The 62,048-nt window shown below is 42.4% G+C and overlaps 2 protein-coding genes and 7 long non-coding RNA genes across 18 annotated transcripts; 8 read left to right on the forward strand and 1 right to left on the reverse strand.

Annotated features, from left to right (window-relative positions):
• The first annotated feature begins 6,200 nt into the window (after positions 1-6,200).
• Positions 6,201-16,513, forward strand: LOC116802555. 3 transcript variants are annotated; one of them, XM_032726995.1, is made up of 7 exons: positions 6,201-6,444; positions 6,517-6,671; positions 6,737-6,873; positions 6,948-7,066; positions 7,122-7,452; positions 7,507-8,521; positions 8,637-8,922. In XM_032726995.1, exons 1-5 carry the CDS (start codon positions 6,215-6,217, stop codon positions 7,150-7,152), a joined length of 672 nt encoding a protein of 223 aa, XP_032582886.1. In that variant the 5' UTR covers positions 6,201-6,214; the 3' UTR covers positions 7,153-7,452; positions 7,507-8,521; positions 8,637-8,922. The 3 variants fall into 3 exon arrangements, with proteins under 3 accessions (XP_032582886.1, XP_032582888.1, XP_032582887.1); XM_032726997.1 differs by lacking the exons at positions 6,948-7,066; positions 7,122-7,452; positions 7,507-8,521; positions 8,637-8,922 and adding an exon at positions 16,463-16,513; XM_032726996.1 differs by lacking the exons at positions 6,948-7,066; positions 7,122-7,452; positions 7,507-8,521; positions 8,637-8,922 and adding an exon at positions 16,458-16,507 and having other exon boundaries at positions 6,737-6,868.
• Positions 16,514-23,023: 6,510 nt separating this feature from the next.
• On the reverse strand, positions 23,024-24,163 carry LOC116802556. Its single transcript, XR_004362825.1, has 2 exons — positions 24,071-24,163; positions 23,024-24,010 (listed from the first exon to the last, which is right to left on the reverse strand). It is a non-coding gene; the product is annotated as an uncharacterized LOC116802556 (long non-coding RNA).
• A 4,888-nt stretch (positions 24,164-29,051) lies between these two features.
• LOC116802552 lies at positions 29,052-30,277 on the forward strand. Of its 4 annotated transcripts, none has more exons than XR_004362819.1 (5): positions 29,052-29,093; positions 29,518-29,949; positions 30,011-30,036; positions 30,115-30,130; positions 30,189-30,277. It is a non-coding gene; the product is annotated as an uncharacterized LOC116802552 (long non-coding RNA). The 4 variants fall into 4 exon arrangements; XR_004362818.1 differs by lacking the exon at positions 29,052-29,093 and adding an exon at positions 29,396-29,432; XR_004362817.1 differs by lacking the exon at positions 29,052-29,093 and having other exon boundaries at positions 29,443-29,949.
• Positions 30,278-31,181: 904 nt separating this feature from the next.
• Positions 31,182-31,485, forward strand: LOC116802553. Its single transcript, XR_004362821.1, has 3 exons — positions 31,182-31,194; positions 31,241-31,331; positions 31,385-31,485. It is a non-coding gene; the product is annotated as an uncharacterized LOC116802553 (long non-coding RNA).
• Positions 31,486-34,133: 2,648 nt separating this feature from the next.
• On the forward strand, positions 34,134-34,613 carry LOC116802547. Its single transcript, XR_004362810.1, has 2 exons — positions 34,134-34,347; positions 34,403-34,613. It is a non-coding gene; the product is annotated as an uncharacterized LOC116802547 (long non-coding RNA).
• Positions 34,614-42,093: 7,480 nt separating this feature from the next.
• LOC116802551 lies at positions 42,094-42,686 on the forward strand. The gene is made up of 3 exons (XR_004362815.1): positions 42,094-42,530; positions 42,588-42,613; positions 42,672-42,686. It is a non-coding gene; the product is annotated as an uncharacterized LOC116802551 (long non-coding RNA).
• Positions 42,687-43,023: 337 nt separating this feature from the next.
• Positions 43,024-44,189, forward strand: LOC116802550. Of its 3 annotated transcripts, none has more exons than XR_004362814.1 (4): positions 43,024-43,662; positions 43,723-43,926; positions 44,037-44,112; positions 44,168-44,189. It is a non-coding gene; the product is annotated as an uncharacterized LOC116802550 (long non-coding RNA). The 3 variants fall into 3 exon arrangements; XR_004362813.1 differs by having other exon boundaries at positions 43,024-43,335; positions 43,403-43,662; positions 43,723-44,112; XR_004362812.1 differs by having other exon boundaries at positions 43,723-44,112.
• A 3,179-nt stretch (positions 44,190-47,368) lies between these two features.
• On the forward strand, positions 47,369-48,202 carry LOC116802549. Its single transcript, XR_004362811.1, has 4 exons — positions 47,369-47,503; positions 47,565-47,766; positions 47,904-47,952; positions 48,007-48,202. It is a non-coding gene; the product is annotated as an uncharacterized LOC116802549 (long non-coding RNA).
• Positions 48,203-56,321: 8,119 nt separating this feature from the next.
• LOC116802548 lies at positions 56,322-57,349 on the forward strand. 3 transcript variants are annotated; one of them, XM_032726992.1, is made up of 5 exons: positions 56,322-56,515; positions 56,570-56,713; positions 56,787-56,797; positions 56,868-57,007; positions 57,063-57,349. In XM_032726992.1, exons 1-5 carry the CDS (start codon positions 56,430-56,432, stop codon positions 57,108-57,110), a joined length of 429 nt encoding a protein of 142 aa, XP_032582883.1. In that variant the 5' UTR covers positions 56,322-56,429; the 3' UTR covers positions 57,111-57,349. The 3 variants fall into 3 exon arrangements, with proteins under 3 accessions (XP_032582883.1, XP_032582882.1, XP_032582884.1); XM_032726991.1 differs by having other exon boundaries at positions 56,341-56,515; positions 56,570-56,717; positions 56,863-57,007; XM_032726993.1 differs by having other exon boundaries at positions 56,415-56,515; positions 56,570-56,717; positions 56,863-57,007; positions 57,078-57,349.
• Positions 57,350-62,048: the final 4,699 nt, after the last annotated feature.

Here is a 62,048-nt window from a genome sequence, read left to right on the forward strand (position 1 = left end):
AAGTGGCGTCAGGAGGTGGAGACGGCATCGTAATGATGTCGATTTTTTTTGTGTTTAAAGGCAAAAAGTTGGCTTTTTTGTTTTACGTTTGGTGGAGCCGTCTCCTCTTGTCTAATGCATAGGATGTGGGTAAGCTATGTCTGCAGTGGGTGAGGTATTTGCTTTGTTTGATTTTATTTTGTTTATTTAATTGTTGTTGATTGTTTTACTTTTAGGTTTTAGCGTCAACTCGCTGTTGGCGCTCGTCAAGCTGGAAATTTATGGGAGCAGCAGAGTGTCCTGTTCTACGAGGTGGAAGCGTTGTTGGCCCGTCTTTTGCAGAGCATCAATTTGTGTAGATTTCAGCGTTGATAATAGATTTTTTACTTTGTAGGTGGAGGTACGGAGACAGAATGAATTCTGTTCCGCATCCACAACTTTATTTTGCCTTTGATTACAATAAATGCAATATGTAGGTACAATAATTTTGAATTTTTGAGTTTAACATAGCATGGGGTGAGTTTTTGGGGCTTGGACATAGTTAGTTAGTATTAATTTTAAGTTAGTATTTTGTAGGCAAGGATTTCAGACATTGACATGATTGGTAACATTATCAGCTTGCATGTTTGTTTACATTTTTAAAATGAAATTATTTTGCAATAAATTTAAAATTTTAGACTAACATTGTTTTATTTGTTTCTTTTCAGGTACCCCATCAGAAGGACAGGAGCACCGCGTCGCAGAGAGCCTCAGGAGTCATCACAGGTAAGTTTTGTTGCATTTTGGCGGTGGTCTGTTGCGGCCGCTGGAAGTGGGCAACTTGCAACAAGTTGCAGGTGATTTATTCTCAGCTGCGTCATCCCACGCAGCCGTCGTTTGGTGAAGATCCGATTATATCGTCAATGGCAGCTTTATGCAATTGTTTAGTGAGTTTGTTTGTATTGCGAAGAGTTGTCCAGCGCAGCCGTCATTGCGTTTTTATTGAGCTGCTGGCATTATGGTCGTGGAGTTCGTCTCGTGGCAGAGAAGTCGTCTGTGGGGATTGTAGTTCGGACAATCACCGAAGGAAGCCAGGTGCGTCGCGTCTTGTGGCCATAGCTTCAGGATTGGTTGCTTGGGGCCGCCGATTCGAGATTTGTTGCAGAGAGCCGCCGCAACGAGATTGCCATGGAAATGGATGTAAAAATAGAAATTGGTAAGTATAATATTTGTTATTTGATGATTGCATTAATTTTTGTTGTTTCAGGTACATTGAGTGGAATTTAATTTAAGGTAAGTATTATAATTGTGTATATTTGTTTATATAACTGCGTTTGTTATTGTTTTTCAGGTACTTATGGGGGAAGCTAGTCTGGGGTGAATATTGCATTGCGTTTATAATTGCGTTGATTTTTTGCTTTTCAGGTACGTTTTGTAGGGGCTAAATTGGAGGCCCTTGTCATTGTGTTATTGCGGCTGGAGTGCCGCGATTTTGGAGTCATCAAGTTTGCAATTAGATAAGTATTATATTATACATATATATTTCCAGTAATAGCTTGTGTTCCCTTGTTTCAATAGTTGGAGTCTTGGAAGCTGGAGCTGCATGCTTGACGTCAGCAGGATGGAGCCGTCTGTTATCGTCTGCTACTTTGTCTGTCCGGTTTGTTATTATTTATGTGTCCTTGAGTAGTTTTTGTATCGCGTTCTTATTTATTTTCTTTTCGTTGCAGGTTAGGAGAGAATTCGTCGAAGATACAGAACTGATGAGAATAATACAATTTAAGGACAAGTTTTTTCGGCATATTGATGTGGCAGCTGCGCCACGCAAATGATCCTTATTTATGCTTTGGCATCAGGAGAAGGAGACGGCATCATAAAATTGTCAACTTTTGTGTTTAAATCGCGAAGTTGGCGATTTAGTTTTGCTTTTGCGGTGCCTGTCTCATGATTTACGTGCGCATAGTCGGCAGGGTGAGGTCGCATTTTTTGTATCTGCTGGTTTGCCTGTCAGGTTTGCAATTTTCTGTGTGTCCTTGAATAATTTTGTATTATATTCTTATTAATTTTCCTTTCCTTACAGATTATCAGGAAATCATTGAAAATACAGTAATGAGGAAATTTATACAATTTGGATAAGGATTTTAATTCTTTTTAATATGATGTCGGCTCCGGGATAGTGATCCTTTTTTGTGCAGTGGCATCAGGAGGTGGACACGGCGTCTTAGGATTATTAATTTTTTGTGTTTATAATCGCGAAAATAGGCGATTTCGTTTTGTTTTTGCGACGCTCGCCACCTCTTGTCAGTTGCTTTAGATGTGGAACAGCAGTTGGTTGTGGTCAAGTAGGTAAGTGCATTTGATTGTTTTGTTTAGTTTGTTTATGGTTAATTGTTTTATTTTTAGGTTTTAGCGTCAGCTCTTGTAGGCGCTCGTCGATCTGGATTTTGAGAGTAGCAGGAAGGATGGATTTTGCAGCTCCGCGCTGGGTGCCCTGGTCGAAGCGTAGGCAGCTTTTGTGGCCCTTCTTTTGCAGCGCTGCATTGCAGGTAGATTGCATCGGTGATGAGGGATACTGTCAGGGACCGTGTGGCGAGAAAGTTCAGGTAAGTGACGTTGTGCATGAATTGCTGCAGCGAGTCGCCTTTTATTCATCATGTTTCTGCCACGCTAATCCTTTTTATATCGATCTACCGATTTTTCTTTTATGTCCTGGTTGATTTTCTCCTCATCGTTTCTTCACGATCAGCTGGAGTGCGTTGTCTTGGGCTTGTTCATCCGGGTGCGTTGAGGTGAGAGCATTGTTTATATTTTATTGCTGTTATTTACTTGTATTTGTATTCCAGGAAAATTAAGCTGAGTCGAGGAAGGTGGTGACCGTGCACGAGTTTGGGAGCTGACTGGAGTGCGCTTTTCCATCGGATATAGATATCGTTAATATATTTATAAATAGATGTAGATTTAATTGGATGTGTCCATGTCCAGATTATTGTTTCTTCCTTGTATGATTAAGGCCATTAAAATGTCAATTTTCTTCTCTAAGTTGTCGACTCTGTTAGCTAGGTTTGTTGTGTGGTCGTCCGAGAAGCCTTTTTGTATGTATGGATTGGAGTTTCTTGGCGATGGTGTGGCTACATCAATAGCTCTTGGTTTGAAACTAGCTCTGGCAGCTCTGCTGGTGGTCGGAGGGCTGTCATTGCTAGCTTGCATGGGATTTGAGTTACCTTTTTCAGGTTCCTGGTCATTTTCTTCACTCCTTTGTTTTCGGAGCATGTCCTGGTAATTTTCCAGATGTCTTTGCGCTGGATTGCTTGTCCTGGATACCAGTCTTAGCTTTGCGTTGTGTTTTGAGGTTGTCCTACCCTTTTTGGGTATCTTGTTAATATTTCGGCGCCATTTATTCAGCCGGGTTTGAATGGCAGTGTCGTGGGAAGAAAAACGTGGCCTTCTGTCGTTCGTATTTTGACGGAAGGGATTTAATACCGACTTTCTGGCAGCCTCCTGGCGGGCTTCAGCGATTGATCTGCTCAGGATTGCTGAGCTATGTGGTAGCCGAGGGGTGTTATTGCGTGGAGGAGGGCCCTGACGTCTATAAAAATTTTTAGTTGCGTCTTTAATTGTTTTTTTTTTTTATTATTATTTTCAACGACTGGTGGCGTTGTCATTTTATTGTCCTCTGATTTTTGCTTAAAAATATATAGTGACAATTTGTGGCAAATTACATTTTCGGATTTTTTGGCTGCAGATATGCATGCCATAGATTAAAGTAATAATTTATCATTAAAAATTGCGGGAGACATTTTGAAATTACTTGGCGGCTGTCTTGCGCGCCATGGTTCTAGTGTGGAATTTAAATTTAAATATTACATTAGGATATAGCATATGGAATAGAAGTAGTTATGGTAAGTAAATTTTAATAATTGTTTAACAATGATGAGTCTCTAACTGGTGGCGGTGAATTACATTAATTTATAATTTAAATTTGAAGGAGAACATTTTTGAAATATTTGTCGGTAGTTTTATGCGCGCCATGTTTTTGAAATATTTGTCGGTAGTTTTTGCGCGCCATGTTTTTTGAAATATTTGGCGGCAGTTTTTTGCGCGCCATGGTTCTAAAGTGGTATTTAAGTTTGAATATTACGTTACTTAGGAAATAGCTTATGGAATAGGAGAAAATAGTTAAGGTAAGTAATTTTAAGATAAAGTTTAACGATGATTTGGTATCCAGCGATGAGACTATAACAGAAGGCAGCGAGGATGAGCAGTTGCTGTCGTCAGATGATATGGATAGAACCGATGCCCATCCTCCGCTTTGGTTCACGTTCTGGCCGTCCATTAGTTGTTGTTGTTGCTGCTGGCTTCACTTGTAGTTACTATTACGCGCGCGCCTCTGTCGGTTTTATGATCTCAACTGACTTGCAAATTTGGGCTAGGCGCGAAGGCAGGCTTTTTCGATAGTCAGAAGGCGCGGCGGGATATCGATATGCTACCAATTTAATTTGTCGTCAGCCTATCGACTATCGGGCAGAAATACTGGAAATGTTCAGGTTAGTATTTTCGGAATTCCAGTATTTTTCACCGCGCATGTCAGTGTCAATGGCATATGCAGGCAAGGGTCTCACTTCAAGCGGAAACGAGGCAGAAAAATTGTGTATGTATTTCTTATTGTAATATTTAATTTTTCTGCGCATTGCCCAATAGTAAAACCTGTTTCTGCTTTCAGTGGTGCTGATAACGTAGATGCTGCGGAGATGTCGGTGTGCTGCAATCATCGGTCGGCGTGGCCCGTCGACTTTGGTGCACGCACAACCTTTTGAGGAAAAAGTGAGCCGCAGTCAGCGTCATCTATAGGCTTCAGTTTGTCTGTGTGTATACGTGAGTACAGTCTGTGTGATGTTCCAATTTGAGCCGAGTCTCATGTTTGTATCTTTTTGAAAATTGCAGGTCCATTTCAACTGAGCAAGAAATTGCCATTAGGAGACTGCAGACAAACATTTCCTGCTGCTGCCGCCACTGTTGCTGACGTCTATAACTGCGCATACATAGTCCGCTGCCGTTGCTGCTATCCTGGCGCAGGTCCGGTGGGCAGAACAGGGCCGATTCCATCTTGTGGCCGTCCACCGGGCAGATAATCGTCATAATCTCCATCGCGCAGGCCCATGTGACTGGCCAACGACCTGGCGAGAAATACGGGCTCCGGAAAGTGCCAATTGGATTGTTCCGTGAGGTCATTTCCTGCTACTGCTGCCGCTGTTGTTGTTGTTGCTGCTGCTGGTGAGTGTGTCGCCGCCTAGTTTATTTCGATATAACCGATGCTTCAATTTTTCAGGGTGAAATCAGCCGCCAATTTAGGTGTACGAAGAAAAGCCAGGGCCAACATGAGTCGAGTCCTGGAATGCATGCAATTTTTTTTTTTTTTTTAATCATTTTCAACGTCTGGTGACGTTGTCATTTTATTGTCCTCTGATTTTTGCTTAAAATATATAGTGACAATTTGTGGCAAATTACATTTTCGGATTTTTTGGCTGCAGATATGCATGCCATAGATTAAAGTAAAAATTTATCATTAAAAATTGCGGGAGACATTTTTGAAATTACTTGGCGGCTGTTTTGCGCGCCATGGTTCTAGTGTGGAATTTAAATTTGAATATTACTTAGGATATAGCATATGGAAAAGGAAAAATAGTTATGGTAAGTAAATTTTTTAAAAAATGTTTAACAATGATGAGTCTCTAGCTGATGGCGGTGATTTACATTAATTTATAATTTAAGTTTGCAAGAGAACATTTTTTGAAAACTTTGTCGGTAGTTTTAGCGCGCCATGATTTTGAAATATTTGTCGGTAGTTTTTGCGCGCCATGTTTTTGAAATATTTGGCGGCAGTTTTGCGCGCCATGGTTTAAATTTGAATATTACGTTACTTAGGAAATAGCTTATAACATAGGAGAAAATAGTTTTGTTAAAGTAATTTTAGAGTATAGTTGAGCGATTGCGTGGTATCCAGCGATGAGACTATGGCTGATGGCGGCGAGGATGAGCAGTTGCTGTCGTCAGATGATATGGATAGAACCGATGCCCATCCTCCGCTTTGGTTCACGTTCTGGCCGTCCATTAGTTGTTGTTGTTGCTGCTGGCTTCACTTTTAGCTACTACTGCGCGCGCGCCTCTGTCGGTTTTATAATCTCAACTGACTTGCAAAATTAGGCTAGGCGCGTAGGCGGGCTTTTTCGATAGCTCAAAGGCACGGCGGAATATCGATATGCTATCAATTTCACTTCAGCTCATTATCGATGTTTCGCGCCCTTTTTTTTTGGCGGGCTTATCGGCTATTAACTTTTTGCCGCCAGCCTATCGCCTATCGGGCAGAAATACTGGAATTCTTCAGGTTAGTATTTTCGGAATTCCAGTATTTCTCACCGCGCTTGTCAGTGTCAATGGCATATGCAGGCAAGGGTCTCACTTCAAGCGGAAACGAAGCCGAAAATTTGTGTATGTATTTCTTATTGTGATATTTAATTTTTCTGCTCATTGCCCAATAGTAAAACCTGTTCCTGCTTTCAGTGGTGCTGGTAACGTAGATGCTGCGGAGATGTCGGTGTGCTGCAGTCATCGGTCGGCGTGGCCCGTCAACTTTGGTGCACGCAGAAACTTTTGTGGAGGAGAAAGTGTGCCGCAGTCAGCGTCATCTGTAGGCTTAGGTTTGTCTGTGTGTATACGTGAGTACAGTCTGATGTTCCAATTTGAGCCGAGTTTGATGTTTGTATATTTTTGACATTTGCAGGTCCATTTCAACTGGGCAAGAAATTGCCATTAGGATACTGCAGACAAACATTTCCTGCTGCTGCCGCCACTGTTGCTGCCATCTATATCTGCGCATCCATAGTCCGCTGCCGTTGCTGCTATCCTGGAGCAGGTCAGGTGGGCAGTATAGGGCCGATTCCATCTTGTGGCCATCCACAGGGCAGATAATCGTCATGATTTCCATCACGCAGGCCCCTGTAACTGGCCAGGGACCAGGCGAGAAGTACGGGCTTCGGAAAGTGCCAATTGGATTATGCAGTGAGATCATTTCCTGCTACTGCTGCCGCTGTTGTTGTTGTTGCTGCTGCTGGTGAGTGTGTCGCCGCCTAGTGCAGTTCGATATAATCGATGCTTATACTTTCCAGGGTGAAATCGGCCGCCAGTTTAGGTATATGAAGACCAGCCAGGGCCAACATGGGTCGAGTCCTAGGATGCATGCAATTTGGCTATTGCGGCAATGAGATTTCTCTGCTGCTGCCACCACCGCTGCTAACGCTGATGCTGGTGGTTGTGTCGCCGCCTAATGGATCTGCATATATGAGGGCTGTTGCCAGTACCGCCGCTCGCACCTAAAAGGCGCCTCTGTTGCTGCTGCTGTTCCGAGAGATGCATGTGCCGCCGTTGCTATACGAAGGTTGTCGGGCTTTTGTTGCTGTTTCTGGTCTTGCTGCTGCTGTTGCTGTTGCCGCTGACATGGTAAGTTAAGGCTGTTGTTGGTCTCGTGCTCCTTCTAATATTCTCTTCTTTCAGGGAGGAAACGCTGGCGAGGCGCCAGATGCCAGTCCCGCGTCATCAAAAGGAAAAGACGGTTTGCCAGGAGCGCTGACACTGCTACCACTGCCTTTGCTGCCCCATCTGCTGCTACTGGGGCAAGAATACCCAAACTGCTGCTCCGTCCATCAGATTTCCGACGCCTCGCCGCTGCATAAGCATCCGCATTGCGGATACTCTAGTTCACGGCGCTCCAGTGTCCTAACTCAGGAGTTCCTGAGTCTGTCCTGTCGTCCGTCCCGTCAGCCCTGATGCGCTCATCCCATCAGTGGCGGGAGGGAGAGCATGCTCCGCTGTCCAGCGTCATCTACAGGAAAACGCCGGTTGTCCAGGAAAGCAATTTAATGCACTAGCTGAAAGGGAAGAAACTAATCCATGCTTCTCTCTTTTTTCCAGGGCAAATCGCCAGGGCCAAGCGAGGAGTCTGGTCGTCGGAAGTTGTAAAATGGAAACCGCTGCAAAACATTAAATGCTGGCGCTGCCACATGTTGCCGTTTTTGCTGCCGCTGGTGTGAGTGTGGGTTGCTGCCGCAGACTGTTGCCACCGGGAGATTGACTGCGCATGGCTGCCATGTTGCTGGTGACGCCCATGTCCAGGCCCGCTGCCGTCTCCTGCCCAATCAATCCAGGCAGTCCCTATGGACGCATACCGCCAATCGGTATCTCATCGCCAAAGGACCGATACTGGGATTTACTCGGCCAGGCATTGGCCGCCGATCCCGTTGCCGCTACCGTTGCTGCTACTATTGCCTCTGGAGAGAGACAACGCCACGAGCTGAAGCATCCCTTCCTCACAGAGCCGGATTTGCAACGCCGGCACTGAGCTCGGAGCTGAGAGCGTCACATTGGAGTCGGATCTTCAGAAATCAGGAACTTCAGCTCCCTCTTTCAGGGCCTCCAGGAGTGGTGGGTGTGGCCAGCGAACCGTTCAGCTCACCGCTTGGTCTCTGCCGCCACTGTTGCTGGCCTTGCTGCTGTTGTTGTTGCTGCCTTGGTGAGCTAAATCTATTGTCAGTCGCCCGATGCGCTGTTGTTTTTGTTGTAGAAGTTTGGTGATTTAGTTTATTAGGAAAAAGAAAGAAAACTAATGCTTATTATCTTTCTTTTAGGTTGGACCGCCAGTGTGGCGTCCATTACAGCAGCAGATGGATCATCAGGAGCCGTAGAGTCGCAGATCCCTCGGTCGGAAAGGAGAGATGGATCTTCAATCATGCCAGGAGAGTCATTTAAATACGCAGCCATCCAGCCATCATAATTTTGTTATACAGTAGGTGTTTAGTTAAGTTAATTTTACCATTATATCTATAAGCACTTTTCCCTTTTTATGTAACCTGAACTTAGCCTTTAGCCTTTTTGTATTTCTTTATTTCTTTTCAATATTTTTGCCACCCCTTCCGCCAGTTTAGTTATTTCTGCCTTCTGCACCTACCCTGGTTTGTTTTGATTTAATTTTAGTCCCCTTCGTAGTCAGGTAGGATTATTCGTTGTACATTTAATGGTTGCCCTCTGAATCTTTCTATCATTTCCTGCCTGGTTAGATCGCCATTTCTATATTGTCTATTATATCGGTTTATATCCGATTCACACCATCTATCTGGGGGCCACTTTTGATTTTCCCTTTCTTTTCTTTCCCTCTCTTCCTGTTTTTTTATTCTTTTGAGCTCATTCTCCTCTTCCTCTAGTCTTAACAGGGTAGGGAGTTCAGTTAGATGCGTTTGTCTTATTTTCTCTCTCTCGCTTCGCTTCTTTAAGGTTCTGCAGTCGTCTAGGTCTGGGATTTCTAAGAGTTTAGGTGAGAGAGTCAGTCCAGTCTGTTTTAGGGTGATATGGTCCCTTGTCATTTTCAAGTATCTCTGCCTGCTTTTTTCTAGTCTATTCGGGATATAGTGCCTAGAGAATATCCTGCGAACAGCTATGTTCGGGTGCGATTTTGTAGTTTCTGAGAACCTGTGGACAGCCTGTTGATAGAACTCTTCTACTGTTTTGACACAAAACCGGTCCCTTATAGTTTGGTTTTTCGTGTATCTTCCTGCTCTGCATATGTCTCTCATTTTCTTGTTTTCCTCAACTTGGAGCCGTCTTATTTGTGCATCTGTCACAAGGGGACCCCATGCAGCTATGGCGTACTGCCATATTGGCGATAGAACTGATTTGAGGATCAGCATCTTAGTATTAGTAGGGAGTTTACTTCTTTCATTTAAAATCCATGACATTTTTCTATGGGCTGTCAAGTATTTGCCCACTACCTTTGTGACGTGAGGACTAAGTGTTAGTTTGCTGTCAAGGACTACGCCAAGGTATGATTGCTTGCTTTCCTTTTTTATAGCTTGACCCTTAATCTTCACAGTCTTTAGGTTTGTAGGTATGTCGTTTTTTAATGTATAGATGACATGTCCTGTTTTGGAAGCATTTACTGAGATACCCCATTTGTCTGCCCAGTCCGAAAATGTCTTGAGGTAGTTTTCATTGTTTCTTGTGGCGGCAGTTGGTAGTATGGCTGAGCTGAGTACTATAGTGTCGTCTGCGTAAGTTGAGAGCATAATTCTTTCTGTTGGTGAGGGGCGGTGGATATATGGAAGAGGCATGTCTGAGGAGAAGATAGAATAGAGTAGTGGTCCGAGATTGCTTCCTTGAGGCACCCCTGCGCCTATTTGTCCTGTTCTCGAAGTCTCTCCAGCTTGGTCTTTCACCTCGAACGTTCTGTTTGTAAGGTAGCTCTCCAGAATGATGTATAGGTTGTATGGTAATATTTTAGCTAGTTTTAACAAAAGACCTTCGTGCCATACCCTGTCGAAAGCCTCAGAGATGTCTAGGAAAACTGCTGAGCAGTATTCCTTTCGCTCATAGGCCTCGAGGATGAACTGGGTGACCCTGGCTATTTGCTGCTCGGTTCCGTGCTCTTTTCTGAAGCCAAATTGGTGCAGTGGTATGGCTTTTTTGAATAGATCTACCCTAAAAAGTCTTTTTAGGAGTAGTCTTTCAAATATCTTAGAGAGGCCCGAGAGTAGACTAATCGGTCTGTATGACTTCGGGTCGTTTACACTTTTCCCTGGTTTCAATATCATCTTCACTTGGGCATGTTTCCAGGCGTCTGGGTAGTATCCAATTCTAAGTATTGAGTTGTAAATTAGAATAAGGTACAGAGTAGCTTTAGTCGGTAGGGTTTTTATAAGCTGGTTTGTTAGAAGGTCTTTTCCCGGTGCTTTACTATTCTTTAAGTTTTTAATTTCGTCATTTAATTCCTTTAGCGTAATTGGTTGGTTATGCGGGTTTTTGTTTACATCATATCTTTCTGTTAGCATGCTTTCCTTAATTGTTCTTAGTCCAGAATTAACTATATCTATGTGGTAATCAGGTACATTATTATTTGGCTTAAATCTTCCTTCCAAGTGGGAAACAAAAGCTTCTGTTGTCTCCTTTATCGTTTTCGTCCATTTGGGGCCTTCTTTGGTTTCCAATTTGAGGGGAAAATTCGGTTGATTTGTCTTTTTTCCTTCATTTAGCAGTCTCCACATTTTCCTCATTCTGTCCGGGTTATTCGTGTCTATTCCTTCAATTTGTTTATTAATTCTCTTTTCTCTCAAGATTTTTACTGCTTTTTTTAGTCGATTTTCAGCTGCTTTTAGTTTAGCTTTGTCCTCGTCCATTCTAGTAGCTTTAAAGATTCTTCTTAGTATCCGTTTTTCTTCCAACAATCTGCTTGTGTTTTCGTCTAGTGAAAGGGTGTGACTGTTTCTGTTAGCTTGTCCATGCATTCTTCTGCGATTGTCAGGTATTCTTGGGGAGGGAGTTGATTCGGCAGCCGAGTCCTTGATGTTTTTGATAAAGATGTTTACGGCGTCATTTATGTCTTCTGCTACCCTTATCTCCGTATTAAGAAGTATCTTTCTTTCAAGAACAGTCTTAAAGAGCTCAATGTTCGTAGTTTTCTTGAGAATGTTATTGTTTTGCTTTTGCAGAAAGAGGGTCCTTGTGTCTAAGTTGATCTCAAGCAGGATGGGAAGGTGGTCTGAAGATAAGTCCGCACTTGAGGAGATTCTCTTTTCAAGCCTGCCCAGTCCTTTGCATATGGAGAAATCTATTGCTGACGGGTTTTTCCTTTTGTCGTGCGGGAAATGTGTCGCACAGCCGGTAGCAATGATCTCAGCCATAGAATCTGCTTGGACTGCTTCGTAGATTGCAGTGCCACGTTGACAGGCTCGTGTACAGCCCCATTGTCTATGTTTTGCGTTCCAGTCGCCACATAGAATGAACTTAGCCTGTCCTCCCAAGGTTTTCTCAGCAAAATTGAGAACGTCAGTAAAGTGGTGGGACGACCACTTTAGTGAGGGCGGACAGTAGACAGATGCTATAACAATCATTTCGCTGCGTCTGTTGTTGTCTGGCAGCAAGACTATTGGTGCACTCTGTATACATTCTTTTTCAATTGGTTTTAAAGCCATGTGTCGGATGCTGCTGTTTACTATAGTGGCGACTCCTCCTCTCTTGCTAGATACAGGATTTTGGGCTAGGTATGTGAAATATCCTGGCAGCTCTAATTTGGTGGATTTGTTGTCAAGTCTGGTTTCAGTTACTATTACTATGTGAGCATCAATATTTACGATGAACAGCTTGAGCTCATCTATTTTATTGTTAATTCCACCAGCATTCCAAAAAGCGATTCTAAGGATATCCCTGTTTCCCGCCTGATCCATAAGAAAACGTCACTTTCTGCTGATACTAGAAAGAGCGTTTAGACAAAGATTGGATCTCGGAACGGATTTTTTGGAGATTTTGGACAATCTTTTCTTTGGTTTAGTAGGCTGGTGACGATTTCTAGGAGGTTGTTGAGCTTCTTTTCCATCCCTTCAATGCGGTTTAGAAGGTATTGTTCCTGACTCGGCTCCTTGGATTCGTCATTAGGGATGTCTTGTGCTATTGGAGGTGGGCGGAAATGGGTGAGATGTGTGTTGGCCGGGTTTAGGACGCTGTTTGGGTTTTTCCTGCTTTCTTCTAGAGACGCTAGGACCTTTTTGCTAGTTGTCGGCGGGCTTGTCTCCTTCCTCGGTTTCTTGTCAAAAGCCCTTATTCTATTTAAGCGTTTATTTATAGATATGTTCCTTTGCGATATCTTCTTTCCTTGGATTCTTTTGGCAGGTAATTTTGTGTTGTTTACGGATGTTTGAGGGGGGGGGGTGTGTGTAGGGCTGCTTATTGCGGGAAGTTTGTAAGTGGGTGGGTTTTGTGTAAGGATGTTTATTGCGTGGGGTCTGTAGGTGCGTGGGTTGTGAGTGTAGGGATTGAATCTTGTTAATAGATAGTCTTTGCTTTGCTTCTTGGAAAGCAGGACATCCTTTATAGCTGCTAACGTGGCTTCCATTGCAGTTTGCACAAGTAGCCGGAAGGTTTTTGGGTTTAGTGCATGAAACCGTGGCGTGCGGCTGGCCACATTTCATACATTTAAACGGGTTTCTACAATAATTTCTTGTATGCCCAAAACATTGGCAGCGATGGCATTGTGTGGGATCCTTCGATACCCGTTTCCTTTCAACCTTGACCGTTTGACCTCCAAGGGATTTAAGTAGAAGGACCTTGAGATGGCTGCCATCAGCTTTCGGTACAACTTCAACCTCATGAATGCGCATAGGATTTCTCGTGTCCCTAAACTGCATTGCCCTGATAAATTTGGTAGCTATACCGATGTCTTGAAGTTGGCTTTCAATCCATTTGATCGGGGTTGACTGGTGGAGGTGCCTAATTACAATTTGGAAACCCTTTGCACTCTTTGGCTGGTGGGAGTGTAAGGGAATGTTTGCCTCAAGGAGAACATTCTGAATTGCATTGTAGGCATCCATCGTTTTAGCCTGGATTCTAATATTGTTGCCAAGTTCAGATTTGGTGGTAAAGCTATTAACCCCGGCTTTATAGTTTAGTTTTTCTATTAGCGGGATAATCTGGTGTATGTTGGTCAAGAAGATTGTTGGTGGTCTTCTGCTAGCTGGAACCATTTTCCAAGGCTGTAGGTCGGGATCAGCTGCTGTGATTGAGGGACTGATTGCTGGTGCTGTGTCCATTTCAGCTGACTTCTGCAGGGATTCTCTTCTTGAGTCTTGGCGAATTTTAATAGCTACTTTGCTTTTGAATATGGGTGTTTCGGCAGGTAGATTTGTGACCCCCACATCATCATCAGAGAAGTCATCGCGAATTCTAACCTTTTTGTTAGAAGTTTGGAGTAGTCCCTCATCCAGACAGTCCCCACGTCGCTTCCCAGGGGTTTTGGGAGAGCTCAGTGTTTTAGTTAGGTTTTTTCTAGCTGCACTCGGTGAGCGTCCGAGGGCGGCAGAGTCATGTTTTGCGTTGGGTAAATTTTGCATTGGAGTTGGAGAGCGTTTTGCATTTTCTCTAACCAATTCCGCAAAGGTTTTGACGGGAAAAACGTTCTGAGTAGCTGTGGGTTTGCCTGCGTGAGTGACAGCACTGATAGCTGTGACAGCACTGATTGCTGTGACGTCACTGATTGCTGGACATGGGTTTGAGTCTTGGGCGGAAAGCGATGCGCTTATGGCGGGCTTTATTGGTTTTGGCTGACGTAAGTATGTGTCGGAGGGAGAAGCTTCTTTGGCGGTTTTTGATGATTTGGTTGCATTGGTTTCATTATGTTGTGTGGGTATGTTTATAAGTACTTTGGTGGGAAGCAGGTTTTGTGATGCTATGTGTTTAGCTGTGTGGGTGAGTGTCTTGGCTGCAATGCTTGGTATTTGGTTTTGGGAGAGGGGTGAGGGGCTTTTGGCGGCCTGTGCTGGCTTTGTTTCACGTAAGTATGTGTGGGAGGGAGAAGTTGCTTTAGCGGTTTTTGATGCTGTGGTAGCATTATTGTCGTTGTATTGTGTGGGCGAGTTTATATGTGTTTTGGCGGGAATAAAGTTTTGTGTTGTTGTGTGTTTGTTTGTGTGGGTGAGTGTATTGGCTGCTATGCTCGCTGCTGCTATTGCTGGGTTTTTGGCGGGCTGTGTTGGCTTGGTTTCACATAAGTGTGAATGTGAAGAGAGGTTTATTTGTCCGGTTTTTGGTGATGTGGTTGCATTAGTGTAGTTATATTGTGTGGGTGAGTTTGTATGCATTTTGGCGGGAAAGAGATTTTGTGAAGCTGTGGGCTTGTCTGTGTGGGTGTGTGTCTTGGCTGTTATGTTTGTGTTTGTGTTTTGCGTTTGGGTAAGGGGTGAAGAGTTTTTGGCGGGCTGTGTTGGCTTGGTTTCACTTAGTTGTGAGTGTGATGAATTTATTTGAGCGGTTTTTGATGCTTTGGTTGCATTAGCGTCATTATATTGTGTGGGAGAGTTTATATGCATTTTGGCGGGAAAGAGATTTTGTGAAGCTGTGGGCTTGTCTGTGTGGGTGTGTGTCTTGGCTGTTATGTTTGTGTTTGTGTTTTGCGTTTGGGTAAGAGGTGAAAAGTTTTTGGCGGGCTGTGTTAGCTTGGTTTCACTTAGTTGTGAGTGTGATGAATATATTTGAGCGGTTTTTGATGCTTTGGTTGCATTAATGTCATCGTCTTGTGTAGGTGTGTCTACATGTGTTTTGGCGGGAAGATTTTTCTGTATTGTTTCAGTTTTGTCTGTGTAGGTGGGAGGTTTGGTTGCTGGGTTTGCGCTTAATTTTTTGAGAGGAGGCGATGGTTTGGCGGGCTCTATCTGTGTGTGTGTGGGAAAAATTATTCTAATTGTTTTAGCTGCTTTCAATGTATTGAATGCACTGGCGTCATCTTCTTGTGTATGTGTGTCTACATGTGTTAGTGGCGAGGAAGTGCTAAAATTTTTGCTTATGGAAATGGGGAAGGGGCTATCGGCAGGCTGTTTTTCATTGGCTTCTGTGGTATTAGCAGTACTCCCGCATTTATCAACAAATAAAGGGTCCGGCAATATGGTATTTTTATTTTCATTTAATACAATATTTTCAAAATCGTAAGATTTCATGTCGGTATTTAGTTGATATAGGCTTCTTCTTACTAAGGTGGTTTCACTTGGCGTTGGCGTGGTATCCAGCGATGAGACTATGGCTGATGGCGGCGAGGATGAGCAGTTGCTGTCGTCAGATGATATGGATAGAACCGATGCCCATCCTCCGCTTTGGTTCACGTTCTGGCCGTCCATTAGTTGTTGTTGTTGCTGCTGGCTTCACTTTTAGCTACTACTGCACGCGCGCCTCTGTCGGTTTTATAATCTCAACTGACTTGCAAAATTAGGCTAGGCGCGTAGGCGGGCTTTTTCGATAGCTCAAAGGCACGGCGGAATATCGATATGCTATCAATTTCACTTCAGCTCATTATCGATGTTTCGCGCCCTTTTTTTTTGGCGGGCTTATCGGCTATTAACTTTTTGCCGCCAGCCTATCGCCTATCGGGCAGAAATACTGGAATTCTTCAGGTTAGTATTTTCGGAATTCCAGTATTTCTCACCGCGCTTGTCAGTGTCAATGGCATATGCAGGCAAGGGTCTCACTTCAAGCGGAAACGAAGCCGAAAATTTGTGTATGTATTTCTTATTGTGATATTTAATTTTTCTGCTCATTGCCCAATAGTAAAACCTGTTCCTGCTTTCAGTGGTGCTGGTAACGTAGATGCTGCGGAGATGTCGGTGTGCTGCAGTCATCGGTCGGCGTGGCCCGTCAACTTTGGTGCACGCAGAAACTTTTGTGGAGGAGAAAGTGTGCCGCAGTCAGCGTCATCTGTAGGCTTAGGTTTGTCTGTGTGTATACGTGAGTACAGTCTGATGTTCCAATTTGAGCCGAGTTTGATGTTTGTATATTTTTGACATTTGCAGGTCCATTTCAACTGGGCAAGAAATTGCCATTAGGATACTGCAGACAAACATTTCCTGCTGCTGCCGCCACTGTTGCTGCCATCTATATCTGCGCATCCATAGTCCGCTGCCGTTGCTGCTATCCTGGAGCAGGTCAGGTGGGCAGTATTTTTACTTTGTAGGTGGAGGTACGGAGACAGAATGAATTCTGTTCCGCATCCACAATTTTATTTTGCCTTTGATTACAATAAATGCAATATGTAGGTACAATAATTTGAATTTTTAGAGTATAACATAGCATGGGGTGAGTTTGGGGCTGGACATAGATTAGTATTTAATGTTAAGTTAGTATTTTTCTTTGTAGGCTTTAGATTATAACAGTGACATGGGCTGGTAACATTATCATATGCTTGTTTACATTTCAGGTGGAGGTACGGAGACAGAATGAATTCTGTTCCGCATCCACTACTTTATTTTGCCTTTGATTACATTTTATGCAATATATAGGTACAATAATTTGAATTTTGAGTTTAACATAGCTTGGGGTGAGTTTGGGGCTTGGACATAGTTAGTATAAATTATAGTTAGTATTTTTGTAGACTTGGATTTCAGACAATGACATGGATTGGTAACATTATTGACTTGCATGTTTAGTTTACATTTTTAAAATGAAATTAATTTACAATAAACATTAACATTTTAGGCTAACATTGCTTTATTTATTTCTTTTCAGGTACCTCCGCCAGAAGGACGGAAGCACCGAGTCGCTGGGAAGTCTCGGGAGTCATCACAGGTAAGTTTTGTTGTAAGTTGGCTGTGGTCAGTTGCGGCCGCTGGAAGCGAGTCACTTGCAACATGTTGCAGGTGATTTGTTCTCATCTGCGGCATCCCACGCAGCCGTCGTTTGGTGAAGATCCGTTATATCGTCAATGGCAGTTTTATGTAATTGTTTAATGAGTTCGTTTGTATTGCAGATGCATATTGCCGGTCGTCAGGAAGAGGAGTTGCGAGTTGTCCAACGCAGCCGTCAATGCGTTTTAATTGAGCTGCTGGCATTATGGTCGTGGAGTTCGTCTCGTGGCAGAGAAGTCGTCTGTGGGGATTGTAGTTCGGACAATCACCGAAGGGAGCCAGGTGCATCGCGTCTTGTGGCCATAGCTTCAGGATTGGTTGCTTGGGGCCGCCGGTTCGAGATTTGTTGCAGAGAGCCGCCGCAACGAGATTGCCATGGAAATGGATGTAAAAATAGAATTTGGTAAGTATAATATTTGTTGGTTGTTATTTGATGATTGCATTAATTTTTGTTGTTTCAGGTACGTTGAGTGGATTTTAATTTAAGGTAAGTATTATATTTGTGTATATTTGTTTATATAGTAGCGTTTGTTATTGTTTTTCAGGTACTTAAGGAGGAAACTAGTCTTGGGTGAGTATTTATTGATTTAATAATTGCGTTGATTTTTTTTTTTTTTTTTTTTTTTTTTTTTTTTTATTATTTTCAACGTCTGGTGGCGTTGTCATTTTATTGTCCTCTGATTTTTGCTTAAAAATATATAGTGACAATTTGTGGCAAATTACATTTTCGGATTTTTTGGCTGCAGATATGCATGCCATAGATTAAAGTAATAATTTATCATTAAAAATTGCGGGAGACATTTTTGAAATTACTTGGCGGCTGTCTTGCGCGCCATGGTTCTAGTGTGGAATTTAAATTTAAATATTACATTAGGATATAGCATATGGAATAGAAGTAGTTATGGTAAGTAAATTTTAATAATTGTTTAACAATGATGAGTCTCTAACTGGTGGCGGTGAATTACATTAATTTATAATTTAAATTTGAAGGAGAACATTTTTGAAATATTTGTCGGTAGTTTTATGCGCGCCATGTTTTTGAAATATTTGTCGGTAGTTTTTGCGCGCCATGTTTTTGAAATATTTGGCGGCAGTTTTTTGCGCGCCATGGTTCTAAAGTGGTATTTAAGTTTGAATATTACGTTACTTAGGAAATAGCTTATGGAATAGGAGAAAATAGTTAAGGTAAGTAATTTTAAGATAAAGTTTAACGATGATTTGGTATCCAGCGATGAGACTATAACAGAAGGCGGCGAGGATGAGCAGTTGCTGTCGTCAGATGATATGGATAGAACCGATGCCCATCCTCCGCTTTGGTTCACGTTCTGGCCGTCCATTAGTTGTTGTTGTTGCTGCTGGCTTCACTTGTAGTTACTATTACGCGCGCGCCTCTGTCGGTTTTATGATCTCAACTGACTTGCAAATTTGGGCTAGGCGCGAAGGCAGGCTTTTTCGATAGTCAGAAGGCGCGGCGGGATATCGATATGCTACCAATTTAATTTGTCGTCAGCCTATCGACTATCGGGCAGAAATACTGGAAGTGTTCAGGTTAGTATTTTCGGAATTCCAGTATTTTTCACCGCGCATGTCAGTGTCAATGGCATATGCAGGCAAGGGTCTCACTTCAAGCGGAAACGAGGCAGAAAAATTGTGTATGTATTTCTTATTGTAATATTTAATTTTTCTGCGCATTGCCCAATAGTAAAACCTGTTTCTGCTTTCAGTGGTGCTGATAACGTAGATGCTGCGGAGATGTCGGTGTGCTGCAATCATCGGTCGGCGTGGCCCGTCGACTTTGGTGCACGCACAACCTTTTGAGGAAAAAGTGAGCCGCAGTCAGCGTCATCTATAGGCTTCAGTTTGTCTGTGTGTATACGTGAGTACAGTCTGTGTGATGTTCCAATTTGAGCCGAGTCTCATGTTTGTATCTTTTTGAAAATTGCAGGTCCATTTCAACTGAGCAAGAAATTGCCATTAGGAGACTGCAGACAAACATTTCCTGCTGCTGCCGCCACTGTTGCTGACGTCTATAACTGCGCATACATAGTCCGCTGCCGTTGCTGCTATCCTGGCGCAGGTCCGGTGGGCAGAAACGGGCCGATTCCATCTTGTGGCCGTCCACCGGGCAGATAATCGTCATAATCTCCATCGCGCAGGCCCATGTGACTGGCCAACGACCTGGCGAGAAATACGGGCTCCGGAAAGTGCCAATTGGATTGTTCCGTGAGGTCATTTCCTGCTACTGCTGCCGCTGTTGTTGTTGTTGCTGCTGCTGGTGAGTGTGTCGCCGCCTAGTTCATTTCGATATAACCGATGCTTCAATTTTTCAGGGTGAAATCAGCCGCCAATTTAGGTGTACGAAGAAAAGCCAGGGCCAACATGAGTCGAGTCCTGGAATGCATGCAATTTGGCTATTGCTGCAATGAGATCTCTCTGCTGCTGCCGCCACCGTTGCTAACGCTGTTGCTGATGGATGTGTCGACGCCTAATGGATCTGCATATATGAGGGCTATTAGCAGTGCCGCCGCTCGCACCCAAGAGACGCCTCTGTTGCTGCTGCTGTTCCGAGAAATGGATGCGCCGCCGTTTCTATAAGAAAGTTGTCGGGCTTCTGTTGTTGCTGTTTCTGGTCTTGCTGCTGCTGTTTCTGTTGACGCTGCCATGGTAAGTTTAGGCTTTTGTTGGTCTCGTGCTCCTACTAATAATCTCTTCTTTCAGGGAGGAGACGCTAGTGAGGCGCCAGATGCAGTCCCGCGTCTTCAAAAAGAGAAGGCCGGCTTGCCAGGAGCGCTGACACTGCTACCACTGCCTTTGTGTCACCAGCTGCTTCTACTGGAGCGGAAATACCCAAAGTGCTGCTCCAACCATAAGATTTCCGACGACTTGCCGCTGCATAAGCATCCACTGGCGGATACTCTGGTACTAGGCGCTCCAGTATCCTAAATCAGGACTTCCTTAGTCTGTCCTGACGTCTGTCCCGTCAGTCCTGATGCGGTCATCCTATCAGTGGCGGGCGGGAAAGCATGCGCCGCAGTCCAGTGTCATATACAGGAAAAAGCCGGTTGTCCAGGAGAGCAGTTTTTATACCCTAGCTTGAGGGAGAAAAGGAAATTAATCCATTCTTCTTTTTTCTTCCAGGGCGAAACATCAGAGGCCAAGCGAGGAGTCTGGTCGTCGGAATGTTGTCAAATGGAAAATGCTGCATCCAATTAAGTGCTGCTGCTGCCAATATTGCTGTTATTGCTGCTGCTGGAGTTGGTGTGGCCGCCTCAAGGTACCGCTACCCTGTTGAAGAAATGTTGCCACTGTCGTCATTCCGAGGATTGCATGCGCCGCTGTTGCTGCATTTCCAGACTGTTGCCACCGGGGGATGGACTGCGCGTGGCTGCCATGTTGCTGGTGACGCCCATGTCCAGGCCCGCTGCCGTCTCCTGCCCAATCAGTCCAGGCAGTCCCTGTGGACGCATACCGCCACTCGGCATCACATCGCCAAAGGACCGATTCTGGGATTTACTCGGCCAAGCATAGGCCGCCGATCCCGATGCCGCTGCCGTTGCTGCTACTGCTGCCGCTGGGGAAAGACCACGCCACGAGCTGAAGCAACCTCTCCTAAAAACGCCGAATTTGCAACGCCGTCGCTGAGCTCGGAGCTGAGAGCGTCACATTGGAGTTGGACCTTCAGATTTCAGGAACTTCAGCTCCCTCTTTCAGGGCCTACAGGAGTGGTGGGTGTGGCCAGCGAGCTGTTCAGCACACCGCTTGGTCTCTGCCGCCATTGTTGCTGGCCTTGCTGCTGTTGTTGTTGCTGCCTTGGTGAGCTAGAGCGCCCGATGCGCTGTTGTTTTTACTGTAGAGGTTTGGTGATTTAGTTTATTAGAAAAAAGAAAGAAAACTAAGACATATTATCTTTCTTTTAGGTTGGAGCGCCGGTGTGGCGTCCATTACAGCAGCAGATGGATCCATCAGGAGCCGATGAGTCACAGATCCCTCGGTTGGAAAGGAGAGATGGATTTTAATCACGCCCGGAGAGAAGATTTATATAAGCAGCCATCCAGCCATCGTAATTTTGTTGTCCAGTAGGTGTTTAGTTAAGTTAATTTTACCATTATATCTATAAGCGCATTTCCCTTTTTTATGTAACCTGTAAATTAGCCTTTAGCCTTTTTGTATTTCTTTCATTTCTTTTCAATATTTTTTTGCCACCCCTTCCGCCAGTTTAGTTATTTCTGCCTTCTGCACCTACCCTGGTTTGTTTTGATTTAATTTTTGTCCCCTTCGTAGTCAGGTAGGATTATTCGTTGTACATTTAATGGTTGCCCTCTAAATCTTTCTATAACTTCCTGCCTGGTTAGGTCGCCATTTCTATATTGTTTATTACATCGGTTTATTTCCGATTCACACCATCTATCTGGAGGCCACTTTTCGTTTTCCCTTTCTTTTCTTTCCCTCTCTTCCTGTTTTTTTATTCTTATGAGCTCTTTCTCCTCTTCCTCCAGTCTTAGCAGAGTAGGGAGTTCAGTTAGATGCGTTTGTCTTATTTTCTCTCTCTCGCTTCGCTTCTTTAAGGTTCTGCAGTCGTCTAGATCTGGGATTTTTAAGAGTTTAGGTGAGAGAGTCAGTCCAATCTGTTTTAGGGTGATGTGGTCCCTTGTCATTTTCAAGTATCTCTGCCTACTTCTTTCTAGTCTATTCGGGATATAGTGCCTAGAGAATATCCTGCGAACAACTATGTTTGGGTGCGATTTTGTAGTTTCTGAGAACCTATGGACAGCCTGTTGATAGAACTCTTCTACTGTTTTGACACAAAAACGGTCCCTTATAGTTTGGTTTTTCGTGTATCTTCCGGCTCTGAATATGTCCCTCATTTTCTTGTTTTCCTCAACTTGGAGCCGTCTTATCTGTGCATCTGTTACAAGAGGACCCCATGCTGCTATGGCATACTGCCATATTGGCGATAGAACTGATTTGAGGATCAGCATCTTAGTATTAGTAGGGAGTTTGCTTCTTTCGTTTAGGATCCATGACATTTTTCTATAGGCTGTCAAGTATTTACCCACTACCTTTGTGACATGAGGACTGAGTGTTAGTTTGCTGTCAAGGATTACGCCAAGGTATGATTGCTTGCTTTCCTTTTTCACAGCTTGACCCTTGATCTTCATAGTCTTTAGGTTTGTAGGTATGTCGTTTTTTAATGTATAGATGACATGTCCTGTTTTGGAAGCATTTACTGATATACCCCATTTGTCTGCCCAGTCCGAAAAAGTCCTAAGGTAGTTTTCGTTGTTTCTTGTGGCGGCAGTTGGTAGTATGTCTGAGCTGAGTACTATAGTGTCGTCTGCGTAAGTTGAGAGCATAATTCTTTCTGTTGGTGAGGGGCGGTGGATATATGGAAGAGGCATGTCTGAGGAGAAGATAGAATAGAGTAGTGGTCCAAGATTACTTCCTTGAGGCACCCCTGCGCCTATTTGTCCTGTTCTCGAGGTCTCTCCAGCTTGGTCTTTCACCTCGAACGTTCTGTTTGTAAGATAGCTCTCCAGAATGATGTATAGGTTGTATGGTAATATTTTAGCTAGTTTAAGCAGAAGGCCTTCATGCCATACCCTGTCGAAAGCCTCAGAGATGTCAAGGAAAACCGCTGAGCAGTATTCCTTTCGCTCAAAGGCCTCGAGGATGAACTGGGTGACCCTGGCTATTTGCTGCTCAGTTCCGTGCTCTTTTCTGAAGCCAAATTGGTGCAGTGGTATGGCTTTTTTGAATAGATCTACCCTAAAGAGTCTCTTTAGGAGTAGTCTTTCAAACATTTTAGAGAGGCCTGAGAGTAGACTAATCGGTCTGTATGACTTCGGGTCGTTTACACTTTTCCCTGGTTTTTTTTTTTTTTTTTTTTTAAATATTCTCAGCGCCTGTTGGTGCTGTCATTTTATTGTACTCTGATTTTGTTTTAAAATATATAGTTACAATTTATGGCATTTTACAGTTTTGGATCGGCGGCGATTGTGCGCACCATGGTTATGAGAGCTATTTAAGAATTTCAATTTCGAGGAAAATTTTTGATTTGCTTGGCGGCAGTTATACGCGCCATGATTTAAATTGGAATCTAAGATTTAGGATTTTACGTTAAGTTAGCCTTAGCTTATGGTAGTTACAATTTTTATAGGTACTAGTAGTTTAGGTAGTAGTTTTAAGTTTAAGTAATATAGTAAGAAGAAAAATTTGTGGTATTATGGGGAAAGATTTTAGGTGGATGTATATTCTAAAGCTAAAATATTGTGGCATAGGATTCCAGCGATGAGACTCTAGCAGATGGCGGCGACGACGAGCAGTTGCTATCATCCGAGGAGATAGATAGCACTGTTGCCCATCCTTCACTTTGGTCTCCATTATGTCCGTCCATTTTGTATGCTGCGTTACGTCTTGTTCACTTTGGTTAGCTGTTTCACTGGTGCCTCTGCCGGATTTTCAATCACCACTGACGCGCCGTTTTGGTCGGGAAGCCTAGGCGGGCTATTGGACTTCGATAAATCGGAGGAAAAAAGCACGGCTAGTAATCGGTGTTCTGGCGATTTTCCCGTCAGAATGGTTACCGATATATCGCTTCGCGTTGGCCGATGTCATTGGTCATTATCAGTAGCTGGTCTCACTACTCCTGGGCTTCGATAAATCGGAGGTAAAAGCAGCCTAGCTGGTAATCGATGTTCTGGCATTTTTCCCGCCAGAAACGTTATCGATACCCTGCTTCGCGTTAGCCGGTATTCCAGGTCATTCTCGGTAGCTGGTCTCACTACTAATTGGAAAAGGGAAAAAGAAATCATATGTTACCTTTCCTGATGTAAATTGTGATGTAGTTCCTTCTCCTATTTGGTACAGCAACTAAATATTATTATTTCTTTCAGCGTCGCTGCTCATCGCGTCACCTCGGAGATGCCATCATGTACCAGGCATCGGCCAATCTGGCCCGTCAGACCTGATGCAAGCGTCCAGTAAATCATAATATTAGACATCCAGAAAGAAGTATTTGTCCACCGGATAATCGTCGTACGGCAAAACGATTGGCAAGGAATGCGACTGCGGCAAAAACCATTCCCTGCTACTGCTGTCGCTACCGACCGCTGCTGTTGTTGCATTATGGTGATGGCTGCGTCGCCGCCGCTGTTGCTGCTGGTGGTGAGTACGTAGCTGTTGTTGTTGTTGCTGGTGGTGACTACGTCACTGCTGTTGCTGCTGATGGTGGTGGCTGCGTCGCTGCTGTTTCCGCTGCTGGTGGCGACCGCGTCGCTGCTGTTTTTGCTGCTGGTGGTGACTGCATCGCTGCTGGTGGTGAAGTGCGTCGCTGCTGGTGGTGCCTGCGTCGCTGCTGGTGGTGGCTGCGTCGCTGCTATTGCCGCTGCTGGTGGCCGACCGCGTCGCTACTGTTTTTGCTGCTGGTGGTGACTGCATCGCTGCTGGTGGTGAAGTGCGTCGCTGCTGGTGGTGCCTGCGTCGCTGCTGGTGGTGATTACGCTGCCGCTGCTGCTGCTGCCAGTGGCGGCTGCGTCGTTGCTGTTGTTGCTGCTGGTATATTTTTTTTTTTTTTTTTCCTTTGTATTTTTCAGGTGCCTAGGCTGGACGGTTCTTGGAGGTAAGTATTATGTTTGTATTTGTTTATTTATATAGTTGCATTATTTGTTGTTTTTCAGGTATATTTTTCAGGTCGGCTATTCTGAAGGTGGGTATTATGTTTGTTTTAAATTGCATTAAATTTTTGTTTTTTGTTATCAGGTACTTTTGTAGCAGCTAATTTTGAGTCCGTCGTAGCTGTGATGCCGTGGTTTATTGGGTTCTTAGTTTGCGATTAATCTGGAGGTAAGTATTAAGTTTGTTGTTATAATTGCATTAATATTTGTTTTTGTTTTCAGGTACATTTGTTGCAGCTCATATTGGGGCCGTCGCTGCTAGGATCACGTGGTTTTGATTTCTTTACGTTTGCGGTTAATCTGGAGTTAAGTATTACGTTTGTTGTTATAATTGCTTTTATATTTGTTTAATTTGTTTAATTTTTCAGGTACGTTTGTAGCAGCTAATATTAAGGCCGACGCAAATGGGATGCCAAGGATTTGGGTTCTTAAAGTTTGCGATTAATCTGGAGGTAAGTATTAAGTTTATTGTTATAATTGCATTCTTTTTCCTTTCTTCCAGTTCATTTGCCGGTCCGAGAATGATTGCCAGGTGGCCTGTCAGGAAGTCGGGTCGTCGTATATTCCCAGAAGGCGGATGTGGCAAAAGCATTCACTGTTGTTCCTGTCGCTGTTTTTATTGTTGCTGCTGTTTCCTTGTGTTGCCGACTCGTTATCACGCTCGGCTAGAAGGTGATTCCTGTGTCGCAACTCGCCTTGATGAAGCTCTGCATGTTGTTGGTGATTCCGGCGCCTAATCCCAGGCAAGGCTGCCATCAGACATGATCTCCGTACGTTTAGTGTCGCTAATCATCGGCCATTCGGTCCCTTCAGTCCTGATGCAGGTATCCCTACTTTAGCAGGAGGGAAAAGCATGCGCCGCAGTTCAGTTGCTTTTACAGGAACACACCGGTTTTCAGGAATGAAATTTTATTGTATATTTTAGGAAAGAGAAGGAAAACTAATAAATTATTTTCTTTCTTTCAGGAAAGCGGTGGTGAAGAGCCAGACAAAGCGGCAAATGGAGCCATCATAAAGCGGAGATTGTTTCAGGCACATATCCATCAGTTTGGAATGAGAGACGGATCACCAGTGATGCGTTCTCCATCTCGCCAGGAAAGCGCCATTCGAGTGCGCAGTCTATATCATCCAGTAGGTGTTATTAGTTAGATTTTACCATTTATATGTGAGACATTTTCCTTTATTAAAATAACCTGTATGTGAGCCTTTAGCCTTTTTTTATTTATTTCTTTTCTATTTATATATTTTGCCACCCCTTCCGCCAGTTTTGGTTAATTCTGTCTTTTGCTTTTCTCTGATTTATTTTAATTTTGTTCCTGGTCTCCTTCGTAGTCGGGTAAGATTATTCTCTGTACATTTAGTGGTTGTCCTTTAAATCTTTCTATTATTTCCTGTCTGGTTAGATCTTTTTTTTTTTTTTTTTTTTTTTTTACTGGTGGAGGTACGGAGACAGAATGAGTTCTGTTCCGCATCCACAATTTATTTTGCCTTTGATTACAGTGTGTGTAATATATAGAACAATTATTTGAAATTTCGAATTTTACATTGCATGGGGTGAGTTTGGGGCTTGGACATAGTTAGTATTTAATGTTAAGTTAGTATTTTTTTTGTAGGCTTTAGATTATAGTCAAAGACATGGACTGGTTACATTATCGTCTTGCATGTTTTGTTTACATTAATAAAATGTAATGATTTTACGAAAAACATTGAAATTTAGGACTAACATTGTATAATTTGTTTCTTTTCAGATACCCCCGCCAGAAGGACGGAAGCATCGAGTCGCTGTGGAGCCTTAGGAGTCATTACAGGTGAGTTTTTGTTGCATTTTGGCAGTCGTCTATTGCGGCCGTTGGAAGTGGGCCGCTGGCAACAAGTGTGTCCGGCCGGAGTTGCAGGTGATTTGTTCTCGGTTTCAGCATCCCTCGCCGCCGTCATTTGGTGAGTATCAATTGTATCGTCAGTGGCAGTTTTATGCAATTGTTTGAGTATGTTGCAGATAGAATTGCCGTTCATCAGGAAGAGGAGTTGCGATGTGTTGCCCCACGCAGCTGTCATTGCATTTTTTGAGAGCTGCTGGCTATATGGTGGAGGAGTCGTCTCGTGGCAAAGAAGTCGTCAGAGAGGATTGTGGCTCGGTCTATCACCGAGAGAAGCCAGGTGCGCCGCATCTTGTGACCCTGTCGCCAGGTGTGGCAGCTTGGGGCCGCCGGTTCGAGATTTGTTGCAGAGGGCCGCCGCGAAGAAATAGGCATGGAAATGGATGCAAAAATAGTGTTTGGTAAGTATTATATATGTTATCAGTTTTTTATGATTGCATTAATTTTTGTTTTTTCAGGTACGTTGAGTGGATTTTAATTTAAGGTAAGTATTATATTTGGGTATAAATGTTTATATAATTGCGTTTATTATTGTTTTTCAGGTACTTAAAGGAAGCTTGTCTGGGGTGAGTATTGAGTAGCTTTTATAATTGCGTTGATTTTGTTTTTGCTTTTCAGGTACGTTTTGTAGGAGCTGACTTGGATGATCTTTGTTATTGTGCAAATTGCAGCTGGAATGCCACGGTTTTGGAGTCATCAAGTTGTCAATTAGATAAGTATTATATTATAAATATATTTATCCCAGTAATAGCTTGTGTTCCCTTGTTTCAATAGTTGGAGTCCTAGAAGCTGGAGCTGCGTGCTTGTCGTCAGCAGGATTTTACTTTGTAGGTGGAGGTACGGAGACAGAATGAATTCTGTTCCGCATCCACAATTTATTTTGCCTTTGATTACATTTATGCAATATGTAGGTACAATTATTTGAATTTAGAGTTTAACATTGCATGGGGTGAGTTTGGGGCTTGGACATAGTTAGTATTAATGTAGTATTTTGTTAGTTTAAATTTCAACAGTAACATGGACTGGTAACATTTTAAAATTTGCATGGTTTGTTTACATTTAACAATTGGATCTTTTTACAATAGATTTTGCAATTTTGACTATCATTGTTGTTTAATTTATTTATTTTCAGGTACCCCTGCCAGAAGGACAGGAGCGCCGAGTCGTTGGAATCGTCAGGAGTCATCACGGGCAGGCGCCTGTAGTGTGTTGGCTGTGATTTGTTGTGGCCGCTGGAGGAGCGCCGCTTGCAACGAGCTCGTCCCGGTCGGTGTTGCAAGCAGTTGCATAAGTTTTGAAGAAGCTAGAATCCCGCGCAGCCGTCATTGGGATGTAATGGAGCTGCTGTCAACATGGTGGTGGAAACGAAGGTTGCACGGTGCGCCGCGTCCTGTGGCCATTGCGTCGGGACTGGCAGCTAGGAGCTTCCAGATCAGGAAAAGTTGCCGAGGACCGCCGCATCGGAAGAGGTCATGGTGTTTCAGGATGTTCCGGGTCAAGGATTGTTGTCGGGGACCGTAGCAGCGATTTGGGCCATGGAAATGAATGTAAAGATAAATTTTAGGTAAGTATTACATTTGTTAATTGTTTTTGTGGTTTCATTGGTTTTCTTTTGTATTTTTCAGGGGCCCAGGCTGAACGATATTTGGAGGTAAGTATTATGTTTGTATTTGTTTGTTTATATAGTTGTATTAATTATTGTTATTCAGGTGTGTTTTTTTTTTTTTAGGTAGGCTGTTCTGAAGGTGGGTATTATGTTTGTTTTTAAATTGTATTAAATTTTTGTTTTTGTTTTGTATTCAGGTGCGTTTGTAGCAGCTAATTTAGAGGCCGTCGTAGCTGTGATGCCGTGGTTTTTGGGTTCTTCAAGCTTGCGATTAATATGGAGGTGAGTATTAAATTTGTTGTTATAATTGCATTAATAAGTTTGTAATTATAATTGCATTAATATTTGTTTTTGTTTTCAGGTACATTTGTTGCAGCTTTTATTGAGGCCGTCGCAGCTGAGATCCCGTGGTTTTGAGTTCTTCACGTTTGAGATTAATCTGGAGGTAAGTATTGTGTTTGTAATTATAATTGCTTTAATATTTGTTTAAGTTTTCAGGTACGTTTGTAGCAGCTGATATTAAAGCCGTCGCAGCTGGTATGCCAAGGTTTGCGATTAATCTAGAGGTAAGTATTGTGTTTGTTATTTTAATTTCATTAATATTTGTTTTTGTTTTCAGGTACCAGTTTGCGATTAGTCTGGAGGTAAGTATTAAGTTTGTAGTTATAATTGCATTAATATTTGTTTTAGTTTTCAGGTACGTTTGTAGCAGCTAATATTAAGGCCATCGCTGCTGGAATGCAATGGTTTTGGATTCTACAAGTTTGCGATTAATCTGGAGGTAAGTATTATGTTTGTTTTTATAATTTCATTAATATTGGTTTATGTTTTGTAGTAGTTTGTAGTTATAATTGCATTAATATTTGTTTTAGTTTTCAGGTACGTTTGTAGTTTTACTTTGTAGGTGGAGGTACGGAGACAGAATGAATTCTGTTCCGCATCCACAATTTATTTTGCCTTTGATTACATTTATGCAATATGTAGGTACAATTATTTGAATTTAGAGTTTAACATTGCATGGGGTGAGTTTGGGGCTTGGACATAGTTAGTATTAATGTAGTATTTTGTTAGTTTAAATTTCAACAGTAACATGGACTGGTAACATTTTAAAATTTGCATGGTTTGTTTACATTTAACAATTGGATCTTTTTACAATAGATTTTGCAATTTTGACTATCATTGTTGTTTAATTTATTTATTTTCAGGTACCCCTGCCAGAAGGACAGGAGCGCCGAGTCGTTGGAATCGTCAGGAGTCATCACGGGCAGGCGCCTGTAGTGTGTTGGCTGTGATTTGTTGTGGCCGCTGGAGGAGCGCCGCTTGCAACGAGCTCGTCCCGGTCGGTGTTGCAAGCAGTTGAATAAGTTTTGAAGAAGCTAGAATCCCGCGCAGCCGTCATTGGGATGTAATGGAGCTGCTGTCAACATGGTGGTGGAAACGAAGGTTGCACGGTGCGCCGCGTCCTGTGGCCATTGCGTCGGGACTGGCAGCTAGGAGCTTCCAGATCAGGAAAAGTTGCCGAGGACCGCCGCATCGGAAGAGGTCATGGTGTTTCAGGATGTTCCGGGTCAAGGATTGTTGTCGGGGACCGTAGCAGCGATTTGGGCCATGGAAATGAATGTAAAGATAAATTTTAGGTAAGTATTACATTTGTTAATTGTTTTTGTGGTTTCATTGGTTTTCTTTTGTATTTTTCAGGGGCCCAGGCTGAACGATATTTGGAGGTAAGTATTATGTTTGTATTTGTTTGTTTATATAGTTGTATTAATTATTGTTATTCAGGTGTGTTTTTTTTTTTTTAGGTAGGCTGTTCTGAAGGTGGGTATTATGTTTGTTTTTAAATTGTATTAAATTTTTGTTTTTGTTTTGTATTCAGGTGCGTTTGTAGCAGCTAATTTAGAGGCCGTCGTAGCTGTGATGCCGTGGTTTTTGGGTTCTTCAAGCTTGCGATTAATATGGAGGTGAGTATTAAATTTGTTGTTATAATTGCATTAATAAGTTTGTAATTATAATTGCATTAATATTTGTTTTTGTTTTCAGGTACATTTGTTGCAGCTTTTATTGAGGCCGTCGCAGCTGAGATCCCGTGGTTTTGAGTTCTTCACGTTTGAGATTAATCTGGAGGTAAGTATTGTGTTTGTAATTATAATTGCTTTAATATTTGTTTAAGTTTTCAGGTACGTTTGTAGCAGCTGATATTAAAGCCGTCGCAGCTGGTATGCCAAGGTTTGCGATTAATCTAGAGGTAAGTATTGTGTTTGTTATTTTAATTTCATTAATATTTGTTTTTGTTTTCAGGTACCAGTTTGCGATTAGTCTGGAGGTAAGTATTAAGTTTGTAGTTATAATTGCATTAATATTTGTTTTAGTTTTCAGGTACGTTTGTAGCAGCTAATATTAAGGCCATCGCTGCTGGAATGCAATGGTTTTGGATTCTACAAGTTTGCGATTAATCTGGAGGTAAGTATTATGTTTGTTTTTATAATTTCATTAATATTGGTTTATGTTTTGTAGTAGTTTGTAGTTATAATTGCATTAATATTTGTTTTAGTTTTCAGGTACGTTTGTAGCAGCTAATATTAAGGCCATCGCTGCTGGAATGCAATGGTTTTGGATTCTACAAGTTTGCGATTAATCTGGAGGTAAGTATTATGTTTGTTTTTATAATTTCATTAATATTGGTTTATGTTTTCAGGTGCGTTGGTTGCAGCTAATGTTATTTCCGTCGATTATAGTTTGTAGCTTGTATCTTAATAAATTAGGGATTAATTGTAAATATTAGACCACTTGCGATTAATCTAGAGGTAAGTATTGTGTTTGTTATTTTAATTTCATTAATATTTGTTTTTGTTTTCAGGTACCAGTTTGCGATTAGTCTGGAGGTAAGTATTAAGTTTGTAGTTATAATTGCATTAATATTTGTTTTAGTTTTCAGGTACGTTTGTAGCAGCTAATATTAAGGCCATCGCTGCTGGGATGCCGTGGCTTTGGATTCCACAAGTTTGCGATTAATCTGGAGGTAAGTATTATGTTTGTTGTTATAATTTCATTAATATTTGTTTATGTTTTCAGGTGCGTTGGGTGCAGCTAATGTTATATCAGTCGATTATAGTTTGTAGCTTGTATCTTAATAAATTATTAATTAATTGTAAATAAATGTATTTTGGTTTTAATTGCTTTTATTAATTTATGAAGACTGTTTATTTTGGTCAGTTTCGGGTTCGTAGTCTGGGATTACTATTTTGATTACAGAGGTGGGTTGTCCGAGCATTAATTCAAGAATTTCCTCTCTGGTCCTTAGTCCTTTTCTGAATAATTTGCTGTAATAATTTATTTCGAGTTCACACCATCTGTCTGGTGGTCCCTTCTCTAAAGCTTTTCTCCTATCGGCTTTTTCCTTTACCACTCTCATTTTCTCAGCTATGGATTGCCTTATTTCTAATTCTTGGTCAGCAATCAGGAGGAGTGTTGGAAGGGTCTGTCTGTATTTGGTTCTCATTTTGACGACTATTTCAGCTTCCTCGTTTTTTGTATAATCATGTATGGAGCTATAGGTGGGTTCCGCAGGTGGTTTTGGTTGGTGTTGTTGAAGAGGCAGGAAATATTTTGAGAATTGCTTGGCGTATCTGCTTCTGCTTGGTTCCAGTCTGGTAGGCTTGTAGGCATTGATTAGGAGGTCATTTATTAGAGGGTTTTCATGGTCAGTAAGGGAGTTGGCGTAGCGTTGGCTTGCTTTGTCAAAAATTTCCTCGAATGATTTAATGTTATAAATTGTCCTAATGGTTGCTTGTCTCGTATATCTGCTGGCGTTAATGATTCGTCTGATAAATTTGTTTTCCATTGTTTGAATTTTATTTGCTTGGGTGTCCGATACCAGAGAGCCCCATATTGCAATGGCGTAATGCCAGATTGGGGAGACAATTTGTTTCCAGAGGAGAACCTTTGCGTTTTTAGGTAGGTGGCTATTTTTTCCTACTAGCCATTCTAGTTTTTTGTAAGCAGCTATTGTTTTTCCTTTTAGCAGCGTTATGTGTGCCCCAAAGGTCAGTTTTCTATCTAGCATGAGCCCGAGATAGCGTTGCTTGTTTAATTTGGCGGCTCTTTGTCCATTAATTGTTGGAGGAGTGTATGTATTTGTTTCTTCTCTTTTTAGGGAGAAGAGAATGTGTCCAGTTTTTTTTGCATTAATTGCTATGTCCCATTTTTTTGACCATCTACAGAAAACATTAAGGTAATTTTGATTTAGGTTAATCGCAATATTGGTATATTTAGACCGGCTAAGAATTATGGTATCGTCTGCATATGTAGCTAAGATAGTATTTGTTTGGTTGTAATCGGGGAAGGATATGTGGCGCATATAGTCTTTTACGATTGGGTAGGGCATATCAGATGAGTATATTGAGTAGAGGACCGGGCCCAGTATGCTGCCCTGAGGAACTCCTGCTCTAATTTTTTAACATTTCAGGTGGAGGTACGGAGACAGAATGAATTCTGTTCCGCATCCACTACTTTATTTTGCCTTTGATTACATTTTATGCAATATATAGGTACAATAATTTGAATTTTGAGTTTAACATAGCTTAGGGTGAGTTTGGGGCTTGGACATAGTTAGTATTAAATTATAGTTAGTATTATTGTAGACTTGGATTTCAGACAATGACATGGATTGGTAACATTATTGACTTGCATGTTTAGTTTACATTTTTAAAATAGAATTATTTTACAATAAACATTAAAATTTTAGGCTAACATTGTTTTATTTATTTCTTTTCAGGTACCTCCGCCAGAAGGACGGAAGCACCGAGTCGCTGGGAAGTCTCAAGAGTCATCACAGGTAAGATTTGTTGCATTTTTGCAGTGTTCTGTTGCGGCCGCTGGAAGTGGGCCACTTGCAACAAGTATGTCCGGCCGGTGTTGCAGGTTATTTGTACTCGGTTTTAGCATTCCTCGCCACGGTCGTTTAGTGAAGGTAAGTTGTATCGTCAGTGGCTAGAATTTAATCCCACGCGGCTGTCATTGCGTTTTTGTAGAGCTGCTGGCATTATGATGGTGGAGTTCGTCTCGTGAAGTCGTCAGTGAAGATTGTAGCTCGGTCTATCACCGAGAGAAGCCATATGCGCCGCATCTTGTGGCCGTAATCGCCAGGAGTGGCAGTTTGGGGCCGCCGGTTCAAGGTTTGTTGCAGAGGGCCGCCGCAACAAAATAGGCATGGAAATGGATGCAAAAATAGTATATGGTAAGTATTATATATGCTATTTGTTAATTATGATTGCATTAATTTTAGTAGTTTCAGGTACATTGAGTGGAATTTAATTTAAGGTAAGTATTGTGTTTGTGTATATTTGTATTTATAATTGCGTTTGTTATTGTTTTTCAGGTACTTAAGGAGGAAGCTAGTCTGGGGTGAGTATTGTATTTGCTTTTATAATTGCGTTGATTTTAATTTTATTTTTGCTTTTCAGGTACATTTTGTAATAGCTAGTTTGGAGGACCTTTGTTATTGTGCTATTGGAGCTGGAATGCCGCGGTTTTGGAGTCATCAAGTTGCAATTAGATAAGTATTATATTTTAAATATATATTTCCCAGTAATAGCTTGTGTTCCCTTGTATCATTAGTTGCAGTCTTGGAAGCTGGGGCTGCGTGCTTGACATCATCAGGTTGGAGCTGTCTATTAGCATCTGCTGCTTTGTCTGTCCGGTTAGTTATTGTATGTATGCTCTTGAGTTATTTTTGTATCGAATTATTGTTTATTTTCCTTTTATTGTAGGTTAGAGGAGAGATCGTTGAAGATACGATACTGAGGAGAAATATTCTTTTTAAGGACGAAATTTGCAGCTTATTAATGTGGCGTCAGCTCCGCGCTGGTGATCCTTGTTAATGCAGTGGCATCCGGAGGTGGAGACGGCGTTTTAGGGTTATTAATTTTTTGCGTTTGTATTCGCGAAAATTGACGATTTCGTTTTATTTTTGCGTTGCCCACCTCCTCTTGTCGGATGCATTAGATGTGGATCAGCAGTTGGCTGTGGTCAAGTAGGTAAGTGCATTTGATTGTTGTTTAATTTGTTAATGATTAATTGTTTTATTTTTAGGTTTTAGCGTCAGTTCTTGTAGGCGCTCGTCAGTCTGAGTTTTGAGAGAGATTGGAGGCAGACAGAAGTGCGCTTTTCCATCAGATAAAGATGAAGATGTCGTTTTAATAGATATAAGTATTTGTAAGTTTAATTGGATGTATCCATGTCAAGATTGTTGTCTCTTCCTTGAGTAATTAATGCCAATAAAATGTCGATTTTCTTTTCTAAATTGTCGACTCTAATTGCTAAGTTTCTTGTGGGGTCGTCCGATAATCCTTTTTGTAAGAAATGATTGGAGTTTCTTGGCGATGGTGTGGCTACATCAATAACTCTTGGTTTAAAACTAGCTCTGGCAGCTTTGCTGGTGGTCGGAGGGCTGTCATTGCTAGCTTGCATGGGATTTGAGTTACCTTTTTTAGGTTCATGGTCATTTTCTTCACTCCTTTGTTTTCGGAGCATGTCCTGGTAATTTTCCAGATGTCTTTGCGCTGGATTGCTTGTCTTGGATACCAGTCTTGGCTTTGCATTGTTTTTTGAAGTTTTCCTACCCTTTTTGGGTATATTGTTTGAGTTTCGGCGCCATTTATTCAGACGCATCTGAATGGCAGTGTCATGCGAGGAAAATCGTGGCCTTCTGTCGTTAATATTTTGTCGGAAAGGATTTGACATTGACTTTCTGGCTGCCTCCTGGCGAGCTTCAGCGATTGATCTGTTCAGGATCGCTGAGCTGTGTGGCAGCCGTGGGGTATTATTGCGTGGAGGAGGGCCTTGACGTCTATAAATGTTGTTCGTTGCGTCTTTAATTGTTCGTATTTTATTTGCGTCAATGTTGTTGGCCGCAAGCTTTTGTTTTTCTGCCTTGTAAACGGGGCATCCCTTGTATGCACTAATGTGCTCTCCAGAGCAGTTGACGCAGGTAGCGGGGGTGGTTCTTGGCTTGGTGCAACAGGATGACAGGTGGTCGCCAGCGCATTTCATGCATTTTGGTGGTCTCATGCACGAGTTTTTGGCATGCCTGTAGCCCTGGCATCTGTAGCATTGGACCGGCTCCCGTGTCCTGTTTTTCCTTTCAATATCCACTTTTTGTCCACCGATTTGTTTGAGTGAGATAATTTTATCATGACTGCCGTCATTGGCCATGACGATCTCCACTTCAAACATGCGCATAGGGCCGCCTGTGGCCGGGTTCGTCATATTTCTGACGAAGCGCGCGGTGAATCCGAGTGTCAGCAACTCCTTGACAATCCACGAGCATGGAGTGGAGTGGTGGAGATGTCTGATTACTACTCGGAAGCCTCTCTCGGACTTTGGCTGGTTAGTGAATAGAGGAAAGCCGTTTGCTATAAGGACATCTTTGATTTTGTGGAAGGCGGTCATGTCCGTAGCCTGAATCCTGACCCCGTTCCCTTCAGTTGCCCTGGTAGTGTAGCTGGAGACTCCTGCTGTATAGTTAAGTTTTTCCAGGAGCGGGACAATTTCTTTGACGTCGTCAACGAGTATGGGTGGCGCTCTGTAGCTTTGTGGCACAAGTTTCCAAGGTGGCAACTCAGCATCTGTATTTTGAGGGGGTGCCGTCGTTGCGCTGAGTGCAGGAGCATTGGTGCTGCAGGGTAACGGCTGGTGTGAGAGTCGGTTCCTGGTTTTGGATTCCTCATATACAGATTTGGCTGCCTTGCTTTGGAAAACGGGTGTGGTGAGAGGTGGAAAAATGCTGGGAGATTTAAAATTAGTAGTCATGCGTAATCGTTTATTTGGCGTCTTGAAACTGGAGTAGTCCAAGTCGTCGTTTGTCCTCTTGGCCGGAGTTTTCGTTAGAGGAGCCGGAACTGAAGGTGCCACAAAGGTTGGACCTGTTCCAGCAACCACTTCCGAGAAACTCATAGGCTGCTCGTCTGGGCTCTTGGACGGCGATTTAAATAAGTCCCGCTTGGCAGCAGGCCGACTGAGGGTGCGAGCTGTTGTTAAATTCCCCACAGTGGGCATGGATTTATTGTTGGGTTTTGATTTTAAATCACCCTGAGCATCAGGGCGTAAAGAAGCACTCCTATGTTGCGGGGAAATGCTTCTTTTCCCAGTATTTACAGAGCGAATGGTGGGTTTCTTGCTTAGGCTGAGTTTAGAAATGTCTGGCTTAGGGTTAAAAATAGACCAAAAAGCGTTGACTGTTGTACTAGGCCTTTCCTCCTGCTTGCTTTCGTTAATTTGTATAAGTGGTGGAGCAATTTCACCACTGTCAATATCATTGTTGGGTTGGGTTTTTGAATTGGCAAGCGCGGGAGATTTAGAGTAGCTTTCTAAATTTGTTTCGGCAGCTTTATTTATTTGCGTGTGTGTAAAAGAAGGAGGGGAAAAAGTATTAAGTCCAATTTTGGTGGATGAGCTGGGATTTTTCTCTGCGCTGTTGCTGTGTGAGAGAGAGGGGAAATTTCCCATAGCGTCGCTCGGTTTGTCGCTTCTTAAATCTGTGTCCGTATTAGTGGCTGCGGCTGCATTAGTGCGGGTCGCTGAGGTGGATATGGACTCTCTTTGAGTATCGTCGGTGTTTGTGAGTGCGGCTGTATTTGTGTGAGTCATTGTGGGGAGTGAATTTCTTTTGTGTATTTGAGAAGAGAATGAAGGAGAAGACGGCGATTTCCCCTTCGAGATGCTGCTTTTGGCGCCAACATTGACTGCAGCAGTATTAGTGATCGAGAGGGGGTCTCTTAGGGCATTTTTGGCATTTATATTCTCTTTCGTATTCTGAGAAAGGGAATTAAAGAAATTAAAGGCTACCCAAGAGGAGTTTTTTGGGCTTTTCTTTTTATTTGTGTGCAATTTCTTCAGGTTAATATTGCCGGTATTAACCAGGGAATTGCTAGACCCGTGAGACATAGGCGATATATTTAAATGAATAGGGGAAGATCGCTCGCTAGAGGTTATTGAAAACACCTCGTCTTCAGAGAAAAGGTGGTCACAGCTGGACATGTTTATTTTTTATTTTATTAATATATATTATTTATAATAAAAAATTAAAATATTACGATAGATTGTGGTGGTATAAATACCCTTGATTTTTGATTTAATGATTTCTCCAGTTTTTCGTTTTTTTTTTTGCTTTGGAATTCCTCCTTCTCTTCGATAATTTCTCCAGGTGTAATTTCCTTCCTTTATATCTGCTTTTCTTCTCCTGGTTTTCTTCGGTTGGGGCGGCGTCTTTTCGCGGTTTATTTCGCGGTTGCACTATTACTGTTTATTAATTCGTTTTCTTTAGACCACTCAATGTTAATTGTTGTCGCGGTTTATTACTTTGCGGCCGGAAGACAATTTATAACAATTAATTTGTCTATTGACGAACGAATTTTGTTAAGTTTGCGCGTGAAAGTAATAGGCAAGCGAAGCGCGTTTGTTTTAATTAAATATTTTTAATTTAATTGTTTATTAATTTATTTATTTAATTTATTTTATTTGTTTATTTAAATTATTTTATTTAATTTTTTAACTTTTTTTTTTTTTTATTTTTTTTTTTAACATTTCAGGTGGAGGTACGGAGACAGAATGAATTCTGTTCCGCATCCACTACTTTATTTTGCCTTTGATTACATTTTATGCAATATATAGGTACAATAATTTGAATTTTGAGTTTAACATAGCTTGGGGTGAGTTTGGGGCTTGGACATAGTTAGTATAAATTATAGTTAGTATTTTTGTAGACTTGGATTTCAGACAATGACATGGATTGGTAACATTATTGACTTGCATGTTTAGTTTACATTTGTAAAATGAAATTAATTTACAATAAACATTAACATTTTAGGCTAACATTGCTTTATTTATTTCTTTTCAGGTACCTCCGCCAGAAGGACGGAAGCACCGAGTCGCTGGGAAGTCTCGGGAGTCATCACAGGTAAGTTTTGTTGTAAGTTGGCTGTGGTCAGTTGCGGCCGCTGGAAGCGAGTCACTTGCAACATGTTGCAGGTGATTTGTTCTCATCTGCGGCATCCCACGCAGCCGTCGTTTGGTGAAGATCCGTTATATCGTCAATGGCAGTTTTATGTAATTGTTTAATGAGTTCGTTTGTATTGCAGATGCATATTGCCGGTCGTCAGGAAGAGGAGTTGCGAGTTGTCCAACGCAGCCGTCAATGCGTTTTAATTGAGCTGCTGGCATTATGGTCGTGGAGTTCGTCTCGTGGCAGAGAAGTCGTCTGTGGGGATTGTAGTTCGGACAATCACCGAAGGGAGCCAGGTGCATCGCGTCTTGTGGCCATAGCTTCAGGATTGGTTGCTTGGGGCCGCCGGTTCGAGATTTGTTGCAGAGAGTCGCCGCAACGAGATTGCCATGGAAATGGATGTAAAAATAGAATTTGGTAAGTATAATATTTGTTGTTTGTTATTTGATGATTGCATTAATTTTTGTTGTTTCAGGTACATTGAGTGGGAATTAGTTTAAGGTAAGTATTATATTTGTGTATATTTGTTTATATAGTAGCGTTTGTTATTGTTTTTCAGGTACTTAAGGAGGAAACTAGTCTTGGGTGAGTATTTATTGATTTAATAATTGCGTTGATTTTTGCTTTTCAGGTACGTTTTGTGAGGGCTAAGTTGGAGGCCCAGGTGCGCCGCGTCTTGTGGCCGTATCGCCAGGAGTGGCAGCTTGGGCCGCCGGTTCGAGGTTTGTTGCAGAGGGCCGCCGCAACTAAATAGGCATGGAAATGGATGCAAGAATAGTATTTGGTAAGTATTATATATGCTATTTGTTAATTATGTTTGCATTAATTTTTGTTGTTTCAGGTGCATTGAGTGGAATTTAATTTAAGGTAAGTATTATTTTGGTGTATCTTTGTTTATATAGTAGCGTTTATTATTGTTTTTCAGGTACTTTAGGACGAAACTAGTCTTGGGAGTATTTATTGCTTTTATAATTGCGTTGATTTTTTGCTTTTCAGGTACGTTTTGTGAGGGCTAAGTTGGAGGCTCTTGTTATTGTGTTATTGCAGCTGGAATGCCGCAATTTTGGAGTCATCAAGTTTGCAATTAGATAAGTATTACATTTTAAATATAAATTTCCCAGTAATAGCTTGTGTTCCTTTGTTTCAATAGTTGATGTCTTTGAAGCTGGAGCTACGTGCTTGTCGTCAGCAGGATGGAGCTGTCCACTAGCATCTGCTACTTTGTCTGTCAGGTTTGTTATTATTTATGTGTCCTTGATTAATTTATGTATTGCATTCTTATTTGTTTTCCTTTCATTACAGGTTAGGAGAGAATTCTTTGAAGATACAGACTGAGGAAAATTATGCAATTTGGGGACTGATTTTGAAGCTTTATAAAATGTCGTTTTAATAGATATAAGTATTTGTAAATTTAATTGGATGTATCCATGTCAAGATTGTTGTCTCTTCCTTGAGTAATTAATGCCAATAAAATGTCGATTTTCTTTTCTAAATTGTCGACTCTAATTGCTAAATTTCTTGTGGGGTCGTCCGATGATCCTTTTTTTAAGAAATGATTGGAGTTTCTTGGCGATGGTGTGGCTACATCAATAACTCTTTGTATAATACTAGCTCTGGCAGCTCTGCTGGTGGTCGGAGGGCTGTCATTGCTAGCTTGCATGGGATTTGGAGTGCCTTTTTCAGGTTCCTTGTCATTCTCTTCGCTCCTTTGTTTTCGGAGCATGTCCTGGTAATTTTCTAGATGTCTTTGCGCTGGGTTGCTTGTATTGGGTGCCATTCTTGGCTTTGCGTTGTTTTTAGAAATTGTCCTACCCTTTTTGGGTATCTTGTTAATGTTTCGGCGCCATTTATTCAGCCGGCTTTGAATGGCAGTGTCGTGGGAAGAAGAACGTGGCCTTCTGTCGTTCATATTTTGGCGGAAAGGATTTAACATCGACTTTCTGGCTGCCTCCTGGCGAGCTTCAGCGATTGATCTGTTCAGGATCGCTGAGCTGTGTGGCAGCCGTGGGGTATTATTGCGTGGAGGAGGGCCTTGACGTCTATAGAAGTTGTTAGTTGCGTCTTTAATTGTGCGTATTTTGTTTGTGTCAATGTTGTTGGCCGCAAGCTTTTGTTTTTCTGCCTTGTAAACGGGGCATCCCTTGTATGCACTAATGTGCTCTCCAGAGCAGTTGACGCAGGTAGCAGGGGTGGTTCTTGGCTTGGTGCAACAGGATGACAGGTGGTCGCCAGCGCATTTCATGCATTTTGGTGGTCTCATGCACGAGTTTTTGGCATGCCTGTAGCCCTGGCATCTGTAGCATTGGACCGGCTCCCGTGTCCTGTTTTTCCTTTCAATATCCACTTTTTGCCCACCGATTTGTTTGAGTGAGATAATTTTGTCATGACTGCCGTCCTTGGCCATGACGATCTCCACTTCAAACATGCGCATGGGGCCGCCTGTAGCCGGGTTCGTCATATTTCTGACGAAGCGCGCGGTGAATCCGAGTGTCAGCAACTCCTTGAAAATCCACGAGCATGGAGTGGAGTGGTGGAGATGTCTGATTACTACTCGGAAGCCCCTCTCAGACTTTGGCTGGTTAGTGAATAGAGGGAAGCCGTTTGCTATAAGGACATCTTTGATTTTGTGGAAGGCGGTCATGTCCTTAGCCTGAATCCTGACCCCGTTCCCTTCAGTTGCCCTGGTAGTGTAGCTGGAGACTCCTGCTGTATAGTTTAGCTTTTCCAGGAGCGGGACAATTTCTTTGACGTCGTCAACGAGTATGGGTGGCGCTCTGCAGCTTTGTGGCACTAGTTTCCAAGGTGGCAGCTCAGGATCTGTATTTTGAGGGGACGGTGTCGTTGCGCTGCGTGCAGGAGCTTTGATGCTGCAGGGTAACGGCTGTAGTAAGTGTTGATTCCTAGTTTTGGATTTTTTTTTTTTTTTTTTTTTTTAAATATTCTCAGCGCCTGTTGGTGCTGTCATTTTATTGTACTCTGATTTTGTTTTAAAATATATAGTTACAATTTATGGCATTTTACAGTTTTGGATCGGCGGCGATTGTGCGCACCATGGTTATGAGAGCTATTTAAGAATTTCAATTTCGAGGAAAATTTTTGATTTGCTTGGCGGCAGTTATACGCGCCATGATTTAAATTGGAATCTAAGATTTAGGATTTTACGTTAAGTTAGCCTTAGCTTATGGTAGTTACAATTTTTATAGGTACTAGTAGTTTAGGTAGTAGTTTTAAGTTTAAGTAATATAGTAAGAAGAAAAATTTGTGGTATTATGGGGAAAGATTTTAGGTGGATGTATATTCTAAAGCTAAAATATTGTGGCATAGGATTCCAGCGATGAGACTCTAGCAGATGGCGGCGACGACGAGCAGTTGCTATCATCCGAGGAGATAGATAGCACTGTTGCCCATCCTTCACTTTGTTTTACTTTGTAGGTGGAGGTACGGAGACAGAATGAATTCTGTTCCGCATCCACAATTTTATTTTGCCTTTGATTACAATAAATGCAATATGTAGGTACAATAATTTGAATTTTTAGAGTATAACATAGCATGGGGTGAGTTTGGGGCTGGACATAGATTAGTATTTAATGTTAAGTTAGTATTTTTCTTTGTAGGCTTTAGATTATAACAGTGACATGGGCTGGTAACATTATCATATGCTTGTTTTGTATACATTTTTTTTAAAATGAAATTATTTGCAATAAACATTAAAATTTTAGACTAACATTGTTTTATTTATTTCTTTTCAGGTACCCCCACCAGAAGGGCAGGAGCACCGCGTCGTTGAGGGCCTCAGGAGTCATCACAGGTAAGTTTTGTTGCATTTTGGCAGTGGTCTGTTGCGGCCACTGGAAGTGGGCCATTTGCAACAAGTATGTCCGGCCGGCGTTGCAGGTTAGTAGTTCTCGGTTTCAGCATCCCTCGCCGCGGTCGTTTGATTAAGGTAAGTTGTATCGTTAGTGGCAAGAATGTAATCCCACGAAGCTGTCATTGCGTTTATATAGAGCTGCTGGCATTATGATGGTGGAGTTCGTCTCGTTGTGGCAGAGAAGTCGTCAGTGAGGATTGTGGCTCGATCAATCACCGAATGAAGCCAGGTGCGCCGCGTCTTGTGGCCATATCGTCGGGATTGGCAGCTTGGGGCCGCCGGTTCGAGATTTGTTACAGAGGGCCGTCGTAACGTTATAGGCATGGAAATGGATGCAAAAATAGTATTTGGTAAGTATTATATATGTTATTTGTTTTTTATGATTGCGTTAATTTTTGTTGTTTCAGGTACATTGAGTGGAAATTAAATTAAGGTAAGTATTATATTTGTGTATATTTGTTTATATGATTGCGTTTGTTATTGTTTTTCAGGTACTTAAAGGAAGCTTGTCTGGGGTGAGTATTGAGTATTTTTTATAATTGCGTTGATTTTGTTTTTGCTTTTCAGGTACGTTTTGTAAGAGCTGGTTTGGAGGACCTTTGTTATTGTGCAATTGCAGCTGGGATGCCGCAGATATGGAGTCATCAAGTTGCAATTAGATAAGTATTACATTTTAAATATAAATTTCCCAGTAATAGCTTGTGTACCCTTGTTTCAATAGTTGGAGTCTTTGAGGCTGGAGCTGCGTGCTTGTCGTCAGCAGGATGGAGCAGGCTAATAGTATCTGCTACTTTGTCTGTCCGGTTTGTTATTATTTATGTGTCCTTGGGTAATTTTTGTATCGCATTCTTATTTAATTTCCTTTCATTACAGGTTAGCGGAAAATTCGTTGAAGATACAGAACTGAGGAGAAATATGCAATTTAAGGACATGTTTTGCAGGATGTTGGTGTGGCATCTGCTCCACGCAATTGCTCTTTATTTATGCAATGGCGTCAGGAGATGGAGACGGCATCATAAAATTGTCGGTTTTTTGTATCTATAATCGCAAAAGTTGGCGATTTTGTTTTGCTATAGTGAGGCCCGTCTCCTGATTTACGTGCGCATCATCGGCAGGATGAGGGCGAATTTTTGTATCTGCTGGATTGCCTGTCAGGTTTGCAATTTTCTGTGTCTTTGATTAATTTAGTATTATATTTTTATTAATTTTCCTTTCTTTATAGGTTGTCGGGAAGTCATTGAGAAAACGGTACTGCGGAGATTTATACAATTTGGAGACGGATTTTAATTCATTTTAATATGATGTTAGTTCCGGGATAGTGATCCTTGTGAGTGCAGAGGCATCAGGAGATGGAGACGGCGTTGTAAGGTTGTCAGTTTTTTGTGTTTATAATCGCGAAAGGTGGCGATTTTGTTTTTCTTTTGCGGAGCCGGTCTTCTCTTGATGGTTGTGTTGGATCACCAGTTGGCTCTGGTTATTGAGGTAAGTGCTTTATTTATTTGTTTTGTTTATTTTCTTATTGGTTAATTGATTTGTTTTCAGGTTTTAGCGTCAACTAATGTAGGCGCTCGTCGATCTGGAAGATTATCAGAGTAGCAGGAAGGATAGATTTTGCTGCTCCGCGCAAGGTGCCCTGATCGGAGCATAGGCAGCTTATATGGCCCGTCAATTGCAGCGCAGCACTGCAAGTAGATTGTATCGGTGATAAGGGATACTACCAGGGACTGTGTGGCAAAGAAAGTTCAGGTAAGTGACGTTGTGCATAAATTGCTGCAGCGAGTCGCCTTTTATTCATCATGTTTCTGCCACACTAATCCTTTTCATATCGATCTACCGATTCATCCTTTATGTCCTAGTTGGTTTTCTCCGCATCGTTTCGTCAGGATCAGCTGGAGTGCGTTGTCTTAGGATTGCTCATCCGGATGCGTTGAGGTGAGGGTATTGTTTATTGTTTTTGTGCCATCCACTAATTGAATTATTATTCCAGATAAATTAGGCTGCGTCGAGAATTTTTTTTAACTTTGTAGGTGGAGGTACGGAGACAGAATGAATTCTGTTCCGCATCCACAACTTTATTTTGCCTTTGATTACAATAAATGCAATATGTAGGTACAATAATTTGAATTTTTGAGTTTAACATAGCATGGGGTGAGTTTGGGGCTTGGACATAGTTTGTTAGTATTAAATTTAAGTTAGTATTTTATATGCATGGATTTCAGACATTGACATGATTGGTAACATTATCAGCTTGCATGTTTTGTTTACATTTATAAAATGAAATTATTTTGCAAAAAACATTAAAATTTTAGACTAACATTGTTTTATTTATTTCTTTTCAGGTACCCCCATCAGAAGGACAGGAGCACCGCGTCGCAGAGAGCCTCAGGAGTCATCACAGGTAAGTTTTGTTGCATTATGGCAGTGGTCTGTTGCGGCCGCTGGAAGTGGGCCACTTGCAACAATTTTGTCCGGCCGGCGATTGCAGGTTAGTTGTTCTTGGTATCGGCATCCATCGCTGCCGTCATTTGGTGAGTATAAGTTGTATCGTCAGTGGCAGTTTTATGCAATTGTTTGAATATATTGCAGATAAAATTGCCGTTCGTCAGGAAGAGGAGTTGCAATGAGTTGCCCCACGCAGCTGTCATTGCATTTTTTGAGAGCTGCTGTCTATATGGTGGTGGAGTCGTCTCGTGGCGAAGAAGTCGTCAGAGAGGATTGTGGCTCGGTCTGTCACCGAAGGAAGCCAGGTGCGCCGCGTCTTGTGGCCATAGCGTCAGGATTGGCAGCTTGGGGCCGCCGTTTTAAGATTTGTAGCAGAGAGCCGCCGCGACGGAATAGTCATGGAAATGGATGCAAAAATAGTATTTGGTGAGTATTATATATGCTATTTGTTAATTATGATTGCATTAATTTTTGTTGTTTCAGGTACATTGAGTGGAATTAATTTAAGGTAAGTATTATATTGGTGTATATTTGTTTATATTGTTGCGTTTATTATTGTTTTTCAGGTACTTAAAGAGGAAGCTAGTCTGGGGTGAGTATTTTATTGCTTTTTTAATTGCGTTGATTTATTTGCTTTTCAGGTACGTTTTGTATGGGCTAAATTGGAGGCCCTTGTCGTTGTGTTATTGCAGCTAGAATGCCACGATTTTGGAGTCATCAAGTTTGCAATTAGATAAGTATTATATTATTAATATATATTTCCCAGTAATAGCTTGTGTTCCCTTGTTTCAATAGTTGAAGTCTTGGAAGCTGGAGCTGCGTGCTTGACGTCAGCAGGATGGAGCCGACTGTTATCGTCTGCTACTTTGTCTGTCCGGTTTGTTGTTATTTATGTGTCCTTGGGTAGTTTTTGTATCGCATTTTTACTTTGTAGGTGGAGGTACGGAGACAGAATGAATTCTGTTCCGCATCCACAATTTTATTTTGCCTTTGATTACAATAAATGCAATATGTAGGTACAATAATTTGAATTTTTGAGTTTAACATAGCTTGGGGTGAGTTTGGGGCTTGGACATAGTTTGTTAGTATTAATTTTTAAGTTAGTATTTTTTAGGCATGGATTTCAGACATTGACATGATTGGTAACATTATCAGCTTGCATGTTTTGTTTACATTTATAAAATGAAATTATTTTGCAAAAAACATTAAAATTTTAGACTAACATTGTTTTATTTATTTCTTTTCAGGTACCCCCATCAGAAGGACAGGAGCACCGCGTCGCAGAGAGCCTCAGGAGTCATCACAGGTAAGTTTTGTTGCATTTTGGCAGTGGTCTGTTGCGGCCGCTGGAAGTGGGCCACTTGCAACAATTTTGTCCGGCCGGCGATTGCAGGTTAGTTGTTCTTGGTATCGGCATCCATCGCTGCCGTCTTTAGGTGAGTATCAGTTGTATCGTCGGTGGCAGTTTTATGCAATTGTTTGAATATATTGCAGATAAAATTGCCGTTCGTCAGGAAGAGGAGTTGCAATGAGTTGCCCCACGCAGCCGTCATTGCATTTCTTGAGAGCCGCTGTCTATATGGTGGTGGAGTCGTCTCTTGGCGAAGAAGTCATCAGAGAGGATTGTGGCTCGGTCTGTCACCGAAGGAAGCCAGGTGCGCCGCGTCTTGTGGCCATAGCGTCAGGATTGGCAGCTTGGGGCCGCCGTTTTAAGATTTGTAGCAGAGAGCCGCCGCAACGGAATAGCCATGGAAATGGATGCAAAAATAGTATTTGGTAAGTATTATATATGCTATTTGTTAATTATGATTGCATTAATTTGTATTGTTTCAGGTACATTGAGTGGAATTAATTTAAGGTAAGTATTATATTGGTGTATATTTGTTTATATTGTTGCGTTTATTATTGTTTTTCAGGTACTTAAAAAGGAAGCTAGTCTGGGGTGAGTATTTTATTGCTTTTTTAATTGCGTTGATTTATTTGCTTTTCAGGTACGTTTTGTGAGGGCTAAATTGGAGGCCCTTGTTATTGTGTTGTTGCAGCTGGAATGCCACGATTTTGGAGTCATCAAGTTGTCAATTAGATAAGTATTATATTATAATTATATTTTTCCCAGTAATAGCTTGTGTTCCCTTGTTTCAATAGTTGTGGTCTTGGAAGCTGGAGCTGCGTGCTTGTCGTCAGCAGGATGAGGCCGTCCACTAGCATCTGCTACTTTGTCTGTCCGGTTTGTTATTATTTATGTGTCCTTGATAATTTTTGTATCGCATTCTTATTTAATTTCCTTTCATTACAGGTTAGCGGAAAATTCGTCGAAGATACAGAACTGAGGAGAAATATACAATTTAAGGACAGGATTTGCAGCATTTTGATGTGGCATCTGCGCCATGCAAATTATCCTTATTTATGCTTTGGCGTCAGGAGATGGAGACGGCATCCTAAAATTGTCAATTTTTTGTGTTTAAAATCGCGAAAGTTGGCGATTTAGTTTTGCTTTTGCGCTGCCTGTCTCCTGATTTACGTGCGCTTCATCGGCAGGATGAGCTCGTCAGGTTTGCATTTTTCTGTGTGTCCTTGATTAGTTTTGTATTATATTCTTATTAATTTTCCTTTCCTTTCAGGTTATCAGGAAATCATTGAAAAAACGGTGCTGGGGAAATTTTTACAATTTGGAGACGGATTTTAATTATTTTTAATATGATGTCAGCTCCGGGATAGTAATCCTTGTTAGTGCAGTGGCATCAGGAGGAGGAGACGGCGTTGTAAGATTGTCAATTTATTGTGTTTATAATCACGAAGGATGGCGATTTTGTTTTTTCTTTGCAGGGCTCGTCTTCTCTTTTTGGTTGCGTTGGATCACCAGTTGGCTGTGTTTGTTGAGGTAAGTGCTTTATTTGTTTGGCTTTGTTTATTTTCTTATTGGGTTATTGTTTTGTTTTCAGGTTTTGGCGTCTCTAGTGTAGGCGCTCGTCGATCTGAGGGAATTTAAGAGTAGCGGATGGATAGATTCTGCAGCTCCGCGCTAAGTGCCCTGAGCGAAGCGTAGGCAGCTTATATGGCCCGTCTATTGCAGTGCAGCACTGCAAGTAGATTGCATCGGTGATAAGAGATACTAATCGGGAAACGTGTGGCAAGAAAGTTCAGGTAAGTGACGTTGTGCATAAATTGCTGCAGCGAGTCGCCTTTTATTCATCATGTTTCTGCCACATTAATCCTTTTCATTTCGATCTACCGATTCATCTTTTATGTCCTGGTTGATTTTCTCCGCCTCGTTTCGTCAGGATCAGCTGGAATGCGTTGTCTTGGGCTTGTTTATCCAGGCGCGTTGAGGTGAGAGTATTGTTTATTATTTTTGTGCATCCACTAATTGAATTATTATTCCAGATAAATTAGGCTGCGTCGAGGAAGGTGATGACAGTGGAAGAATTTGTAAGCAGACAGACGTGCGCTTTTCCATCGGATAGATATATTATTTAAATAGAAATAAGTAGATGTAGATTTAGTTGGATGTGTCCATGTCCAGCTTATTGTTTATTCCTTGAGTGATTAAGGCCATTAAAATGTCAATTTTCTTTTCTAAGTTGTCGACTCTGTTTGCTAAGATAGTTGTGGGACCGTCCAAGAAGTCTTTTTGCGAGTTAGGATTGGAATTTCTTGGCGATTGCATGGCTTCATCAATAAATCTTGGTTTGAAGCTAGCTCTGGCAGCTCTGCTGGTGGTGGGAGGGCTGTCGTTGTTAACTTGCATGGGATTTGAAGTACCTTTTTCAGGTTCCTGGTAATTTTCTTCACTCCTTTGCTTTCGGAGCATGTCCTGGTAATTTTCCAGATGTCTTTGCGCTGGGTTGCTTGTCTTGGATACCAGTCTTGGCTTTGCGTTGTTTTTTGAAGTTGTCCTACCCTTTTTGGGTATCTTGTTTGTGTTTCGGCGCCATTTATTCAGCCGCATCTGAATGGCAGAGTCATGGGAGGAGAAACGTGGCCTTTTGTCGTTCATATTTTGTCGGAAAGGATTTAACATCGACTTTCTGGCTGCTTCCTGGCGGGCTTCAGCGATTGATCTGTTCAGGATTGCTGAGCTGTGTGGCAGCCGAGGGGTGTTATTGCGTGGAGGAGGGCCTTGACGTCTATAAAAGTTATTGGTTGCGTCTTTAATTGTACGTATTTTATTTGTGTCAATGTTGTTTGCCGCAAGCTTTTGTTTTTCGGCCTTGTAAACGGGGCATCCTTTGTATGCACTAATATGCTCTCCAGAGCAGTTGACGCAGGTAGCAGGGGTGGTTCTTGGCTTGGTGCAGCAGGATGACAGGTGGTCGCCAGCGCATTTCATGCATCTTGGTGGCCTCATGCATGAGTTCTTGGCATGCCTGAAGCCCTGGCATCTGTAGCACTGGACCGGCTCCCGTGTCCTGTTTTTCCTTTCAATATCCACTCTTTGCCCACCGATTTGTTTGAGTGAGATAATTTTGTCATGACTGCCGTCCTTGGCCATGACGATCTCCACTTCAAACATGCGCATGGGCCCACCTGTAGCCGGGTTCGTCATATTTCTGACGAAGCGAGCTGTGAATCCGAGCGTCAGCAACTCCTTGACAATCCACGAGCATGGAGTGGAGTGGTGGAGATGTCTGATTACTACTCGGAAGCCCCTCTCGGACTTTGGCTGGTTGGTGAATAGGGGAAAGCCGTTTGCTATAAGGACATCTTTGATTTTGTGGTAGGCGGTCATGTCCTTGGCCTGGATCCTGACCCCGTTCCCTTCAGTTGCCCTGGTAGTGTAGCTGGATACTCCTGCTGTATAGTTTAACTTTTCCAGGAGCGGGACAATTTCTTTGACGTCGTCAACGAGTATGGGTGGCGCTCTGCAGCTTAGTGGCACCAGTTTCCAAGGTGGCAGCTCAGGATCTGTATTTTGAGGGGGTGCCGTCGTTGCACTGCGAGCAGGAGCATTGGTGCTGCAGGGTAACGGCTGGTGTGAGAGTCGATTCCTGGTTTTGGATTCCTCATATACAGATTTGGCTGCCTTACTTTGGAAAACGGGTGTGGTGAGGGGTGGAAAAATGCTGGGAGATTTGAAATTGGAGGTCACGCATAATCGTTTATTTGGCGTCCTGAAACTGGAGCAGTCCAAATCATCGTTTGTCCTCTTGGCCGGAGTTTTCGTTAGAGGAGCCGGAACTGTGGGTGCCACAAAGATTGGACCAGTTCCAGCAGCCATTTCCGAGAAACTCATGAGCTGCTCGTCTGGGCTCCTGGACGGAGATTTAAATAAGTCCCGCTTAGCAGCAGGCCGACTAAGGGTACGAGCTGTTGTTAAATTCACCACTGTGGGCATGGATCTGTTGTTGGATTTTATTTTTAAATCACCTTGAGCATCAGGGCGTAAAGAAGCACTCCTTTGATGAGGGGAAATGCTTCTTTTCCCAGTATTTACAGAGCGAATGGTGGGTTTTTTGCTTAGGCTGAGTTTAGAAGTGTCCGGTTTAGGGTTAAAAATAGACCAGAAAGCTTTGGCAGTTGTACTTGGTCTTTCCTCCTGCTTGCTGTCGTTAATTTGTATAAGTGGTGGAGCAATTTCACCACTGTCAATATCATTGGCTTTGTTGGGTTGAGTTTTTGAATTGGCAAGCGCGGGAGATTTAGAGCAGCTTTCTAAATTTGTTTCGGCGGCTTTATTTATTTGTATGTGTGTATAAGAAGGAGGGGAAGAAGCATTACGTCCAATTTTGGTGGATGAGCTGAGATTTTTCTCTGCGCTGTCGGTGTGTGGGAGAGAGGGGAAATTTCCCATAGCGTCGCTCGGTTTGGCGCCTCTTAATTCTGTGTCCGTATTAGTGGCTGCAGCTGCATTAGTGCAGGTCGCTGTGGTGGATTTGAACTCTCTTTGAGTAGCGTCGGTGTTTGTGAGTGCGGCTGTGTTTGTGTGAGTCATTGTGGGGAGTGAATTTCGCTTGTGTATTTGTGAAGAGAGTGGAGGATAAGATGGCGATTTCCCCTTCGAGATGCTGCTTTTGGCGCCAACATTAGGTGCAGCAGTATTGGTGATCGAGAGGGGGTCTCTTTGGGCATTTTTAGCGTTTATATTCTCTTTCATATTTAGAGAAAGGGAATTAAAGAAATTAAAGGCTACCCAAGAAGAGTTAATTGGGCTTTTCTTTTGATTTGCAGGCAATTTCTTCTGGTTAATATTGACGGAATTAACCAGGGAATTGCCGGACCCGTGAGACATAGGCGAAATATTAACATGAATAGGGGAAGATCGCTCGCTAGAGGTAATTGAGAGTACCTCATCTTCCGAGAAAAGGTGGTCAGAACTGGACATTATTTTATATTTTTTATTATATTTTTTATTATATTTAAAAAATTTAAAAAATTTAAACGATAAATGTGGTGGTATAAATACCCTGGATTTTTTATTTAAATGTGTTCTCCAGTTTATCGTTGCTTTGCTTTGGAATTCCTCCTTCTCTTCTAAAATTTCTCCAGGTGTACTTTCTTCCTTTCTTCTCTTCTCCTTTCCTTTGGTTGAGGCGGCGTCTTTTCGCGGTTGCACAATTACTGTTTTATTGTTCGTTTTCGTTAGACCACTGAATGTTATTAGTTGTCACGGTTTAATACTTTGCGGCCGGAGACAATTTATAACAAATAATTTGTCTATTGACGAACGAGTTTAGTTTAGTTTGCGCGTGAGAGTAATCGGATCGCGAAGCGCGTTTGTTTTAATTAAATATATTTAATTTAATTGTTTATTTATTAATTTATTTAATTTATTTTATTTGTTTATTTAGTTTAATTTGTTTAAACTTTGTTAACATTGCTTTTATTTTTTATTTTTTTTATTTATACATTTTTTTTAACTTTGTAGGTGGAGGTACGGAGACAGAATGAATTCTGTTCCGCATCCACAACTTTATTTTGCCTTTGATTACAATAAATGCAATATGTAGGTACAATAATTTGAATTTTGAGTTTAACATAGCATGGGGTGAGTTTTTGGGGCTTGGACATAGTTAGTTAGTATTAATTTTAAGTTAGTATTTTGTAGGCAAGGATTTCAGACATTGACATGATTGGTAACATTATCAGCTTGCATGTTTGTTTACATTTTTAAAATGAAATTATTTTGCAATAAACATTAAAATTTTAGACTAACATTGTTTTATTTGTTTCTTTTCAGGTACCCCCATCAGAAGGACAGGAGCACCGCGTCGCAGAGAGCCTCAGGAGTCATCACAGGTAAGTTTTGTTGCATTTTGGCGGTGGTCTGTTGCGGCCGCTGGAAGTGGGCAACTTGCAACAAGTTGCAGGTGATTTATTCTCAGCTGCGTCATCCCACGCAGCCGTCGTTTGGTGAAGATCCGATTATATCGTCAATGGCAGCTTTATGCAATTGTTTAGTGAGTTTGTTTGTATTGCAGATGCGTATTGCCGGTCGTCAGGAAGAGTTGCGAAGAGTTGTCCAGCGCAGCCGTCATTGCGTTTTTATTGAGCTGCTGGCATTATGGTCGTGGAGTTCGTCTCGTGGCAGAGAAGTCGTCTGTGGGGATTGTAGTTCGGACAATCACCGAAGGAAGCCAGGTGCGTCGCGTCTTGTGGCCATAGCTTCAGGATTGGTTGCTTGGGGCCGCCGATTCGAGATTTGTTGCAGAGAGCCGCCGCAACGAGATTGCCATGGAAATGGATGTAAAAATAGAAATTGGTAAGTATAATATTTGTTATTTGATGATTGCATTAATTTTTGTTGTTTCAGGTACATTGAGTGGAATTTAATTTAAGGTAAGTATTATAATTGTGTATATTTGTTTATATAACTGCGTTTGTTATTGTTTTTCAGGTACTTATGGGGGAAGCTAGTCTGGGGTGAATATTGCATTGCGTTTATAATTGCGTTGATTTTTTGCTTTTCAGGTACGTTTTGTAGGGGCTAAATTGGAGGCCCTTGTCATTGTGTTATTGCGGCTGGAGTGCCGCGATTTTGGAGTCATCAAGTTTGCAATTAGATAAGTATTATATTATACATATATATTTCCCAGTAATAGCTTGTGTTCCCTTGTTTCAATAGTTGGAGTCTTGGAAGCTGGAGCTGCATGCTTGACGTCAGCAGGATGGAGCTTTTTTACTTTGTAGGTGGAGGTACGGAGACAGAATGAATTCTGTTCCGCATCCACAATTTTATTTTGCCTTTGATTACAATAAATGCAATATGTAGGTACAATAATTTGAATTTTTGAGTTTAACATAGCATGGGGTGAGTTTGGGGCTTGGACATAGTTAGTATTAATTTTAAGTTAGTATTTTTCTTTGTAGGCTTTAGATTATAACAGTGACATGGGCTGGTAACATTATCATATGCTTGTTTTGTATACATTTTTTTTAAAATGAAATTATTTGCAATAAACATTAAAATTTTAGACTAACATTGTTTTATTTATTTCTTTTCAGGTACCCCCACCAGAAGGGCAGGAGCACCGCGTCGTTGAGGGCCTTTTTTACTTTGTAGGTGGAGGTACGGAGACAGAATGAATTCTGTTCCGCATCCACAATTTTATTTTGCCTTTGATTACAATAAATGCAATATGTAGGTACAATAATTTGAATTTTTGAGTTTAACATAGCATGGGGTGAGTTTGGGGCTTGGACATAGTTTGTTAGTATTAATTTTTAAGTTAGTATTTTTTAGGCATGGATTTCAGACATTGACATGATTGGTAACATTATCAGCTTGCATGTTTTGTTTACATTTATAAAATGAAATTATTTTGCAAAAAACATTAAAATTTTAGACTAACATTGTTTTATTTATTTCTTTTCAGGTACCCCCATCAGAAGGACAGGAGCACCGCGTCGCAGAGAGCCTCAGGAGTCATCACAGGTAAGTTTTGTTGCATTTTGGCAGTGGTCTGTTGCGGCCGCTGGAAGTGGGCCACTTGCAACAATTTTGTCCGGCCGGCGATTGCAGGTTAGTTGTTCTTGGTATCGGCATCCATCGCTGCCGTCATTAGGTGAGTATCAGTTGTATCGTCGGTGGCAGTTTTATGCAATTGTTTGAATATATTGCAGATAAAATTGCCGTTCGTCAGGAAGAGGAGTTGCAATGAGTTGCCCCACGCAGCCGTCATTGCATTTCTTGAGAGCCGCTGTCTATATGGTGGTGGAGTCGTCTCTTGGCGAAGAAGTCATCAGAGAGGATTGTGGCTCGGTCTGTCACCGAAGGAAGCCAGGTGCGCCGCGTCTTGTGGCCATAGCGTCAGGATTGGCAGCTTGGGGCCGCCGTTTTAAGATTTGTAGCAGAGAGCCGCCGCAACGGAATAGCCATGGAAATGGATGCAAAAATAGTATTTGGTAAGTATTATATATGCTATTTGTTAATTATGATTGCATTAATTTGTATTGTTTCAGGTACATTGAGTGGAATTAATTTAAGGTAAGTATTATATTGGTGTATATTTGTTTATATTGTTGCGTTTATTATTGTTTTTCAGGTACTTAAAAAGGAAGCTAGTCTGGGGTGAGTATTTTATTGCTTTTTTAATTGCGTTGATTTATTTGCTTTTCAGGTACGTTTTGTGAGGGCTAAATTGGAGGCCCTTGTTATTGTGTTGTTGCAGCTGGAATGCCACGATTTTGGAGTCATCAAGTTGTCAATTAGATAAGTATTATATTTTAAAACTTTGTAGGTGGAGGTACGGAGACAGAATGAATTCTGTTCCGCATCCACAAATTTATTTTGCCTTTGATTACAATTTATGCAATATGTAGGTACAATTATTTGAATTTAGAGTTTAACATTGCATGAGGTGAGTTTGGGGCTTGGACATAGATTAGTATTTAATGTTAAGTTAGTATTTTTTATGAAGGCTTTAGATTATAGACAGAGACATGGACTGGTAACATTATCGTCTTGCATGTTTTGTTTACATTAATAAATTGTAGCGATTTTACAGAAAACATAGAAATTTAGGACTAACATTGTGTAATTTATTTCTTTTCAGGTACCCCCGCCTTTTCTTTCTTTGTAGGTGGAGGTACGGAGACAGAATGAATTCTGTTCCGCATCCACAAATTTATTTTGCCTTTGATTACATTTTATGCAATATGTAGGTACAATTATTTGAATTTAGAGTTTAACATTGCATGGGGTGAGTTTGGGGCTTGGACATAGTTAGTATTTAATATTAAGTTAGTATTTTTTTTCATAGGCTTTAGATTATAGACAGAGACATGGACTGGTAACATTATCATCTTGCATGTTTTGTTTACATTAATAAATTGAAATTAATTTACAAAAAACATTGAAATTTAGTACTAATATTGTACAATTTATTTCTTTTCAGGTACCCCCGCCAGAAGGACGGAAGGACCGAGTTGCTGGAGTCCTCGAGAGTCATTGGAGGTGAGTATTAGATGTGTTTGGCAGGGAATTTGCTACGGACGCTGGATGCGCGCCACTTGCAACATTTATGTCCGGATAGCGTTGCAGGTAATTTATAGGTGGAGAGTTTATCCCGCGCCGCTGTCATTTGGTGGTTCTCTCTGCCACCCTCAGTGGTAGATGTATGCAATTATTTATGGAGTTTGTTAAATTGCAGGTCAGCTTTGCCGGTCGTCATTGTTGTGGAGGGATCTGTCTCGTTTTGGCAGAGGCGTCGTCAGTTTAGATTGCGGCTTGGTCGTTCAACGAGAGTAGCTAGGTGCGCCGCGTCTTGTTGCCATTTCGCCAGGTTTGGCAGCTTGGAGCCTCCGGAACAGGATTAGTTGCCGAGGCCGTCGCAACGATTGGGGCCATGGAAATGTGTGAAAATAGAGATTGGGTGAGTATTTATTGTTATGATAGTGTAATTTTGTGTTTTTTCAGGAAATTAATGGGAGGTAAGTAGAAGGTAAGTATTGTGTTTATAATTGTTTGTTATTATTATTAATGCATTTATTTTGGTTTTGATTTCAGGTACATTAGGTGGAAGCTGATCTGGTGGTGAGTTTTCCAATTGTTTTTTTTTTTTTTTTTTTTTTTTTAATATTTTCAGCGTATGGTGACGCTGTCATTTTATTGTCCTTTGATTTTTGCTTAAAAATATACAGAGACAATTTGTGGCAAATTACATTTTCGGATTTTTTTTTGGCTGCAGAATGCGTGCCATAATTACAAGTATTTATAATTTAAATTTACAGGAGATATTTTTGAAAAATTTGGCGGCTTTTTGCGCGCCTTGTTTTTGAAATATGTGTCGGTAGTTTTTTTGCACGCCATGTTTTTGAAATATTTGGCGGCAGTTTTTGCGCGCCATGGTTTAAATTTGAATATTACTTTACTTAGGAAATAGCTTATAACAAGGAGAAAATAGTTTTGTTTAAGTAACCTAGGAATATAGTTGAGCGATGACATGGTATCCAGCGATGATACTATAACCGATGGCGGCGAGGATGAGCAGTTGCTGTCGTCAGATGAGATGGATAAAACCGATGCCCATCCTCCGCTTTGGTTCACTTTCTGGCCGTCCATTAGTTGTTGTTGTTGCTGCTGGCTTCACTTTTAGCTACTGTTTCGCGCGCGCCTCTGTCGGTTTTATAATCACAACTGACTTGCAAAATTAGGCTAGGCGCGTAGGCGGGCTTTTTCGATAGCTCAAAGGCACGGCGGAATATCGATATGCTATCAATTTCACGGCAGCTCATTATCGATATTTCGCGCCCTTTTGTTTGGCGGGCTTATCGGCTATTATATTTGCAGCCAGCCTATCGCCTATCGGGCAGAAATACTGGAATTGTTCAGGTTAGTATTTTTGGAATTCCAGTATTTCTCCTGCGCTATGTCCGTATCAATGGCATATTCAAGAAAGGGTCTCACTTCTCCAATGGGAAAAAGAAGCAGAGAAATTGCGTGTTATTTCTTATTGTAGATATTTGTTTTCCTGCGCATTTCCCATAGTAATCCTGTTTATGCTTTCAGTGGTGCTGTTTACGTTGATGCTGCGGAGATGCAAGTATGCAGCGGCCGGCGTGGCCAGTCAACATTGGTGCACACACAACTTTTGTGGAGGAGAAACGTGTGCCGCAGTCCGCGTCATCTAAAGGCTTATGTTTGTCTGTGTGTGTGCGTGAGTATAGTCTGCCTGATGTTCCCATTTGAGCCGAGTCTAATGCTTGTATCTTCTTAACATTTGCAGGCTTTGTTTATGTGAGTTGTGATGTTGCTTTCTCCTTTCTGATACTGCAAAAGAAAAATATTATTAATGCTGTCAGCGTAGCTGCTCATCTCGCCGCCGCAGAGATGACATCGTGTGCCAGGCAGCGGCCAGTCTGGCCCGTCCGGCATGATGCAAGCGTTCAGACTGTGGCGGGTGAAGAAATGCGCCGCAGCCCATCGACGTCTGCAGGAAACGCTCCGGTATGACAGAATTGCAGTTTCATACAAATCTGAGTGCAAAATAGAAATTTTCCAGTTTTCTTTCTTCCAGACTTGGAACGTCGGTGACTGCCATCCCGGATGATTGCCCAGTGGCCAAGTAAGGAGTCGGAAAAGCAGTGAACGGCAGGCTCGCCATTGCACTCAGCAGGAGTCCGTAAGGAAGGATCTGTCCGAGGGAAAATCGACGTCTCATAATTCGCCTATTGCACAACTGCTGTTGCCGCCGATGGTGGCGACCGCGTCTCCGCTGTTGCTGCTGCTGGTGGTGCCCGCGTCGCTGCTGCTGCCGCTGCTGGTGGTGACTGCGACGCTGCTGCTGGAGGTGACTGCGTCGCTGCTGCTGTTGGTGGTGACTGCGTGGCTGCTGCTGCTGGTGGTGACCGCGCCGATGCTGCTGCTTCCGGTGGCAACTGCGTCGCTGCTGTTGCTGCTGGTGTTGACTGCGTCGCTGCTACTGTTGCTGCTGGTGGTGACTGCGCCGCTGCATGCTGCTGCTGCCAGTGGCGACTGCGTCGCTGCTGCTGCCTCTGCTGGTGGTGACTGCGCCGCTGCTGTTGCCGCCACTGGTAGCGACCGCGTCGACGCTGTTGCTGCTGCTGGAGGTGCCCGCGTCGCTGCTGCTGCCGCTGCTGGTGGTGACTGCGCCGTTGCTGCTGGAGGTGACTGCGTCGCTGCTGCTGTTGGTGGTGACTGCGTGGCTGCTGCTGCTGGTGGTGACCGCGCCGATGCTGCTGCTTCCGGTGGCAACTGCGTCGCTGCTGTTGCTGCTGGTGGTGACTGCGTCGCTGCTACTGTTGCTGCTGGTGGTGACTGCGCCGCTGCTGCTGCTGCTGCCAGTGGCGACTGCGTCGCTGCTGCTGCCTCTGCTGGTGGTGACTGCGCCGCTGCTGTTGCCGCCACTGGTAGCGACCGCGTCGACGCTGTTGCTGCTGCTGGTGGTGCCCGCGTCGCTGCTGCTGCCGCTGCTGGTGGTGACTGCGCCGTTGCTGCTGGAGGTGACTGCGTCGCTGCTGCTGTTGGTGGTGACTGCGTGGCTGCTGCTGCTGGTGGTGACCGCGCCGATGCTGCTGCTTCCGGTGGCAACTGCGTCGCTGCTGTTGCTGCTGGTGGTGACTGCGTCGCTGCTACTGTTGCTGCTGGTGGTGACTGCGCCGCTGCTGCTGCTACTGCCAGTGGCGACTGCGTCGCTGCTGCTGCCTCTGCTGGTGGTGACTGCGCCGCTGCTGTTGCCGCCACTGGTAGCGACCGCGTCGACGCTGTTGCTGCTGCCGGTGGTGCCCGCGTCGCTGCTGCTGCCGCTGCTGGTGGTGACTGCGCCGTTGCTGCTGGAGGTGACTGCGTCGCTGCTGCTGTTGGTGGTGACTGCGTGGCTGCTGCTGCTGGTGGTGACCGCGCCGATGCTGCTGCTTCCGGTGGCAACTGCGTCGCTGCTGTTGCTGCTGGTGGTGACTGCGTCGCTGCTACTGTTGCTGCTGGTGGTGACTGCGCCGCTGCTGCTGCTGCTGCCCGTGGCGACTGCGTCGCTGCTGCTGCCTCTGCTGGTGGTGGCTGCGCCGCTGCTGTTGCCGCCACTGGTGGCGACCGCGTCGACGCTGTTGCTGCTGCTGGAGGTGCCCGCGTCGCTGCTGCTGCCGCTGCTGGTGGTGACTGCGCCGATGCTGCTGGAGGTGACTGCGTCGCTGCTGCTGTTGGTGGTGACTGCGTGGCTGTTGCTGCTGGTAGCGGAGATTGTTTCAGGCACAAATCTATCATACATCGGATCACCGGTGATGCATTCACCATCTCGCCAGGATAGCGCAATTTGAGTGCGTAGTCTATATCATCCAGTAGGTGTATTAAGTTTAATTTTACCATTTATATGTAAGATATTTCCCTTTTTTTTTTTTTTTTTTTTTTTTTTTTTTTTTTTTTTTTTTTTTTTTTAAAATAACCTGTAAGTGAGCCTTTAGCCTTTTTTTTTTTTATTTATTTCTTTACTATTTATATATTTTGCCACCCCTTCCGCCAGTTTTGGTTAATTCTGTCTTTTGCTTGTCTCTGATTTATTTTAATTTTGTTCCTGGTCTCCTTCGTAGTCAGGTAAGATTATTCTCTGTACATTCAGTGGTTGTCCTTTAAATCTTTCTATGATTTCCTGTCTGGTTAGATCGCCCCTTCTATATTGCTTATTATATAGGTTGATTTCTGATTCACACCATCTATCTGGAGGCCACTTTTGGCTTTCCCTTTCCCTTCTTTCTCTCTCTTCTTGTTTATTTATTCTTCTAATCTCTTCCTCTTCTTCCTCTAGTCTCAGCAGGGTGGGGAGTTCAATTAGATGTGTTTGCCTAATTTTATCTCTCTCCTTTCGCTTTTTTAGGGTTCTGCAATCATCTAGATCAGGGATTTTTAGAAGTTTAGGTGAGAGGGTTTGTCCAGTCTGTTTTAGGGTGATATGGTCCCTTGTCATTTTCAAGTACCTCTGCCTGCTTCTTTCTAGCCTGTTCGGGATTAAGTGCCTAGAGAAGATCCTGCGAACAGCTATATTAGGGTGTGATTTTATGGTTTCTGTGAACCTGTGGACAGCCTGTTGGTAGAATTCTTCTACTGTTTTGACTCCAAAACGGTACCTTATAGTTTCGTTTTTCGTATATCTTCCCACTCGACATATGTCTCTCACTTTCTTATTTTCCACAGTTTGAATCCGTCTTATCTGTGCATCCGTGACAAGGGGACCCCAGGCTGCTATGGCATACTGCCATATTGGTGACAGGACTGACTTAAGGATCAGTATTTTAGTCTTTGTAGGGAGTTTGCTCTTTCCGTTTAAGACCCATGTCATTTTTCTGTAGGCTGTAGTGTATTTGCCCACCAGCTTTGTGACGTGGGAACTAAGGGTTAGCTTGCTGTCAAGAATTACGCCAAGGTATGATTGTTTGTTTTCAGTCTTTATTGTTTGGCCCTTTATCTTCATAGTCTTTAGATTTGTTGGTAAGTTGTTTTTTAATGTGAAGATTACATGTCCAGTTTTAGCAGAGTTTATTGATATACCCCATTTGTCCGCCCAGTCGGAAAATGACTTAAGGTAGTTTTCGTTGTTTCTTGTGGCAGCAGTTGGTATTATGTCTGAGCTGAGGACCATAGTGTCGTCTGCGTATGTTGAGAGCATAATTCTTTCTGTTGGTGAGGGGCGGTGGATATGTGGAAGAGGCATGTCTGAGGAGAAGATTGAGTATAGTAGTGGTCCAAGATTGCTTCCTTGAGGCACACCTGCGCCTATTTGTCCTGTTCTCGAAGTCTCTCCAGTTTGGTCTTTGACCTCAAACGTTCTATTTGTAAGGTAGCTCTCCAGAATGATGTATAGGTTGTAAGGCAGTATCTTAGCTAGCTTAAGTAATAGGCCTTCATGCCAAACCCTATCGAAAGCTTCTGTTATGTCAAGAAAAACCGCTGAGCAGTATTCCTTTTTCTCAAAAGCCTCTAGAATGAACTGTGTGACCCTGGCTATTTGCTGCTCAGTTCCGTGCTCTTTTCTAAAGCCAAATTGGTGCAGAGGTATAGCTTTTTTGAATAGGTCTACCTTAAAAAGTCTTTTTAAGAGTAGTCTTTCAAAAATTTTTGAGAGTCCCGAAAGTAGACTAATCGGCCTATATGAACTTGGCTCGTTTGTACTTTTCCCTGGTTTTAGAATCATTTTTACCTGTGCATGCTTCCAGGCTTCTGGGTAGTATCCTAATCTAAGTATGGAGTTATAGATTAGGATAAGGTACAAGGTAGCTTTAGTCGGTAGGGTTTTTATTAGCTGGTTTGTTATAAGGTCTTTTCCCGGTGCTTTACTGTTCTTTAAGTTTTTTATTTCGTCATTCAATTCCTTTAGAGTAATGGGTTGATTATGTGGGTTTTTGTTTAGATTATGTCGTTCGGTTTGCATGCTTTCCTTAATTATTCTTAGTTCAGTATTAACTCTACTTATGTGGTAATCAGGTACATTATTATTTGGCTTAAATCTTCCTTCCAAGTGGGAGACAAATGCTTCTGTTGTTTCCTTTATCGTTTTTGTCCATTTAGGTCCGTCTTGGGTTTCTAATTTGAGGGGAAAATTAGGCTGATTTGTCCTTTTGCCTTCGTCTAGCAGTTTCCACATTTTTCTCATTCTGTCCGGGTTATTTGTGTCTATTCCTTCAACTTGCTCATTGATTCTATTTTCTCTCAAGACTTTTATCGCTTTTTTTAGTCGATTTTCAGCAGCTTTTAGTTTAGCTTTGTCCTCGTCCATTCTAGTAGCTTTAAAAATTCTGCTTAGTGTTCGTTTTTCCTCCAACAATCTGCTTGTGGTTTCGTCCAGTGTTAGGGTGTGATTTTTTCTGTTAGCTTGCCCATGCCTTCTTCTGGAGTTGTCAGGTGTTCTTAGGGTGGGAGTTGATTCCGCAACCGAGTCCTTTATGTTTTTCATGAAGATATTTATTGCGTCGTTTATATCTTCTGCTACCCTTATCTCAGTGTTTAATAGTATCTTTCTTTCCAGGACTTTCTTAAAAAGCTCAATGTTAGTGTTTTTCTTGAGGATATTGTGGTTTTGTTTTTGCAAGAAGAGAGTGTTTATATCTAGGTTTATTTCTAGTAATATGGGAAGATGGTCTGAGGATAGATCCGCCCTTGAAGAAATTCTTTTTTCAAATCTTCCTAGCCCTTTACAAATGGAGAAATCTATTGCTGACGGGTTTTTCCTTGTGTCGTGCGGGAAGTGTGTCGCACCGCCAGTAGCAATGATCTCTGCCAAAGAGTCTGCTTGGACTGCTTCGAAGAGTGCGGCGCCACGTTGACAGGCGCGTATACAGCCCCATTGCCTATGTTTTGCATTCCAGTCGCCACATAGGATGAACTTGGACTGCCCTCCCAAGGTTTTCTCAGCAAAATTGAGAACGTCAGTAAAATGGTGGGACGACCACTTTGGAGAGGGCGGACAGTAAACAGATGCTATTACTATCATTTCGCTGCGTCTGTTGTTGTCTGGCAGCAAGACTATTGGTGCACTCTGTAT

This window comes from Drosophila sechellia, unplaced genomic scaffold (genome assembly GCF_004382195.2).
Source record: "Drosophila sechellia strain sech25 unplaced genomic scaffold, ASM438219v1 U_161, whole genome shotgun sequence".
In the NCBI taxonomy this organism is placed as follows: domain Eukaryota; kingdom Metazoa; phylum Arthropoda; class Insecta; order Diptera; family Drosophilidae; genus Drosophila; species Drosophila sechellia.

Excerpts from the sequence above, each read along its gene's own strand:
- LOC116802555 (XM_032726995.1), top strand. The coding sequence starts at position 6,215 with ATGCTATCAATTTCACTTCAGCTCATTATCGATGTTTCGCGCCCTTTT. Across the intron at positions 6,874-6,947 it reads GCTATCCTGGAGCAGGTCAG|GCCCCTGTAACTGGCCAGGG; the intron begins GTGGGCAGTATA and ends TCCATCACGCAG. Across the intron at positions 7,067-7,121 it reads TGTTGTTGTTGCTGCTGCTG|GGTGAAATCGGCCGCCAGTT; the intron begins GTGAGTGTGTCG and ends TATACTTTCCAG.
- LOC116802548 (XM_032726991.1), top strand. The coding sequence starts at position 56,430 with ATGTCCGTATCAATGGCATATTCAAGAAAGGGTCTCACTTCTCCAATG. Across the intron at positions 56,516-56,569 it reads ATTGCGTGTTATTTCTTATT|TGGTGCTGTTTACGTTGATG; the intron begins GTAGATATTTGT and ends TTATGCTTTCAG. Across the intron at positions 57,008-57,062 it reads CGTCTGCAGGAAACGCTCCG|TTTTCTTTCTTCCAGACTTG; the intron begins GTATGACAGAAT and ends GAAATTTTCCAG.